The 68,693-nt window shown below is 32.5% G+C and overlaps 10 protein-coding genes, 1 long non-coding RNA gene, 1 other non-coding gene and 1 pseudogene across 14 annotated transcripts; 7 read left to right on the top strand and 6 right to left on the bottom strand.

Annotated features, from left to right (window-relative positions):
* Positions 1-280: 280 nt before the first annotated feature.
* On the top strand, positions 281-6,695 carry LOC8277571 (kinesin-like protein KIN-12F). Its single transcript, XM_015725305.3, has 17 exons — positions 281-699; positions 790-843; positions 959-1,096; positions 1,280-1,363; positions 1,474-1,599; positions 1,704-1,763; positions 1,852-1,905; positions 2,020-2,112; positions 2,276-2,371; positions 2,710-2,858; positions 3,092-3,241; positions 3,428-3,557; positions 3,636-4,631; positions 4,715-4,813; positions 4,894-5,031; positions 5,149-5,883; positions 6,242-6,695. The coding sequence occupies exons 1-17, from the start codon at positions 427-429 to the stop codon at positions 6,473-6,475; spliced, it is 3,609 nt and encodes a 1,202-aa protein (XP_015580791.1). The 5' UTR covers positions 281-426; the 3' UTR covers positions 6,476-6,695.
* LOC125371143 lies at positions 5,889-6,483 on the bottom strand. The gene is made up of 2 exons (XR_007217434.1): positions 6,344-6,483; positions 5,889-6,226 (listed from the first exon to the last, which is right to left on the bottom strand). It is a non-coding gene; the product is annotated as an uncharacterized LOC125371143 (long non-coding RNA).
* A 1,785-nt stretch (positions 6,696-8,480) lies between the features above and the next one.
* On the top strand, positions 8,481-10,748 carry LOC8277570 (chloroplastic import inner membrane translocase subunit TIM22-2). The gene is made up of 5 exons (XM_048379583.1): positions 8,481-8,766; positions 8,999-9,063; positions 9,239-9,311; positions 9,411-9,464; positions 10,233-10,748. Exons 1-5 carry the CDS (start codon positions 8,565-8,567, stop codon positions 10,493-10,495), a joined length of 657 nt encoding a protein of 218 aa, XP_048235540.1. The 5' UTR covers positions 8,481-8,564; the 3' UTR covers positions 10,496-10,748.
* A 1,146-nt stretch (positions 10,749-11,894) lies between these two features.
* LOC8277568 lies at positions 11,895-14,081 on the top strand. Its single transcript, XM_002528991.4, has 4 exons — positions 11,895-11,992; positions 12,038-12,365; positions 12,702-12,875; positions 13,418-14,081. Exons 1-4 carry the CDS (start codon positions 11,895-11,897, stop codon positions 13,958-13,960), a joined length of 1,143 nt encoding a protein of 380 aa, XP_002529037.2. The 3' UTR covers positions 13,961-14,081.
* A 2,276-nt stretch (positions 14,082-16,357) lies between these two features.
* On the top strand, positions 16,358-18,250 carry LOC8277567 (annotated as a pseudogene).
* Positions 18,251-19,227: 977 nt separating this feature from the next.
* LOC8277564 (probable cytokinin riboside 5'-monophosphate phosphoribohydrolase LOGL10) lies at positions 19,228-22,272 on the bottom strand. The gene is made up of 4 exons (XM_002528987.4): positions 21,763-22,272; positions 20,198-20,326; positions 19,865-20,049; positions 19,228-19,780 (listed from the first exon to the last, which is right to left on the bottom strand). Exons 1-4 carry the CDS (start codon positions 21,970-21,972, stop codon positions 19,396-19,398), a joined length of 909 nt encoding a protein of 302 aa, XP_002529033.1. The 5' UTR covers positions 21,973-22,272; the 3' UTR covers positions 19,228-19,395.
* A 3,403-nt stretch (positions 22,273-25,675) lies between these two features.
* Positions 25,676-27,971, top strand: LOC8277586 (40S ribosomal protein S8). Its single transcript, XM_002528986.4, has 5 exons — positions 25,676-25,829; positions 25,951-26,023; positions 26,547-26,877; positions 27,060-27,229; positions 27,724-27,971. The coding sequence occupies exons 1-5, from the start codon at positions 25,826-25,828 to the stop codon at positions 27,803-27,805; spliced, it is 660 nt and encodes a 219-aa protein (XP_002529032.1). The 5' UTR covers positions 25,676-25,825; the 3' UTR covers positions 27,806-27,971.
* Positions 27,972-28,948: 977 nt separating this feature from the next.
* LOC8277562 (phosphoribosylglycinamide formyltransferase, chloroplastic) lies at positions 28,949-32,270 on the top strand. The gene is made up of 6 exons (XM_002528985.3): positions 28,949-29,624; positions 29,773-29,884; positions 30,819-30,995; positions 31,160-31,286; positions 31,475-31,613; positions 31,703-32,270. The coding sequence occupies exons 1-5, from the start codon at positions 29,249-29,251 to the stop codon at positions 31,586-31,588; spliced, it is 906 nt and encodes a 301-aa protein (XP_002529031.2). The 5' UTR covers positions 28,949-29,248; the 3' UTR covers positions 31,589-31,613; positions 31,703-32,270.
* Positions 28,997-29,069, top strand: TRNAA-AGC. The gene has a single exon. It is a non-coding gene; the product is annotated as a tRNA-Ala (tRNA).
* A 363-nt stretch (positions 32,271-32,633) lies between the features above and the next one.
* On the bottom strand, positions 32,634-36,704 carry LOC8277561 (putative MO25-like protein At5g47540). 2 transcript variants are annotated; one of them, XM_002528984.4, is made up of 12 exons: positions 36,563-36,704; positions 36,234-36,384; positions 35,915-36,076; positions 35,648-35,766; positions 35,190-35,264; positions 34,922-35,015; positions 34,468-34,527; positions 33,997-34,065; positions 33,389-33,487; positions 33,152-33,196; positions 32,970-33,072; positions 32,634-32,898 (listed from the first exon to the last, which is right to left on the bottom strand). In XM_002528984.4, exons 2-12 carry the CDS (start codon positions 36,354-36,356, stop codon positions 32,822-32,824), a joined length of 1,026 nt encoding a protein of 341 aa, XP_002529030.1. In that variant the 5' UTR covers positions 36,357-36,384; positions 36,563-36,704; the 3' UTR covers positions 32,634-32,821. The 2 variants fall into 2 exon arrangements, with proteins under 2 accessions (XP_002529030.1, XP_048235417.1); XM_048379460.1 differs by having other exon boundaries at positions 36,575-36,654.
* Positions 36,705-38,596: 1,892 nt separating this feature from the next.
* LOC8277560 (beta-1,2-xylosyltransferase) lies at positions 38,597-43,662 on the bottom strand. The gene is made up of 3 exons (XM_015725306.3): positions 42,756-43,662; positions 40,833-40,982; positions 38,597-39,798 (listed from the first exon to the last, which is right to left on the bottom strand). Exons 1-3 carry the CDS (start codon positions 43,476-43,478, stop codon positions 39,076-39,078), a joined length of 1,596 nt encoding a protein of 531 aa, XP_015580792.1. The 5' UTR covers positions 43,479-43,662; the 3' UTR covers positions 38,597-39,075.
* A 2,874-nt stretch (positions 43,663-46,536) lies between these two features.
* On the bottom strand, positions 46,537-49,365 carry LOC8277559 (pirin-like protein). 2 transcript variants are annotated; one of them, XM_048379738.1, is made up of 7 exons: positions 49,308-49,365; positions 49,065-49,205; positions 48,869-48,918; positions 48,727-48,765; positions 48,580-48,608; positions 47,865-48,031; positions 46,537-47,168 (listed from the first exon to the last, which is right to left on the bottom strand). In XM_048379738.1, the coding sequence occupies exons 2-7, from the start codon at positions 49,184-49,186 to the stop codon at positions 46,664-46,666; spliced, it is 912 nt and encodes a 303-aa protein (XP_048235695.1). In that variant the 5' UTR covers positions 49,187-49,205; positions 49,308-49,365; the 3' UTR covers positions 46,537-46,663. The 2 variants fall into 2 exon arrangements, with proteins under 2 accessions (XP_048235695.1, XP_048235694.1); XM_048379737.1 differs by lacking the exon at positions 49,308-49,365 and having other exon boundaries at positions 49,065-49,275.
* A 12,009-nt stretch (positions 49,366-61,374) lies between these two features.
* On the bottom strand, positions 61,375-67,896 carry LOC8277558 (glycerophosphodiester phosphodiesterase GDPDL3). Its single transcript, XM_002528981.4, has 9 exons — positions 67,647-67,896; positions 66,438-66,731; positions 66,108-66,220; positions 65,447-65,948; positions 64,832-64,870; positions 64,430-64,714; positions 63,744-63,886; positions 62,438-62,921; positions 61,375-62,005 (listed from the first exon to the last, which is right to left on the bottom strand). The coding sequence occupies exons 1-9, from the start codon at positions 67,786-67,788 to the stop codon at positions 61,701-61,703; spliced, it is 2,307 nt and encodes a 768-aa protein (XP_002529027.2). The 5' UTR covers positions 67,789-67,896; the 3' UTR covers positions 61,375-61,700.
* Between the last annotated feature and the right edge of the window lie 797 nt (positions 67,897-68,693).

Here is a 68,693-nt window from a genome sequence, read left to right on the forward strand (position 1 = left end):
GAAAATAATTTATTTTTGATATATTTTAATTATTTTATTTTATAATTTTCTTAACATAAAAAAAAGCACAAATATTATTTACTCTCACGACTTGTATTAATTGGAATTTGTTGTTTTATCAATAAATATAATGTTTATTCATGGCTTTAGTAATTGAAGTTTTTTTTACTGTGAGAATAACTTTAATAATTGAGGTTGGTGGAAACTATGCTCACCAAACAGTGGCATTAATGTCATTACAAACAACGCCGAAAATTAATTCAAACATAAATCACCCGTTGCATTTCATATTTCCCCAACGGTCATCACTCTTTTCCCAACAAAAAAACGTTTCTCCTCCTCTTCCCTCTCTTCTCACCATTTGAATTCTCTGCAAAAATCAGTTCCACTCTCACCACTTACACTTAATCCAGAGACCAAAAAATCATGAAATCAATCACAGAAAGCACTGAGAATCTGTTTTCAGGAAGGATATCAACATCCTCCATTCGTAATTTCCTCTCTTCCAAGCACAACAACAAAAGATTGAACCCTAAATCCTCCAGATTTTTCAATTCCGAGAATACCCCTCCACCGGACCCCAACATTCAGTTCGACGATCCTCCACTTTCATCTTCTCTCCCTAAACCGTCTCTCTCCAAATCCTTCACTTCTCTCAACGACACTGCCGTTTCTGTCCCTCAAGATCTACCCGTCAAGGTACTCTATTTGTTTACTTCATTTTTGTTTAGTTCTGTGTTATTGTTAGCGACAGTTTGTTATTGAAAGTTGAAATTGTGGACTTTGCAGGAAGAGGTTGCTGGAACCAGTGACACATCAGCAGATTTGGATCCACCGGTGAAGGTTTGTTGTCGTTGTTGCTGTTTATGTGATTTATTATTATAATTATTATACTTTTAAAAGATTTTGATGTGATTTTGGTGAATTTGAAGTTAATTTCAGTTTGCTGATACTATAGGTTGTGGTGAGAATTAGACCTGGAAATGAACACGAAAGACAAGGTGGAGTGACAGTAAGGAAGGTTTCTTCAGATTTATTGTCCGTTGGTGATCGGAACTTTGGCTTTGATTCGGTTCTTGATTCCAGTTCTAATCAGGTTCAGGACTGAATCTATGTGTAGTTTCCTTTCAAATTTGAGCTTGATTTGGTTTTTAGCTTATTCTTTGTGATTATAATTGGAACATGAAGCCCCAGAACAATCTTAGGATGAGGATTTACTTTCCTATTTCTTATCATTTTGATTGTTTTGGTTTGTAATCTGTTGTGTTTTGTGTCACAGGAAGATCTATTTCAGTTGGTTGGTATTCCTTTAGTGAAAAGTGCATTAGCAGGTTACAATACTTCAATTTTGTCGTATGGACAGGTAACTCATAATTTCATGTTCGGAGCTAAACTTCTTTATAGGTTAAATCGTTTTTATTTTCTGGGATAAGATAGTGTTTTATTTATATGGGTTTCTTGAATTATCACTAGACTGGAAGTGGCAAGACCTACACATTGTGGGGTCCGCCAAGTGCTATGGTTGAGGATCCTTCACCCAGTAGTCACCAGGGCCTTGTTCCTCGCATCTTTCAAATGCTATTCTCAGATATCCAAAGAGTATGTTTTGCTTACTGTGTCTTACAAAAAGGAACTATGGGGATACTGAGATGTGATCCATATCCATGCTTACATTTTGTTCAACTGTCCTGTGTCTTAAGCAGGAGCAAGAGAGCTCTGACAGGAAGCAGATAAATTATCAGTGCAGATGCTCTTTTCTAGAGGTTTGTTTTCTTTGAGAACTTTAGATCATGTATGGGTTTCTGCTTCGTGTGTGTCAATGTGTTTTGATTAATAATTTGAGAATTTCAGGTATACAATGATCAAATTGGGGATTTGCTCGATCCCGTTCAGAGAAATCTTGAGGTGCATCTCCTTTAAATATTCATTAATTTTTTCAATACTCCATGTCTTTCCTTTTCCTCCTTTTTTCTTCTGCAGTAGATGATGATAATAACTGGTTTGTAAAAGTTGTTGCAGATAAGGGATGACCCTAAAAATGGACTGCACGTTGAGAATTTGACCGAGGAGTATGTAAGTAGCTACGAGGATGTAACTCAAATACTAATCAAGGTAGGCGGGGAACAGTCATAATCATCATTTTCATATCTTGCGAGACTTCTGCAGCCAACATGCTTTATTTTATGTCAATTTTACACCAAAATTTTCTGCTATGTATATTATTGCAGTTTTCCTTTTGAGCTTTCTACAGTGAAATTCTTCATATGTGATGTAGGGGCTTTCAAATAAAAAAGTTGGAGCAACAAGCATAAATTCCAAGAGCTCAAGATCCCATGTTGTGTTTACTTTTATCATCGAGTCCTGGTGCAAGGTATCGTTTGATGTTGCAGGCTTGCATCTCAAATGTCATACGAGCATAAGCTTTTTAGAATTGATATTTTGTTTGTTGTTGCTGTCGTTGCATACTATCCCTGATTAATATTTTCATATCTTCAGTTCATGTATGACTGTATGTGCATGAGCACAAGCTTTCTATGTGCATTGTTGTAAGAAAAATCATAAATGCTATGACATGTTCCGTTGATTGTAATACTATTTTGGACGTCTCGCAACTTTGAGGCAGCATACAGCCTTGCTTTAGTAACACAAGTCTTTGGTAGCTTTTATTAGTTCTGTGCTTACATTGCAAATGTTCAACTCATGTGACAGGGAACTTCATCAAAATGCTTCAGTAGTTCAAGGATTAGCAGAATTAGCTTTGTCGATCTAGCTGGACTGGACCGAACTAAACTTGATGATGCAGGTCGACAATTTGTAAGGGAAGGCAAAAATATTAAGAAGTCCCTTTCACAACTTGGGTATGAGCCTTCACCTACAAGGATAACTTCAGAATTTACTATGGAAATAAGAGACACATTGTATATTCCTACGACAAGATGCAACTTTGTTCTAATGCTCATAATGCATAAATGCTGCATTCTTTTCCATTGCCATTGTTAATCAGCTGTACCATTTACTACTACATTTCTGATGGAAACAATGGGATTTAATTATCTAACTTTACTAGTTATGGTTTTGTTCATGGATGCAGCCGAATGGTGAATGCTCTTGGAAATGGCACTCAGCCAGGAAAATTTGAAGTTGCGCCATATAAAGGATCTTGTTTAACATATTTGCTTCAAGAATCACTAGGCGGAAATTCAAAACTCACAGTTATATGCAACATCTCCCCTGAAAATAGGTAACTTTGCAAGTTGAGAATTGTTTGCTATTTGAGCATTTAAGAGGTACTCATGGTTTCAGCATTGATCCATGATATGTTTGACCTGATCAATTTACTCGTTTCCTTGTTGTTCTAAGTAAAGTGTCACTTTTGTTAGGATGAATCATTTTTCCTTATATTGAGAATGTGCTTGGTTGGAAACAGATATAATGGTGAGACTCTCAGGACACTCAGATTTGGGCAGAGAGTTAAATCAATAAAGAATGAGCCAGTGATAAATGAAATATCAGAAGATGATGTTAATGATTTGAGTGATCAGATTCGCCAATTAAAGGTAAATGCATTTTCCTCAGTAGTATTCTTTTTCCCAAACCCAGGATTATTAAATGTGCACGTTATCCCCAACTCACAGGAAGAACTTATAAGAGCAAAATCAGACGTGCATAATTCAGTTGGCAATAAAAATAGATACTTTAAAGGGCGAAATGCACGTGAAAGCTTGAACCACCTGAGAGTAAGCCTTAATCGCTCTTTGATATTACCCCGGATAGATAATGATTCTGACAATGAAGTGGAAGTTGATGAGGATGATGTGAAGGAACTTCATCAGCAACTCAAGAAGTTGCATAGCTCTTGTGAGGAGAACTTGAAAGATCTATCTGACACTAGAAACTCCAGCCACTTTGCCTCTGTGGATGAAAGTTTTGAGACAGATTCAATGAGTGAAGATGAAGTAAATGGTCCAGGTGAAATTCAAAAGGAAGGTGAAGATGAAGAAATTAATTTGGGGATACACAAGGAAAGTGAGGAAGACCTTTTAAGTACCTCAAAGGCTGATTCTGCAAGTAGCCTGTCTATCAGTTTATGCCGTCAGTCTCCGGTCCTTCAAGAACCAACATTGTCCGAGTCTCCTAAAATTGGAAATACCAGGAGAAGTATAGCCATTTCATCAGCATTTTCAGCAAGTCAGGATGGTGTATCTCAGAGTGCCAACTTTAAGTCTGAAGTGTTCCAGTCACTTAAGCAAAGTGAGCACATTCGATCGTCTTTGCGCTCAAGCAAGCTGTTTCTAGGCCCCACCGAGTCCTTGGCAGCTAGCCTTCAAAGAGGCTTGCAGATTATTGACCATCACCAGCAGAACTCAGCATCAAACAGATCTTCAGTTGCCTTCTCGTTTGAGCATTTGGCATTGAAACCATGTGCAGAAGTTGATAGAGCCTATGCTTCTATTCAAAAGTTAGCAGAAGACGCACCATCGTCAGATGGATCATCTGCTTATGTACTTTGTGCATCTTGTAAACAAAAGATCAACAATAAATCTGATGAGGTACAAGATAGCCTGAAGACATGGACTTTAACAGTTGATGAAGCAGGAAATTCCAGCAAGCTGACAGATCAGGCAGCTAAAGTATGTTTGCACTTTAATTCAGCTGGGTGCTATGGCCCTTGTACTACATTTGACTCATTATCTTTTTCCTTCTTTTTCCTCAGGACGAAGACAATGGTTTGAAAGAAGCCCATAGGAAAGAGAATGAACTTGAAAATGTTTGCAAGGAGCAAGCAGCTAGAATTGAGCAGCTCAATCGATTGGTGATGATTCTGTAAACAGAGTACTTTGGTAATTCCACCATACACAGATTTTAATTTATTAACATCTGAAATGCATGCAGGTGGAGCAATATAAACTTGAGAAAGAACTTTCCATCAAGGAACACGATCAAGAAGTTGACGTTCTTTGTCTTGAGGGCTCAAAAGATCAAATCATATCCAGAAATGAAGAATATCATTCTTTGAAAGAAGAAAATGAGGTTAGTTTTTTATTTCATTTTTAGAAACATTGAAGATTCCTGGCAAATCTCATTATTTGAATGCAAATCTCATTATTTGAATGTCTTTATTTATTTGTTCACGTTGATTTTCTGCAGCTTCCAGAAATCATTAAGGAAGTTCAGGAAGAATTGGATCATGGGAATTTATTTTTTGATATGAAGGAGAAGGAAGCGCTTCTTCAGGAAATTCAAAGCTTAAGGGCTCAGTTGAAGTCATATACTGATGCGTCTGCCAACAAATCCATTAATAAACTGAGATCCTCTCTGTTAGCACAATCCATTCAATTGAGAAAAAGTTTAGATGCTAGATGCGGTAATGACGAAGAGCTTGAGAGGGAAAAACAGAGATGGACAGAAATGGAGAGTGAGTGGATTTCTATAACTGATGACTTGAGGATTGATCTTGAATCAAATCGTCGGCGTGCAGAGAAAGTGGAGATGGAATTGATATTAGAAAAGAAGTGCACTGAGGAATTAGATGATGCACTTAGTAGGGCTGTCCTTGGTCATGCTAGAATGGTTGAACACTATGCTGACCTACAAGAGAAATATAATGACTTGCTTGGAAAGCACCGTGCAATCATGGAAGGGATTGCAGAGGTGAAGAAGGCAGCAGCAAAGGCAGGAACCAAAGGTGGCACCCGCTTTGCCAAATCACTTGCCGCTGAACTTTCTGTTTTAAGGGTGGAGAGGGAAAGGGAGAGAGAATTCTTGAAGAAGGAGAACAAGAATCTCAAAATCCAGCTTAGAGACACCGCAGAAGCTGTTCATGCTGCGGGAGAACTCCTTGTGAGACTCAGAGAAGCTGAACATGCTGCCTCAGATGCAGAGGTAACTTCAAATACAATGCAACAATTCTGTTAATAATGTCTCATCAATCACTTCTTTACAGCATGATTTCGCTACAACATTGAGCATGAGACAGGTTTCCTACTTTACACTTGATGTAAAAGTGTACACATACAGAAATATAAAAGTGTACACATACACAGAAGCACACAAGTATTAATACTTTCCTTTTCTTTTCCTTTTTTGGGTTAATTGGGCATCTAACCGTACAAATGGCTCATTCGTCAAATGTTTGTGCAAGAAGAGATTCTTGCTGATTTGTTGGGCTTCCTGATGCAATTTTCTGCAAGAAGAGATTCTTACTGATTTGCTGTTGTTCTTGTTCCTGATTTAATTACAGGAAAAGTTTACCAAAGTTCAACAAGACAACGAGAAGTTGAAGAAGCAAATGGAGAAAAATAAAAGAAAACACAAGATGGAGATGATCACCATGAAACAGTACCTAGCAGAAAGCAGATTACCAGAATCTGCATTGCAACCATTATACAGGGAAGATTCTGCTGAAAACACAATTACAGATGACGATCAAGCATGGAGGGCAGAATTTGGACCAATATATCAAGAACATTTCTGAATCATTCAAAAAACACCAAATTCCACTTGTTGCTCTGACAGAGACCCTACTTGGGTCCAAGCTATTCTTAAAAATCCCTAACTATACATTACTTTATTATTATTCAAATTCTTTCTCTGTATGTTGCTCCCTTATATCTGGTTTCGCGTTGATGTATCATCTCTTGTTCTTCACTATTTTTGATAATAAAGATTGCTATTGATTGATTGTTTGCTCTTAATATCCTGTTCTTGTTTTAGTGAATATGTGTTTAGATTGAGATTGAAGAGTAAGATTATGAGAAGAAAAAGAAACGGAAATTACTACAAACGTTAAATGACATTCCCCTAATAAAACGCCAACATCCATATAAAGCCTTGGGCCTGGTTTTGGGGGTAAACGGTGAAAGCCCAAATCCTAAACTGAAAACGATGTCGATTAGGAACCACAGTAGCATAGCATCTAAAAAAGGATTATCCGATCCGAGTAGTAGTGGATAAAGGGTTATAATTATATTGACATAAAATAAGTTTTATTCTTATTCTTATAATATTATTATTTACATCTATATTAATATTTTATATAAATCACACAATACATTTTCGTATATTTTATTTATCAATATTTTAGAATATATATACATGAAAAAAATACATATATTTATATATTTTAATTTTATTTATCTATTCTAATATAGTACATTAATAAATTTATATACGTTCATATAATAATTATTTTTAATAAATCATATTGTTAGAATTCTTACTATTTATTTTTTTTTATTATTATTTTTGATATCATGTGTATATATCTTTTTCTATTGTAAGTTTTCTAACATGGCATTTTAATTATTTTTATGTTCTAAATTTAACTATTTAACTATTTTTATTATTTTTTATTCTTTTTTACATATTAAATATAAATATATATTTTATTATAAAAATAATAAAATTTATTTATTAACATGTAGTAGCTATATACTTATTCTAACATTTTTAATAATAAAAGAGTTTTATATTTATATAAGTTAAAAGCATTTAAAATCACATTAATTATTTTATAAATATTTATAATTAATATTTTTATGAATGTGCACATGTTATTTTCTCATTGAAAAACAACATGACATAACTTTATAAATATTTATAATTAATACATTTTCATAAATTTTATTTATTAATAATTTAAAATATATATACATGAGAAAAGTACATATATTTATATATTTTAATTTTTTGTCTATTCTAATATAGTACATTAATAAATTTATATACGTCTATATAATAATTATTTTTAATAAATCATATTGTTAGAATTCTTACTATTTATTTTTTTATTATTACTTTTTGATGTTATATATATATATATATATATATATATATATATATATATATATACTTATCTTTTTCTATTCTAAGTTTTCTAACATGGCAAAAAAAAATTTAATTATTTTTATGTTCTAAATTTAACTATTTTTATATTTTTATTATTCTGTTATTATTTTTTTACATATATTAAATATAAATATATATTTTATTATAAAAAATAATAAAAATTTATTTATTAACATGTAGTAGGTATAGTAATTATTATACTTATTATAACATTTTTAATAATAAAAGAGTTTTATATATAAGTTATAATTTTTTACTATATTCATTATTAGCATTTAAAATCACATTAATTATTTTATAAATATTTATAATTAATATTTTTATGAACGTGCACATGTTATTTTTTCATTGAAAAACAACAATGACATAACTTTATAAAATTCTGCCGCCTTGAGTTTTATGAAAAAACTTGGCCTTTTTATATTATAAATTCAAACTCTACACAATGTAGTTTTATAAAATGTTGCAAAGTGGAGCTTTACAGAAAACTTGACCTACTTTATGTATATATTATAGATAAATACATAATCTTGATGTAATTGAACTAAGAAACTGATTTTGGGACAAATTGTAATTAGAAAACACTTGAGGGGCCAAATTGACCTTTAGCCAAGCAGAAATAGTGGCAGCAAGTAGCACAAGAGGAACAGGACACGCAAAAGCGCGTTTTAGTACAGAGGTATTTTGGTAGAAAATCGACAGCAAAAGATAAAACGATGGCAACGGCGGATTCCCCAAACACAAACAACAACAACAACACCGCCGATTCAGATCTCGAAGACATTAATGCTAATCCTAACCCTAATTCTCCTTCAAATGCACTGCTTCCTTCTTCGTCCACCTCTCCTGCCGTCTGTCTCCTGCGCTCCGCCGGCGACGCTGCCGGCGGTGCTTTCATGGGCTCCATTTTTGGCTTCGGTCTCTCTCTCTCTCTCTCTCTCTCTCTCTCTCTCTAAATTGATTATTATTGTTGTTATTATTATCCTTTAATTTTGCACTTCTGTTTTTCCTTGATTGTGTTTATACTGTGAGTATCCACGCATAGTGATTTAGGATTAATTAGCAGTTGGTGTGGGGTTGTAGGTTTTAAGATTCAAATTAAATTGCCCTTTTTGATCACTGAGATCACCTTTGAAAATATATGTTTCAGGCTCGGGATTGATAAAGAAGAGAGGCTTTAAAGGATCATTTGTAGAGGCAGGGTCTCATGCCAAGGTATCAAATATGTAATTCCTTTAATTCTCGTTTATCCATAGTAAGATTATTTTCCTCGTGGTATTCTTTGTAGAAAGACTTTTTTTTAACCAATTGACTGCTGAGTAGTAGTTTTTTTTTTTTTTTTTTGTTAACGTATTTAGGGTTTATTTAATTATGTCATTGTCTGAAACAGACATTTGCTGTGCTGTCTGGAGTGCATAGTTTGGTTATCTGTTTTCTGAAGAGGGTGAGAGGGAAAGATGATGGTATGGCAAGCATCTTACTTGTTCTTCTGGTTGCGTCTTCTGCACCCCCTCAATATTTGTATGTTAGATTTTTCACCTCTTTTCTTTTTTTTTTTGCAGTCTTCAATGCTGGAGTAGCTGGATGTTGTACTGGTCTTGCTCTAAGTTTTCCAGGTATTCAATTTAACTAACTCCCAACTCTGTTATAAGAAACAGATTCCCACATTGTTGAGGAACGTCACTAAGCTAACAAACCCAAGGTTCAATAGTTGCCCACATTCATCCAGGGTCATTTTATTTAATTTCTTAGTTTATGCATTAAGTACAGGGATAAACTAGAGTCTTATGTGTATGGGCAAAATAAATTGAGTGAGGTTGGCTTTTCTTGTGGTATTTGTTTCTGGGTGGGGTTGTTTGGTGGGGGTCCTGGAAGAGGAGGGGAGAAATAATTCTTGGCAGTATTATTATGAGCTCAAGCATATGGTGCACCAGTTTGATAAATTTCTCAGTGTCTTTGATCTGGTCCTGCAATATTCTTGTTTTGCAGCCAAGCATTTGGTTAAGTAATTTGCTGCTGTGGTTAATGTGATTTCTATTAACTCCCAGATTTTTCTGCTTCCTACTTATTTTAAAAAATTTATCTCTCTCTCTCTCCCCATGATAAAAATTGTAGTTACTGTAGTGACATCATCCTTAATTTATTATTAGTAAATTTCAAATTTTCTTTCTGCACTGTGGAATTACTGAACATTAAACACCTGCCATCTTTTTTACCATTTCCTATTTTAGAAGTACAGTTGATTACTATACCTGCATGAATTGCAAGTTCTCTAATTATCTAGTTGGTTGGCTTTAAAGTTCTTAAAGAATTGCTTGATGGATGCAAATTGGAGATTCTGACTCTGGTTTGAGTGATTAAGTTTGTGCTGTGCGGTGATGCAGGAGCACCTCAGGCTCTTCTTCAGAGCTGCCTGACTCTTGGGGCATTCTCATTTATCATGGAAAGGCTTAACAAGCAGCAACCAGCATTGGCTCATTCTTTTTCTTTGAGAAACAAACATGAGTACAGTGCATCTCGTCCCCTGCCTAATGCACCTCATCACTTGACTCTTTCAGTTCCTCTTCCAAATGAACTAAAAGCGGCCTTCTCTTTTTTCTGCAATTCCTTGAAGAAAACCAGTAGCAATTTTCCTACTGCTCTTTGATAGAAAGATTGGGAGCCATCAATCGTGTTTGCTTTAACATTCTGTAGATTGGTAATGTGGTGACAATGTACCATGTAAATCTTTAGTTTAGAATGTGAAGCTTGACGGAAGCTTGAACGGCAAAATGGTTCCTTCTCTGTGTGCATTTTGTTTTTATACAATTTTGGATGCTATTCTTAGTCCTCGATTAAGCTTCACGACTGACCTATTTTCTTTATTGCTATTTTGCAATTAAATTTCACTTCAATCTCCATGAATACTAGCACTTGGCTTTTTTCTTTTTGTATTTTGTTTGCTGGTGCACATTTATACCAGATAGCATTCCTTATCCGTCTATGACATAGCCATCTTTCATGGGTGAGTTGGTTCACACTGTTGAGACTGTCAGTTGTTGCTATTTGTTTCTAAGATGAGTCTTTAGAGCTTCATTTCTGGAATATGGGCAGTTTGAGTTGGTCAATTCTTATGCTAAATGGCCAATTTGGCTCCACAGTTACTTTTCAAGATCTAATTTGCCTCAAAATCACCCACTTCACTCTTAATTTTTCTGTTAATTAAGTATTTTTATATTTGTTGAATAAACTGGCCGCATCATGCAAAATTGAAAACAAAACAAAAATAATTTCATCTTTGTCTCCTTCCTCTTATCTTATCCTACTTCTTCTTTCTCTCTCTCTTCTATCATTTCCATTTCTTATATCTTGGCAGACACAGCTCATCTCTAAATGCAATAATTTACAATCTCAATCCTTAAATCAATAATTTACTAAATAATTTTTAACAGGGTACTTAATTTCAAAATTGAAAAGCATCAACCCTTCAACACTTAGTGTTAACTTATCTAAAAGACACAAACCATAAATTTTTTTATTTCAATTAATTTTGAACCCGGAGAGGAACTGCATGTGTGGAACTATAAGGAATGGTTATAGATAACAATAGAGAAAGAAAGAAGAAGAAGAAGAAGAAGATAAAGTTATTTTTATTTTTTCATTAATTTTGTTTAACGTGATTATCTTCTTGTTGAATTCAAATTTATTTGAGTTAGCATTCTAGTGAGCCTACACCGGCGAGAAGCATTTAAATATATTACATTTTTATAGTTGAGATATTTGATTAAATAAAAACATATCAGAACAACAAAATTGCAAAAAACAAACATCAACACAGCATTTATATAATTTTATCTTTTCCAATTTTATTTTTTAATTTCCTACACTTATATTGTCGTTCATACTAGAAAGAAGAAAAATTCTTCCTCTCAAGAAAAGAAAAAGAAGAATCACCGTTGAAAAGAGCAAACAGTTTGCTATAAAGAAGAAGCAAATAAATTATCTTTTCAATTAAACTTTATCATCGTTTTATCTATCTTAATTAAGATTTTTCATGGGTTCCAAAAATGACAAGATGGGTCAATGCTCAAGCTGCTGGCATCATTGGTGATGTATGGGTTAGCAATGGTGTTGGAGTAAACACTTTGGTGAAGCTCAACGCAAAGTGCAGACAGTAATAAGATTCATCCATATAATTTGGTGGTGCAAGCTGGACAAGTGAGAAGGGCGTGGTGAACAGATCCTTTGAAATGATTGCAAATGAAACCTGCTGGGGGAATGTCAAGACCTCTTTTAGCCAGAGACTCGTTAACCGGAAGCCTATTTCTCACCGCCTTCCAAAGGAAAATCTTGATTTTGGGGAGCAGCAACGCCTTCCAAATAGAGGCCTAGAACGAAAGAGCCTTGACCCTAGAGGTGCTACTAAATGGGGAACTGCTAGAGGTGTCAGACTTAATAATGGAATAAGCAGACTTAACAGAAAATTTACCCAACCTGTTTGGATGCCATATCCATCTATCTTGGAACTGACTAAGAAAGTTAACAGGAATTCTCAATATAGCATTGAGTTCGTCTTTGGAGATAAACTGACTGAGATGAGCCAGATTCCAACCATTCCCATTAAAGATCTCACACACCCTAAGATATGTTGTTTTATTTATTTAAATTGTTTTTTTGTCAAATTTCATACATATGATTTTTTAAAATTAAAAGTGTAATTTCAATTTTTCAAATAAAATTATTTTTAATCTAAAATTAATATATATATGATTCATTGTTATTTTTGAATTTCGATATAAGGGAAAATGAAAAAATGTATATTTATTTCTAAAAATTTCAAACTCCCGTCGATTTTTAGGTTAGTTAATGATTAGCTTATAAAAGAGTATGCTTCGTTTGTCTGCAGTCACCAGACAACCACCAAAAAGGAAAGAAAAAGGGTCTGCCGCAAAAGGTTTTGGCAGGGAAAGGCAAATAGGGAAATTTTTATTTTCTGCAGAGATACAATCAAGAAGAATTATGGTTGTGTAATATCTCTAGATAGAGAGGTAAATTCTTGTTCCTGTTTTATTTGATATATTGAACAATTAAGTAATTCAGAACCTGTTCTTTGGATCTTTTTCCCCTCAATAGTTACAGAGTGTGTTACAAAATCTTGATGTGTATCAAGTTAATTTGTTTAAATTTCAAATGTTGGAGATTTGAACCATTTTTAAATCGTCAAAAACTGATCGGAATAAACATTGTAATGATATTTCCGATTATAAGTTTTTATTTTATTTCGACATGAATGGTTAAAACCCTGTAAGAAAAATATAATGTACTGATAATCGGAATTCTGTATATGGAAATATAGATATATGTGTTTTTCTAAATGTTCAGTTCACTACATTAACGTACAAATCAAATAATCTTCGTTCTAGTTTACAAGATGGTTATTGCTAAATATAGCAGCAATTTCGTCGGGATTATTGGTAACACAACCTCTATAGGCATCTTCCTCTTGCCAGCTCCAACATTTTACAGCATGTGGAAGAAGCAAGATATTGATCAGGAATTTCAGTTCCATCCTCATTTACTTAAAGTGCAGGTCTGCTTGCTGTGGATCTTCTATGGTCTGCCTGTTGTTAAACCTGACAGGCTTCTCATTGCTACTTGTAATGGTCTTGGCCTTGTGGTGGAGCTGGTTTATTTAGCTACATTCTGCTTCTGCGACAGAGAAAACAAGGGGCGCACCCTGGTGGCCTTGGGCCTTGCAGGAGAGGTGATTTTCACTGCGGTCATTGTCGTCGTCACCTTGCTAGATTTCCACACCCAGGATAACAGAGCACTTTTGGTGGGTATGTTTTGTGTTGCCTTCAGTGTTGTGATGTCCAGTTGTGGATTAGGTACGATGAAGAAGGTGATCGACACACAGGATGTCGAATCGATGCCATTCAATGTTTCACTTGCTAACTTGGCTAATGATTGCTTCTGGGCTGCCTATGCGCTCATCACGACTGACCACTTTGTGTTCTTTAGCTATGGGATTGGAGCACTCTGCAGCTTGGCGCAACTCATTGTCTATGCCTGCTACTACAAGCCCGAGAATGATGTACTCAAGCTGTCTAAGATCCATCCATCCTCAGGCTGACAATAACTTGTTTGCCTAGTTTATATATATGTGCATGTTTTGATGAGAAATTGAACTCACGATTTCACCTAAATTATTAAGATAAGTGGATGGAAGTTCTTAGGTCTCCTTTAGCCTTGTTAGTAAGAGTTGCTTTTTCGACCGGTGGAATTAAAAATAAGTTTAAAGAAAAAGAATTAAAATTTTCATGATAAAATTAAATTTTAAAATATATCTACCGACATTAATATATCAACTTTTAAAACTTATTATATTTAAGTAAAGTTATAGTTTCTTTCAACTTTTAAAACTTATTATATTTAAGTAAAGTTATAAATCCTTTCAACTTTTCTAACTATATAGTAATTTTCTCAGTATTATTTTATTTACTAAAATAAAAAATTAACTTATTGAGTTTTAATCTTTTATAAAAAATTAAGTATCGTCGTAAAGAAGTCTGACTTTTATGATTTTATACATATATAGAAATTCCCACCCTCCAACTCCAACATCTCCACCAGAAATTAATCAATTTGTTGCTTATAGATCTTGCTTTGGATGCCCAATTTATCAAATAAAGAACTTCATGAAAAAAGAAACCTTTGAAGAGGCCTGCAAACAGAAGAATCCCAAAATAGAAAAATGCCAATTATGTACGAAAATGGTTGTTCTTACCTTATTAATTAATTGTCCAATGTGGGATAATGCAAGACCAAGAAATATATTTCATATTATGACCATACTCACCTAAATTTATCGCCACAGGCGAGCTACTCAAGGTGTTGGTTAAGATAAACGAGCTGAGGCTGAATTTAGTAGCACTCGGCTTGTTTAAGCTCGTAAATTAGTTCATTAATGAGTTTGTGAGCTAATTCGTTTATGAACTCACAAGTTGAATATATTTTTTAAATTGAAAAACTAGTCTAATTTTTTTAAATTTTGAAATTTAAATATATAGAATATTTATACACGTCATTGGTGAAAAAAAGAATCAACTTTTTACTTTATGTATAAAATTTATTTTAAATTATAAAATTTACAATTATATATTTGATAAGCTTGAGCTTATTTAATAAGCTTTATTCCGAGTTTGAGTTCGAACTCGAGCTTAGTAGTGATCGGCTTATTTAAGCTCATGAGCTAGCTCGTTTACTAGTCCGCGAACTAGCTCGTTTATAAACTTATGAGTTGAGTTCATTTTCAATATTAAAATTTTAGTTTATTTATTTTAAAATTTAAAATTTAAATATATATTTTATTTTTGTATAATTTATTTTAAATTATAAAATTTATAATTGCATATTTGATAAAACTTGACCTTATCTAACGAATTTTATCCGAGTTTGAGTTCAAGCTTGTATACAAATTGAGCTCAAATTTAGCTTGTTTATATAGAATACCAAGCTAATTTACGAGCTAAGTTTAAGTTTAGCTCGTTTATATAGTATATCGATCTAATTACGAGCCGAGTTCAAATTTATTAAAATTTGAGTTTGAAATCTCAAGCTCTAAAATAAACAAAAAAAATTATTAAATTCAGTTAACTTTATGTGAGTCGGGCCAGAATATTGAAAATCTCTGCTTGGCTCAACTCTTTTGCAGTCCTAACCATCACTAAATGCTATGATTTTTCACCATTTTGATATGCACCTAGGTTTAAATTTGAGTAAAACTGAGGGCTAATGGTAAAACAAATTTAAATTTATTTGATCTTTAGCAATCTATTTTTTAAATTTTGATAAAAAATGACCTAAATTATAAAATTATTAACAATTGTAGCCGTTAAAATTATGTGATGTGACATGAAATAACATGACATATATCATAATATTAAAGTTATCCAATTTTAGCCAAAATAAGAATTTAACTAAAAGTGCAGACAATAATATAATTCATGTCATTTTTACTAAAATTAAAATGAGTAGCCAAAAACTCTATATATCTTTCTTTTTTTCCATCAAGCGAAATAACAAATACTAAGAATAATGTATTTTCATCTATCCAAATGGATCACAAAGTCTAATTAGAATGTTTTTTCTTTTCAGAATCCTCTGGTTAGATTGCTCCCGTAAAAGCCAGAATTGTTAATTATTAGTCGTTGGTTCTTATAAATAGGAGAAATAAACTCCACAATTGGTGATGGTAGGTCTCGAATCTACCTTGGCATTTTGAAAATATCCAGAGGTTAATTAGAATGTCTGCTTCAAATATAAATTTCTATTGAACTAATTTTGAGAATATAGCTCCTGATCCACTTTCTTATGTTCACAGGATTAATAAATATTTGAATAATTATGCAAAAGCTTCGTCTTTAAGAACTCCCATGAGTAGAGACAACAATCAGATCAAGAGGCAAAATGCTTTGATCCTCCCTCCTTTGGGATTCATCAAGTTCAACTCAGATGCAACTGCTGATTCCAATCTGAGTATAGCAGTGGTTTGCAGATACCACAGATCCAGGATTGTTCAAGAACTGATCCTGCTGAGTATTTTATCGTTGGGCCGGACCCTGAAATCTTCTTTGATGGGGAAGCTGTGAAAAGGGAAGATGAAGAGAGGCTTGATGATGATGTTTGGTTATGATGATATTGGTGGTGTTAGGAAACAATTGGCTTAAAATACGCGAGTTGGTTGAGCTTCCACTAAGGCACCCGCAATTCTTCAAGGCCATTGGTGTTAAGCCTCCAAGAGGGATTTGTTGTATGGTCCTCCTGGTACAGGCAAAACATTGATTGCAAGAGCTGTTGCTAATGAAACAGGAGGTTTCTTTCTTTGCATTAATGGACCTGAAATTATGCCCAAGATGGCTGGTGAGAGTGAAAGTAATCTAACGAATGCATTTGAAGAAGCTGAAAAGGATGCTCCTTCAATTATATTTATTGATGAGATTGATTCAATTGCTCCAAAACTGGTGGCGAAATAGAGAGGAGAATTATATCTCAACTGTTAGCTCTTATGGATGGTCTAAAATCTCGGGGACGTGTTGTTTTAGCTGCTACTAACAGGGCCAACAGTATTGATCCTGCTTTGAGAAGATTTGGACGATTTAATAGAGAGATTGATAATGGTTTTCCTGATCAAGTTGGTCGCTTTGAGGTTCTTCGTATTCATAAAAAGAAGATGAGACTTTCTGAAGATGTAGATTTGGAAAAAGTGGCAAAGGATGCACAAAGGTACATTGGTGCTGATCTTGCATCTATTTGTACTGAAGCTGCCTTACAAATGCATTAGGGAGAAGATGGACCTCATTGATTTGGAGGATCGATCCATTGATGCTGAGATTCTCAACTCAATGGCTGTTTCTAATGAGCACTTGAATATTAGTCTTGGGGCTAGCAATCCTTCTGCGCTTCGTGAAATTGCTGTGGAATTTCCGAATGTTAGTTGGGAAGACATTGGTGGCTCCTTCAGGAGGAGTTCTTTTCTATGGTCCTCCTGGTTGTGGTGAAACTTTGCTTGCTAAGGCTATTAATGAGTGTCAAGCAAATTTCATCGGCATCAAGGGTCCTGAATTACCCACCATGTGGTTTGGAGAGAGCGAAGCTAATGTCAGGGATGGCTTTGATAAGGGACGAGAATCTGCATCTTGGTTTTATTCTTTCATGAGCTTGATTCTATTGCTATTCAAAGGGGAAATGGTGTTGGAGATGCCGATGGGGCAGTTGATAGAGTTATGAATCAACTTCTAACTGAGATGGATAGTTTGTCAGCCAAGAAAACTATCTTCATTATTGGAGCTACCAATAGACTTGATACAATTGATCCTGCACTTTTTCGGCCAGGTCGCCTTGATCAGCTTATCTATATTCCACTCCCTGATGAAATTTCTCGTTTACAACTTTCCAAAGCAAGCTTGAGAAAATCACCTGTCTCAAAAGAAGTTTACCTTCAAGTGCTTGCCAAACACACAGAAGGCTTTTAACGGTGCTGATATAACAGTATATGTCAAACGGCCTGCAAATATGCTATAAGGGTAGATATTGAGAAGGATATCCAATTGAAGCAAAGGATGGCTGTCGATGGTGTGGAAGAGGATAATGAGGAAATAGTGACTGAGATTAAAGCTGTTCATTTTGAGGCTTCCATGAAGTATGCAAGGAGAGTGTCAGCGAAGCTGATCTTCGCAAGTACAAGGCATTTGCTCGAACATTGCAGCAGTCTGGAGGACTTGGTGGTGGAGATGAAGATAAAGGCCTTTACAAGTAGATTCTTCATCATAATTTTTACTTTGCTGTGCTTACTTTCTTTATAACAGTTATTTTGTCATTGAATTACAACTCTATAGATAATATAAAGTCTAAGCTATTTTGATATTAATTGTTTTGTATCTTAATGCAACTGCATAAATGTATTGAGCAAACTGAGTTATCTATGCCTTTCATTTTCTTAACAGCAAAAGTCTGAAAATCAAGAGAAAGTTGCATGAAAAAAGAGCACTCAATTAAACAATCTTCAAAGAATCCTGAACACTTGACATTCTAGTAACTGGTATCTGAGGTTGGCCTTATCTTAATAGAAAATATTCTGAACACTTCCGGCGCTACTATAGCTATTTATATCTATGTGCAAATCTTTGTGCCTTGATCTTTTTCAGGCTCTAGTTCTTTTGTTTCTCTCCATATTATACCCAAAAAAGCAAAAAGGATAGTTTTTCTTCATCTAAATTTTTCTAGGAATAGGCTAATATAACATATTGAATATGATGTTCAAAATAAACAAAAATATAAAATTCTTCTGAAAATAGGCTGTCATCATGAGGACTGAAAGTAATTGAATGTCCTGCAATATACATAACTCAGTCCTTGGCTCTTGGTACCAGTAGCAGTTTGAGTTTTTCTGTTGCTTCCATGTTTTGCTAGTTTACGAAATGGATACAAGTGTTTGAGCTGCTAAAAAGCTACTCTTATGAAAATTGGAGATGTGAAGACAAACCTTCTGATTTAGAGTCTGTCGCAGTTAAGTTCAAGAATGGAACTGCATTTGGCCAGTACAGTTTTACCACATCAGAACAATTAGTAGATAACCATGATAGAATCACATCTTTGATCATCATTTAACATAAGATATGTTATTATGACATGCATTATGAGTCTATTTTGCTGAATCTATAGATCGAGTCTTCTACATAAGAGTTTTCCCACATAATTGCAAGTTTTATATTTCAAATTGACTAGCAAGTCATCTGCAATTCTGCATAATTAAGCAATGCCAACATGTATCAGTTTAACCACTTCTGAAAACAATCAATGAGCCTGGTTTGGCAACTCTCTTTGTACTCAAGACCCACGTACAAAAATTTCATTTTCAAATTAATGCCAAGACTTGCATTTCTAAATTCCATAATGAATCATGGTGTACAACATTTATCAGTTTTGTCCCACTCGCACATATAATTCTGAAAGCACTAAAAGACAAATGTGACAATCAAACACTTAAAGAGCTTCACAAGAAATTATTCAATGAGCACTTGTAGGCATCTTGCCATGCCCATATTCGTCACTAGAAGAATGGAGATTGTAAAAATCTGTCAAGTAGGCCAAAGCTTCAGAGTTACTGTTGCATATCTTCCATAGTGGCGTAACCTCTCCTTTGGAAACAGTACCCCAGTCCTCACAATTTTGAATGAAGTCTAAAAGCTTCTGGTAGAATGAGTCATAGTTCATCACAATAAAAGGGACTGGAAGAGCTGATCCAATCCTTTCTAGTTGAATCAGAGCTAAAATCTCAAACATCTCATCAAGGGTACCAATTCCACCAGGGAGAGCAACTACAGCAGTCCTATCTGACCTAGTATTCCTAACTGCAGCATCCACCAACCCATGTTTTCTTGCCGAAAAAAACCTATATGTTATAAAAAAAGGGCTTAAGCAATGGTCATGCCGAAGAAGCCATGTTGGTAAAATTTTGGGCAATTTCAAAGTTTACCTGCATGTAAGATAAGTTTCTGATGGTAGATAAGGATGAAAATTTGAGGCTGTCCATTCACCAGCTTCTTTTGCTATCTTAAATCCACCAACAGGCTTCCCTGCTTGCAGTGCACCTTTAATTGTAGCATCCATTAGGCCTGGACCAGCCCCCATCCAAGAGGTACAGTCCAAAAGCTTTGCAACCTGCTGTCTAGAAATTTAGAACTCACAAAAGACATGATGGAAATATCGCAATAGAAAAATTATATTTCACTATGATGTTCAGTTTTCTTGGGAACCCATTCCGTGCAAATCCATGAATGATGGTAAAAACGGAGATGAATATACTTGCCTCTCTACTCAACTCCAGTGCTTGCAAGTAATGCGGATGATCTGGTCCCATTCTTGAAGAGCCCAGATAGACAACCCCCCTTCCAAGTCTGTGTATGAGTTCATAGCATCGTTCTATCTCTTTTCTGATCTTCCTTGTTCATCAGAATGTTAAAGAATTGGAACGTAAGTAATTGACCATCAGTTGATATAAAAATTAGAAAAAAAAAAAACAGTAGCACCATAAGACGTCTATGAGCCAAACCAAACGATGCATTCAAGAAGAATCCACAGATGTTATTATAGAAAATAATCCTGCAGTATACTAAATGGACACCAAAAAGTAAGATCTGGGAAAGATATGATCCTAAATTATGGCCATGATTTCCAGTTATCCACTGAACAAAAGTGTTCGTACAGCATCCCCACAAAACAAGCCAAACAATTTCATTAATCAAGCACAAACTCTGATGTAAAAATGGCAGAGTTCCAAAAAGAAAAAAAGTAAAAGTGGAGTAATCCTTACATTTGCTACAACCAACCAACCAGAACAAGAACTTGATAGACATACAAACCTCATGTGCAGTTCTCTAACAGTTAGGGAAAGATTTCTTCAAATGAACCTAAAGTAGCTGGCAGAGTTAACAAAACTTAAGAGCAATAGGTATGTTATTTGAGCTTTCCATGACTGTTCTTCGCTCAAGGCCCCATTATGTCAATCTTAACATGAAAGTCTTGAGACTTGAATCTATCATTCGGGTTCCATCAGATTCGATGGATGAAAAATGTTTTATTTGTTCTAGAGGAAACCAAAAGTAGAGAAACAAGATACTCTCATGAGAGAATGGTGAAGCTAAAATATCCAGCATAATGCAGATATTAAAATGTTAGCAACATCATATGTTTTTAGACTATGATAAATTAGATCGAGCAAAAGTTATTCAAAAAACTTTTCTTCAGATAACTACTTCTCCGTCATTGTTCCTTCTTTGCAATCCAAGGCACATTTAAGCAACACTATGACATTAGCATGCTGACAATTTTCTAGCTGAAAAACTATTACAGCACAGTCATTGGAAACTGAATCATCAACATTGCTAGAGAGCAAAATGTTGAATAACTACTTTACAAACATGTAGGAGAAACAATTCCTGATGCTGGTATAAACCCTTGAGTTAGCCCAACAAACAAAGACTTCTAACACTCAAATCACTGGCATAGCCTTCATTTTTATAAGCATCATCTTAAGACTCATGTAATTATCCAAAATTTTGTAGCATGAATCTCATTCTCTATGCAGATTCTCTGTCCTAAACTGCTTATCAATCTTGATTCTTTTCTCTTAACCCTAATGAACTGTCTAACCCTCTCAAAGTAGAGTTACAATATAATTTGGGTTTGTTCTCATTTAGAATCAACAAGCTCAACAAACATATTTAAGTAAAAAAATTAAAGAAAAAACAGCGAAAGACGCCAAACAGAAAAACACAGAGGTAGGAAAACACAGGGATTTTCAGAAAAAAAGAAAAAAAGAAAAAAAACACATAGGTCAAAAATGAAAATGAAAGAGGAAAAAACCAGAGTTACCTCATTTGGGCTTGTTCTCTCCTCAAAGTCGACTAATTCACTCTTGCACAGTGAAATTCTTTTTGGGAAAGGCTTAGACTTTGAACATCTGAGACTGAAATTAACACCAAACCTTCCATTTTCGTCAAAAGATTGAAGCTTTATGTTCTTTTCATACAAATTCCTGACTAGAACATGAGAACCCAAAGAACCCACTAATGGAAAACCCATCTTTGCAATTTAGACCCTCAAAAATGTGTCAATGTGGTGGTATTTTTTGCATCAATTTGCCTGATCAGAGGGAAGAGAAGTGTAATATATAATGCAATTGGAGTAGAAGAAAATGCTGAAAGAGAAAGAATGGAATTCAGCTGTATCACTAGCAAGGTGGGAAGGTACAATTTTCTGGGAGCTTCGGATCGATAGAAAAGGATGTGGGTTCCAATTCCAACTTGCTTGATAATGCCATTTGCTGAGTAAAACAATGCCTTATGCCTCATTGATGGCAAGAACGAGGAGGGAAGTGACAAGTGAGATAGGATTTTACTTGGGCAATGGGTCAATTTAGGCCCTGAATTTATGTATATTCAATTTAAATTTTTTTGATAAATAATTTATTGAATTTATATTTAAAAGTAAAATATATTCAATTTAAATTTTTTAGTAAATAATTTTATAAATTTACGTATAAAAGTTAGATATATTTAATTTAATAATATTATTTATTTATTAATTTACTGATATAATATCTAGTATCCCACTATGTAAAAGTGTATTTGGTAAAATTTAAAATTTATAATTGACCTAAAAAATAATAAATTATAGACCTATTTATTATAAAAGTTGAAATTTTATCTATTTAATATTTAAAAGATTGAAATTTTAACTTATTTAATCTTTAGAAAATTAGAATTTGAATTATTTAATACTTGTCATTTTTAGAACTATTAAATTTAAATTTTAAATTTTATCAAATATATTTTTATATAACGCGTCACTGAAATTGTATCAATAAATTAATATAATAAATATTATTTTTAATCTTTATATTTCAATTAAAACTTGAAAGTCTAATGTTATTTTATTTAAAAAAAAAATTATGTATTTGCTCTTGTACACAAGTTTAGAGGTTATTTGCTAAAAAGTATAGATTGGATGTATTTGACTTATGGACATAAATTTAAGGAGCTATTTGCTGACAAATTTAAATTTTATGTACTTAATTATTGGACATAAATTCAGAAGGCAAATTGACCATTTATATGATTTTACTTTATAAGCTAAGAATATTATTAACGATTTAATAACATTTTTCTCTTTCTCAAAAAAAGAAAACATTTCCCTATCTTTCCTTTTAACGTGTTTTATTTTTCGGATTGTTATATCCACAATCAGGTATACAATGCTAGATGCACAAAATATAACAATTTTAAAAATAGAACATGAATTTTTAACACGTACATTTTTGCGTCACTTGAAAATATATTTTGATATGGAAATATGATATTTTTATTAAGATGCGACTTTTGCTTCAATAAAACACACAGCTATCTTTTCTTAATAAATCTTATGAGAACACTGAAAGATCAATATTTTATATAAACATGTTATTAATAAATATATTATTTATTTTATTTTATATAAAAAGTATACTTTTTAAAATATATATGCATGATTTATATAAAAATGTGTGAAAATTATTATTAAAATTATCATGTAATTTTTTATTTTTTATTTTTTGTTAGATTAACATGTATAATCTCTTTCTAAAGTATTTATTTTGTGAGTATGAATGAGTTTTATATATTGATGAGCCTCAAGTGGTATTTTGATGAACCTATTGATTATGCCTTACGATTAATGATTTTGTATTATATATTTGATGAAACTCAAGTGATACTTTGATGAACCTGTTACTAGTATATATGACAAAACTTTTGATTATAAATAAATATATAAGTTATGAACTTGTATTATATATTTGATGAATCACAGGTAATACATTGATGAATCTGTTCTTTGTAAATGATGAATTTATTAATTATAACACATGAATATTATTTTATTTCTATGGATATCTATGGATAGAATATATATTTCTTATTTTCTTATAATTATAATTTTGTAGAATTATGGGTAGAAATTTTATTACAATAAAAAATTCTCAAAAAGAGGAATCTACAGAGGCAGAAAAAAGACCTAAAACTGATGAATCTCATAATAATAATAATATAAATTGAAATATTCCTTTGAGCAATATGAGAAAGAAGAAAGAAAATAGTAACAATATACACAATGAATCTTTAGTTTAGACTTAATGAATCTCGATGTTCTACATAACGAACTTATTTATTTTTCAACAATGAAATTGTGTATCAAAATAATGATAAATCTGTAGTTCATACGTAATGAAATTTAAATATTAAATAATAAACCTATTCTTTTTTAACAATAAAATTGTTATTAAAATTATGAAAATAATAATGAATATGTTGTTTGAAATATAATGAACTTATTATTTTTCAACAATAAAATTATTATCAAAATTATAAATATAATGATGAACATGTAGTTCATACATAATGAATCTATTATTTTAACATAAAAAAAAAAAGAATGAAGAACTTCAGCTTTATATATTTAAGAAAAAAAAAATCATGCAACAAAGAAGAAAAAAGAAAACAAATAGAAACGCATAAAGAAAAAAAAGAAGATTAAAGCTTATATAATCTAATATGAAAATCTAAGAAATGGAGAATTAATAAATTAAAATCTGTAATTTTCCAATTCTGTTTCAATTTTCCAACAACAAGGTAAGACATTATACTAGGATTAAAGTCTTCACATGTATGTTTTAAATTGCAACTAACTAATTTAATTAAAATACTGACGTTTTGGACATTAAGTATATAATACATAGTAATATTCAAATTAGGATATAATGTACTTTTATTTTTCTTTATTTTTAGCACGTCGATAATTACAAATAATAAGTAAAAAAATAATGAAAAACTGATAAAATAAATTTAAAAAAAAAATATTGTGTTCGGAAAATGAGATTAAGAAAAAAATAGTGTTAACCCTTTTTTAAATGCTAAATATGAAAATTAATAAACAAAAATATAATAGCATAACATTCAAAATTTTGAGTGTACATCTATTAAAATTTCTTTATCCAACTTAGTTTATTGATTTTCTTTTTTACTTTATCATTACCTTATCTTTACTAATACAGTCTTTCAATGGGTTAAAAAGATATGAATATCATATAATTAATTATTATAAACATAGAAATGTAGTCGTACAATGGATCTATATTAAGGATGTTAAAATAAATAATTTTAGGTATTAATTTTACATTGTAATTAATCATATTTTTAAGTTCCATTTAAGAAAATTTGGTTCATATAATATATAAATATATATTACATTAAATGTTGGTATAATAATTTTTTATTTAAAATTATTGTCACAATTTCACGATGACTTTCAATAACGTGTACGTTCTTGTCGAAGTTAAAATATTTTTAAATTATATTTATTTTTATGATTTTAAAGTATACTTTTTTAAAAAATAAAGTTTATCTTTTTAACCGTATATATTTAACTTTAGTATGCTCTATTAATTAATATATCAAAATAATGTATATTTTATTTTTATGTTATTTACAATAAAAATAATTAAACAAGAATAAAATTTGTGTGATTACATCTGAATTAAATTATAATCTCTTTTAGCAAATTAATTTAGTTTTAAGTGTAAGACAATAAAAATATTTTATTATAGGTTTTATTCATAAGAAATAGGTTAGAGAGACTATCTCATGTTTATATCCTTAAGGACTGGATTGTCACACTAAGCATAAGACCAATAGGCTAAAAACTCGTCAGCCGTTGGATCATTTAATCAACGATGATAAAACACTAAACATCATGCGCGCAAGTGCGAACGAGGTCATAGAATCAGCTATAAGTGCAATATATAAGCGTAAAACCCCGCTTCAGTCTTGCTTCTCTTGAAACCCTAGCCCTAGCCGTCTGTGTTGGAACCTTTGCATTCTGCAGTCTTTCCTCTACTGCAACAATGGGTATCTGTTTCTTGTTATTCTTCTCCAATCTGATTTCTTTTTCTAATTTCTCCTTATGATATTGATACTTGTTGTAATTGTGTTGGTAATGGCAAAATAATTTTGGGTATGGATTGATTAGGTATTTCTCGTGATTCTATGCACAAGAGGAGGGCCACTGGTGGCAAGAAGAAGGCTTGGAGAAAGAAGAGAAAGTATGTAATCACTTTCTTTCTTTTTCAGATATTTTAAAGATTTGTGTTTTATTGGTTGATTTTTTTTTCTTCTCTATTTGGTCATTTAAAGGAGAAATTAATAAGTGATTTTAAATGTTTGTTTGTTGGAGCGAAATATAGATATTGTTTTTGCTTAATGACTAGTTGAATATAAGTTTATTGGTTTGTTGCTTTCTGATGGACTTTTGGTCATTTTTTTTAATGTGAAATAATAATAATAATAATAATTTTTGGCTTTTAGATTCAACCTGTTGCATTTGTTGATGGTTTCCATTTTTTATTTTTTGTAAACTCTCAGATTGTTGCATATCCTTCTTATTGCTGAAGGAAAGTGGTTTAAGAGCACATGTCCAGTTTTTTGTATATGTGTGTGTGTGTGTGTGTGTATTTGTATTGTGTTTATATCATATATTGATGCACTGTTTTCTTTAAATCCCATCAGTTTGGATTTTAGTTCACTGCTGAACTTAATATTCTTTTTGTTTTTTCACCACATATGAAGGTATGAGCTCGGAAGGCAGCCTGCAAGCACAAAACTGTCTAGCAACAAGACAGTGAGGAGAATTAGGGTTCGAGGTGGAAATGTGAAGTGGCGTGCTTTGAGGCTTGATACTGGAAACTACTCTTGGGGTAGTGAAGCTGTTACCCGAAAGACCAGAATTCTTGATGTGGTGTACAATGCATCTAACAATGAGCTTGTTCGTACTCAAACTTTGGTGAAGAGTGCCATTATTCAGGTTGATGCAGCACCTTTCAAGCAGTGGTATCTTCAGCACTATGGAGTTGACATTGGCCGCAAGAAGAAAACTGCAGCTGCCAAGAAGGAAGGAGAGGTGGGCACTCGAGTCTTTAAACCCATATCGATCAGTTCTATATATTTGAGCTTCAGCTATTTTAGATTAGTTTCCTGCGGCATTGCAAGTGCAATTGCTATTTGTCCAATTAGGCTTGTGTTTTCTTTAGGTAATTGGTCATTAATTGTTTTCCTCTTGTCATATCACTTTATTTGTTATAGGAAGGTGAAGCTGCTACTGAGGAAGTGAAGAAGAGCAATCATGTTTTGAGAAAGCTGGAGAAGAGACAACAGATCCGCAAGCTTGACCCACATATTGAAGAACAATTTGGTGGTGGCCGTCTGCTAGCTTGCATCTCATCACGCCCCGGTCAGTGCGGCCGTGCTGATGGGTATGTATTTTCTTCTGTCAATTTTATTTCCTCCATCTCCATGCATTTCTTCCCTGCACATCTGCATAAGAATAATTTAGAGTCCTGTATCCAAACTGCAGTAGTAGTGGATAGCAGTTTGCCTAGATAATTGAGCCATTGTTGCCCCCTTGGAAAAGGTTGATATCCTTCATGAGAATTGTCTTTGGTCAGAGAATTTGAATTTGAATTTTGGTTCAGATCATGCTAATAAAGATTTGGACTTGTGAGGTGATTAAAATAGGAAAAAAATCAAATCAACCAAATCCATGAAGTTATTCAAAATTATGTCATCTGCCTTCTAGTGCTGAGGTCTAAGTTTTTGCTCGAATATGTTGCCATCCGCGATCACGAACACGAACACGAACCCACGCATTATGCATTATAAATATCTTTCAATTATGCTTAGCTGTAAATTATTTCGTCTATGTTACTGATCATGTTTCATTCATTTTCTTTTTTGATTGTGCTGGCAGGTACATTTTGGAGGGCAAAGAGCTGGAGTTTTACATGAAGAAGCTCCAGAGGAAGAAGGGAAAGGGAGCTGGTGCTGCCTAAAATTTTGTTGTCTGAACTCCATATTAAGATTAGACTTTTATCTTTACATTAATTGTTGCCCTTCTGTTTGGATCATAGTTTTCTATGAGATGAGCAGTCAAAACTTGTAGCACCAACCAGGATTTGTTGAATTCTTAATTAGAATGACAGTGTCTTTTGTTTTACATATTTACATGTCATGATTTTGAATGATGGTAATGATTATTGAGTGCCTTTTTTAAGGTTCCAGTTTTTCATTTATGAGCACGCAGTTGGTTATATTTATAAATTTGTTAATTAATTGCCAAATAGTAAGACTTTAACAATTAAAATAATTGGTATATGAAAATCTTATATGTAAAGAACACTGATCTTTTCTTGGTGCCTGACATTGATTTCAACATATGGCCATCTTTTTCCTTACTTCTGTTGCATTGGGGGGAGGAAAATAATTTGTGGTCGTATTTCTTTTTGTAAATGATACATTGTAAGATTTGTAGAAGAAATTATATGTTCTTAATAGATTCAAATCCTAATAAGGCTAATGCAATGCATCTCTCTAGTATTTTTTAATTATAGTATTATCATTTTTTTTTTATTTCTAAAATTTAACTATGAACTCTCTGTTTTGCTCCTAAAATACGTTGAAGTATGCTTCTCAAGAAAAAAAGAATGTAGAAAGTATGATTAGTAAACTTTTATGATTAGAAGAATTTAAACTTATTCACTTTCTTTCCCAAAGAAACGACTGAGGAAGCAAGGGAGACATTTACCATGTATTTACATATCTCATTAAATTAAATTACTTAGATTAGACCCTTTATAAGTTTTATTATAATCATAATTTATGACGCATCTTATTGTAATCTAATTATTTTTAATTTTAATTTTTTTTAAATTAAATAGTTGTTATTACTATTTTTTTAATCATTTTAATGCCTAAAACTTAAGTTGAGTTTTTTTATATAAAATTATTTTTAAATTAAATATTATATAATTACAATTCAATATTTTATATAAATGAAATGAGAAAATCTTGTTAATTTAGTAATTAATTATGAAGAAATATAATTAATATCTTCTAGAATTAAAAAGACATAGTTAACACGAAAAATTAGTGGAGAACTGAAAAATTACGGTAAGAGAAACAGTTGATCAATTTTTTTCTCCAAACAGATATTAGATGAAAAGTCTTACAGAATGAAGAAGCAAGGGGATGTAGCTCAGATGGTAGAGCGCTCGCTTAGCATGCGAGAGGTACGGGGATCGATACCCCGCATCTCCATTTTCGCCCTAGTTTCTTTTTTTTCACGCATCTCCTCTTTTAATTTTTCGCTTTTGGTTTTTATCAATAATCCTATTGTAATTGCAGAGGCTGGAAGAACTCATAGCCTGTTTGGAAATTAGGGTTGAATCTTTGGCTTAATAGATTATTCTTTTTCTGTTTTCGTCTTCTTCACTTAAATGGAAGCTAAAGCCTTACTTTCTAGTTTATCTACAAACTCTGCACTTCCATCGTTTCAAAAGAACTCACTCCTTTCATATGATTGTTTTTCATATCATTCTTCTACTGTTAATTTCCATAATTACCTCTGGTTCAAAACCCTTCAATCAACTTCTCCACAAGGGATAAAATTAAAACCATTACAATGTGTTAATAGTAAAGAAAGATTAGAGACTATTGTTTTTGAAAATAAAGAATACAAGAAACCAGATATTAAAAAGAAAAAGCTTGCAGTTTTTGTCTCTGGTGGAGGGTCTAATTTCAAGTCAATTCATCAAGCTTGCCTTCAAGGTTTAGTCTTTGGGGACGTTGTGGCTGTTGTCACTAATAAGCAAGGTAAAAATCTTTCTCTTTCTTGTAGATTATTTTGGATTATGGTTCTAGTTCGCTAGTAATTAGAGTCAGATTAGTTTGGATTCTTAATTAAAGCTATATTCTTTTTATGTGATTATTCTATTGGACTTTATATATGTTTGTTTTGTAGATTGTGGAGGTGCTGAGTATGCAAGAGATAAGGAAATTCCAGTTGTTTTGTTTCCAAGAACTAAAGATGAACCTCATGGTCTGTCGCCCAGTGACCTTGTAGCTGCACTTAGGTCAGTCTCATTGTTTGGAGTTATTCCCCATATTTCTTATGTTTCTCTCCTTGTTATTTCACCATACAGGTTTTTACATATATTGATTTCATATAATGTCTTACAAATTTAGCATTATAGAGTAGTAATTGATGGTTGAGAGGCCATGTCAGTGGTCATGATGCTGTAACAAATGGGATCTTCTTTTCGCCCCTCATTTCCCACCTAAGTGGTTTGTTTGCCTACCTTGTAAATTGGAGCTTAAGTCACTTCTTTTCGGTCCATTTTGGCAAAACACGTGAAGAATGCTAGCAATCATTTATTATAGGTATTACTATTTCCCCTAGCGATTGCAATTTTCGGCCAAGCGTTGCATACATTGTTCTTAGCGATTGAAAGAATTGGTTGATCCTATTATTGTTGGAGAAGTGCAATTCTTCAAGATTTTATGTGAATACTTCTTTAATCTCCATAACAAATTATTCTCTTGAGCATCTCTGATAATCTTTATCCACACTGCTTATGGAAGTTTTTGATTCTGCTACCCTCCTTGTTCTGAAAATTTGTTGTCTCTGTCAGTACTTTGACAAAGTATAGTAACTTATTGGCTCTTTATCGGATTGTTCAGATTGAGTGATTTCTTGTGGTTTTACATTACTTATATGTATAGGTGTCAAACTGACCTTTGGAAAGTTGAAAGAACAAGACAAAAACACAAAACTAATGATGTGCTAAATTGTTTTATAGGATATGAAGAATATCTTCTGCCTGCTTTCTCATGTTCTCTCTCTCACACTTCCACATCTAGAATTTGTACAAAATAAAATAAAATATGCTTGTTATTTGCATTATATATGAGATGGTTAATTTATCTGTGAGAGATACTTGTTTGTCACTCTATTTTTAGCTTGAAAGGCATAAAGATTGAGATATATACTTGACATGTTTTAATCAGGGAGTTGGAGGTTGACTTTATTCTTCTAGCTGGATATTTGAAACTTATACCAGCTGAGTTGATTCGAGCTTATCCAAGATGCATATTCAATATTCATCCATCACTTCTTCCAGCCTTCGGAGGCAAAGGTTACTATGGTATGAAGGTGCATAAAGCGGTCATTGCTTCTGGAGCAAGGTACCATTATGTTGTTACTCTTCTATTATGTCTTTGAAAATAACAACTGAAGTTCATAAACTATAGCTTGCTTGATTTTCTTTATCTGTAGATAAATGAGAAAGTACTAATGTTGCATTCTTTTTTGGCTTCTTCTTTTTCTTTTCTTTTCTGTGCCTGGTTAGATACTCAGGGCCAACTATCCATTTTGTTGATGAGCATTATGACACGGGTCGCATCCTTGCTCAAAGAGTTGTACCTGTACTTGCAGATGACACTGCAGAAGAGCTAGCTGCAAGGGTTCTTAGGGAGGTTTGTTGTAATCAGATTTATTTCAGACTTGTTTCAGTTTATTGAGCTGCCAGTATTCAGCTTCTTGTTTTAGATTGCATGAAGAAAAATTCTTTTTGGCTTATTTTTATCATTTGAGATTTGATTTTGGTATAAATTTACTTATGACATGTCTTCTTCTTTTTTTTTTTTTTCTTTTAATACTATAGGAGCATCGGTTATATGTTGAGGTGACAATGGCATTATGTGAAGAGCGAATAATTTGGAGGGAAGATGGTGTCCCTCTCATTCAGAGTAGGGAAAACCCCAGTGAATACAGCTAGCTTAACCAATTTTTTTTTTCTTATGGTTAGTCTCAATATTTGTCCTATATGATTTTTGATTTTTAAGCAATTCTAGAACAGGGCCTCTGACTAAGATTTCCTGCCCTATTGTAGGAGGTATGACATGCATGCAGGTAATTAATCGGCAGCATTGTTGTGATACATGTTGGAATTAAGATTTCATCTGACACTCTTCAAATCAGCAGTTCTTAATTTACACAGAAGATCCAAGTCATCGTAGATTGCAAGTTTAGTATAAATTATAAGCAATGTTCAAGTATTTACCCCGCGGGGGACATTTGAGCTTGACCTTTGTTTTCTTCATTTGCTGAGTGTTGGAAGCATTGTAAAAAGCTGGAAGGAGGGGAAACTTGGCAAATTAAGGATGCACAAAACCAAAATGGGAATATGAGATAGTGGAAGACTTCATCTTGTTGTTGTAGGGAAACCGGTATGTGATCTACTGTGTATGGCTCTTTTGAGATCTCTATTAGAGGACCTGCTTGCCAAGAAATTTTCTCTCTGTTTTATCTTTTTTTCTTTTCCCGTGATTTGATGATGAGAAGGGAGAGGAGTGAATTGGCAGGAGATTTGGCCTTTCTCGGGAGACCCTTCTCTTACATCAACTTAGAGGTTCACCTTCTGGCTCTGATGAACAAACATAGAGGCAATCTCAACTCAACTCTCTTTCCAAAACAGAATTGCTGCATACATACATACGTTTGTCTCATGGTTGACAGGAATATGAGCACATTTCAATAAAATGTGAATTTGAACGATATGGTAAAAGAAAGTTGTGGCCAAGGGTCAATCATAACCTCCAAATGAATGTTTTGAAACCTTAAAAAGATATTCCAAAAGATTAATAAGAATAAGGGGTACAATTGCAATATTTCAACTTGTAGAAAATTTTAGGTTTGAATCTTTCTCTAAATATATTTATCATTCACGTGCTGATATGTAAGAATAGACGTAGATACTCCCAGCTTGGCTAATGGGCACCACTGAGCTCCAATTAAATAAATAAATAAATAAATAAAAGAGCTAACAAACATTTCACTAATAATAATTATATTTTTAAATCTTGTTGAACAGAGTTCTGTACAAGAGGCACCAGCTTTGTGCCTGTAGTCTTTACGTTACTATTCCAGCTAAAGCCCCAGCTGGGAAAGTACAGAACTGAAACTGATTAATTTATATTTTATAGGTTGTAGTACATTTCTCCATGGCCGGTCACTGGCTACCAGCTTGTTTCAATTCAGCAATTTCTTTGATAACCTGAGTTTTATCTTCCTCAAATTGCTCATCTTCTGCAACAGATGAGACGCAAAATTTAAACAAACAAAAAAATGGAACTAGATTTTTCTGTAAAAGGTTATACCTCTATCCAGTTTAAAGTCTGCCAAGAAACGCAGAAGTTTGCTCCTATTGGCAATAAGTATGCTGACAATTTCAGGAGGTTTATTTTGATTGGCAGCAAATAGCTATTGACAAGGAGAAAATATTAAACAAAAAGTCCCAAGTTAGTAATAAGTAATATTTGCTAAAAATTTGAATCAATACCTTGAAGACGTGAAATGCATCTATCTTGATGTTCTTGCTTGATTCCTGAATGGGAATAAGTTTAACACATTAGGCTTACATGATTGTTTCATTTGATTGCTTGATACTAAGAATATGTAATAAGTAGTTCATAAATGTTAATAAACATTGTAGTTTCACACTTTATTTCCTCGTTAAGAAAACATACAATTGAAAAACTAGGTCTGTCAGACAATCAAAGACAACGAGGAAACATACCCTTAGAAGATTCATCAGAATCCGCAAGTTATCTTTTGAGCTAACATATTGTACCATGATTGCAGAATTTGATCTATCAAGTAAGATATCACTTAACAGCTGAAACAAGTAGCAGAAATTGTCAGCATAAGCTCAGCTCTAAAAGAAATAAGTAGAAAGCAACATATGCATGGATTCTACCTATACTCACAAAATCAAATAAAGGATGGTGGCAATAATAATAGGCATGATGCTAACAGAATGCACAAGTAAATTATGGCCAACAAAAGATGTGTAACCAGTGATTCCAAAACCAGAGGCGATTAGTACTCTGAATTCTTGTACTTGTGATTCTTTTCAGCAAATCATATTCCTATACTAGATTTATATACAGGAATGCCATCTTTCCCATTCACCCATCCCATCCAAAAAGAAAACAGAGCTGCGAGGGATGAACGAGTAACAAGAAATTATGTGTATAAAATTCAGTTCTATCTCGATGATGCTATTGATTGAAAGAAAGTGAAAACTTGCCTAACATCTTCATATGTTAACAGCTTGTCAGAGGCACAAAACAATTGAGCATGAGATTAAGTCACGCATATATGCAATTCGCGAGAGTAGAATACCTTAATAGCTTGTCGTTTGGTAATATAATTGTCGGATTCCAGCAGCTGTGAGTTAAAATCCTGAAAGAACTAGAGCCAGAAATAATTGAAGGAAGTTAAATTGCCATCATCCAAGTGCTAAAAACTTGAAATGAGACTTTCCCCCTCATCTCCGGCTTTATCATTTTAACTTCTAAATTTTAAAGTTTTAACAATAGAACCATGGGCTAAATTTTGATAGAAAATCATAATTATAAAATGTATAATTTCCAGTCTATTAGTCATTACCCGATTCTTTTTTTCTCCCTCCTTTTTGGTCAAAGCTAGTTATCCAATTTAAGCATCAAAGAACATACTCAAATTTCAGCCTTTTTCTTTTAAATTTAAACAGTTATCACTTAAAACATGTAGGCTTCACCTCCAATTCCTAGAACTAAAACCGTACCGAAAACCACATAAACCATAAAAACAGTACAAAGGTTATCATCTTACCCAATCATAATTTTTTGAAAGAAATCCAGCAACTGTGGACTTGTGCCTGGTCAAGAGCTCCTGGAACATTTAATATATTATACAGTCAGCAAGAAACAAAAATTTAATGAAAAAAATAAGAACACTAAGCAAAATCTTAGTAACTTATTCATGTTTCAGAACAATGTGCAAAATGAAAACCAAAGTAATACACATAATTTCTTTTCTAAAACCAAGAATATGGATAGCATCTATTATAACATTCCCCAACGTAAGCAAGCCAGGGACCTCACTATATGAATTGCTGCAATTTCATTTTGATTGTTTCTACAGTACAAACATTGAAAGATAATCATACTATTGATAACCAATATTAACACTTGAATAACACAACCGAGTAGAAATGCAACCATGACAGCCTCATACAATAAGACTATGATATTAAGACATAAGAGTAAACTTGGAATAACTCAACCTTAAAAGTTGCTGTAGCATCTGCTGCAATATCAAAATTCGGAAGCTGAATGTATTTAAAGAACTTCTTCAAGTGCTCCGAATCCAAAACGTGTCTACCAGAGAAGTTAAATATGTTTTGACAATACGAAATCAAAAGGTTTATATGAGCAAGCTGATGAATAGATATTAAAAGTAGGGAACCTAGTGATTATATCTGCACTAGCACACTGGTGAGGAATGAACCACCTCCCATAAGATGCAACAGACTAAGCTTTCAGATAATTTACCTTGCAATGCTCTGATGACGTATGCACTCCCTCAACATAGCACCATAATGCAAAGCAAGATCAACATCTTCATACCTAAATCACAACTTCAATATAAGCAAAAGCATCTACTAGAAAGAAATAAGTCAAAAACTAGTAAGAGACCAATCAATTCCAAAGCACTTTTAAGATGAGCTTTTACATTAAACTCAAGCAGTAGCAGTTACAAAATTCTCCCTAAAGATCATCACAGACCTAAACTAAGAAAGCTTTAGTTACACTGATAATGCCGAACCAGCCAATTTTATTCGCCATCAATACCAAAGTTCTAAAACCCAATTTGTTCTCATCTCTCACTGCTAATATTTCCCTTAGTTGCTAAAACTCACTCAATAAAAGTAGCATAAATAAATATCAAAGACTTAAAGCAAGGCAACAAAGCAACCAAAATAACAAGACTTCCGCAAACAGAATCTTACCCCAGTATCAAAATATCGATGATACCTAAGTTAGCTTCCAAGTAAGTAGAAGCAATTATTCGACTTTGAACTTGTTGCCTCTGCAAATTTGCAACCACTTGGGTGGCATCTCTACGAGCCTATAATAAATAATTAATGTGATAAGCACAAGAAAAAAACTACACTATAAAAATATGAGTCAACAAACATTATAACAAGACAATTTTATAATTAGTCACGATTAATCCACAATGATTAACCAAATATGTTGAATTTTTAAACTCCCACCTCCAAACTAAGTTTTGGAAGAGAGACAATAAGAAGATTCATGGTGTTCTCTCTAAAGAACTCCTGAGTCAATTGTGAACAAGCTTCAGGTACAGGTTCATGTTCACTGCTACCATAAAGTATCAACTTCAACTCTCGTAAATGCTTATTCAATTCTTCCATCTGCAACCAAAGCCAAAAACCAGAAAGAAAAAAAAAAACACCAGATTACATAATATAATATTCCAAAATTATATGAGAAACTCAGTAAAACTTTCATGGGTTTTGATAAAAAACAAACTTTACACATAAACAAAGAGAAACATGCAGAAAAATTAACCTTCTCTTCTCGTCTAGAACCGCGAAGTTCACCACTGCCGCCATTGAGAGAAAGAAGAAGGGTTCGTGTCTGCCTTACAATTTCAGCAGGAGATTTGGGTTTGGCTTTGAAAAACCCTTTCATCCTCTGAAACTTTGAGGCTTCTTTGGTACTTGCAAATACAAAAACAATTGAATTGAGATCTCAAAACAACAGAATTTCAATAACTTGAAGAAACTATTTCTGTACTTCTTCTGGTTTTGTTGTGTCCTACAACAATACTAAAAGGAAAAGGAAAAGCCAAAAATTAAAGGGAAAGAAGATGACTATTGCTTGTAAATAGCACCCACTTTGAATCCTACTCTGTCAGTGTCACTGTAATTGGTGCAGTGATAGGTAACATCCGTTTAACTCAAACTCGGGCAAATTTTATAAATTAAACCGCTTTTATTGATTAATTGATTAATAATTAACTGTTGATCGATATTTCTATCAGTTAATTCAATTTATAATCAGACTTTTTTTTGTATTCATTGGTATTATTATTACATGAAATTATAGTATAGTAATTATAAAGTATATTACTTATATTTATAATATAGTGAAATTTAAAATTTATTTCATTTTTTATTCTATTCATCATACAATCTGTCAAAGTATTTTTTTTTTCTATTTTTAAGAAATAATGTATTCTAAATAGAATAAAATACTAATCATCTATTATAAATTATATTTAATAAATAACTTATTTCTTTAACTAAAAATTATTAATTATCTTAAAAACAGCATATCATTCATGTTATCAAGATTAACTTAAATAATTTTTACATAGACAATGATTTCTTATTTCAATAATAACATATCAATTATATTTTTTATATTAATTTAGTATTTGATAAATTTATTTATTTGGGTCACCTAAAAAGATAAAATATTTTTTTTCATTTAGATACATTTATATGGGTTAAAAAATTAAAATAAAACAAAATAAAAATTCTGAAAATATGTTATTAATTCTGAAATTGTTTTTGTTTTGATGTTCTTTACAGTTTCAGTAACTTTAATTTTGTTTATTTTAGAGCTCTCATTTTTGGTCTAGATATTAGAGGGGCCTTGATTGTTTAAGTTTGCTCTTCTCTGATATTATTTCTATCCAGTAATGAAATTATTCCTATTTGGTCCTTAAAAAAAAAAGTTTCTCTTTATAATTCTTTTATAAATAAAATCTATATCAATATTTTATAATTAATTTAAAATTATAAAATAAAACAAATAAAAATGACAATTTCATAGTACTCTTACTATTATAGAGTTTTTTTATATTTAAGTTATTTTGTATTTTCTCATTTTTCTAATCTTTTTCTTCCTTTTTTCCATTTATTTTATATCCAAAACTTTTACTAGTCTGATGATTTTAAAAATATTAAAAATATAAATTAAATTAAGAGTCCAAATTTAATATAATTTTTTAATCAATTGAAAATATAAAAGCTACAAAAACTTAAATCTCAATTTTATGAATACAATCATTTGATATAAGAATATACATTCTATTATTAATAAACTATAATACATCTTTTTAATTGGCCTTCTATTTAAAATATTAATAAGGTATTGAAATAAAAATGAGAAATAGACAATAATATTAACATGGTGAAATAAAGTAAGAAAGTCCTGGCATTTTAAGACAATTACAAAATATCATTATTACTTGTATTGTTTAATATAGTTTAACTATAAATTATAATACATGTCTTATTTATAGAGAAGGTGCTAACCTTCTCTGTATTTTTTAGACATGCAGCATTATTTATATATATAAAGTAAAAATTTAAATAACATAGTTGTTATATTATTCAACCTTTAGAGTTTTTAATTTCAATATCTTAACTCTATTTTGTACAGTGTTTAAATGAAATTAAAGAAAGTTAGTTTTTGAAGCAAAATGAGAATACATTTTACATATAATTTAATTATATATTAAATTTCTTTTAAAAAGGGACAGAAGCAAAAGACTAACAACTATAACATATTTGGGCATATAAAATTGTCAGAACATTATTTATCAAAATAAAGGTAAATAATTTTTTATGAAAAAATATATAAAGTGAAAAGATACTGAATTTCTATGCCGTTAAATAAAATAAATGGGGATATAAAAATTTAAAATATAAGTGTTTTTTTAACAGAAATAAATATTAAAGTATAACAAAAATACCATTTAAGCTCGTTAACATTAATTTAAAAATAAAGCCATATGTCTCAATACTAGAGAAAAGGTTAAAAAATTAATAGAAATAAAACTTCAGGACAACCCTGAATGGGGGGGCATCTCGGAATTGTGAAATTTATTATTGTTCTAGAAAACATAACTCGAAATCAAGGGAGAAATAATATGGTTAACTATTAGAATACCAAATCAACCAGAAATGAGGAGCAACCTTATCAATAGTCACCTATTTATTTGTCTTTTCTTTCTGATAACTGTGTACGTTTCTGTACAATGTCTATGCACAAATGCAAAGAATTCCGTCTACACTAGCGAAATACTCCATTTAAAATGAGCCATGCGACTGATGTATAATGTATCATACAATGTCGCTAAATCGACCGCACTAATGAGTAGCTCTTCCAGAAACATTCAAGGCATCCTCCTCCTCTAGCCGACTGCTGACAGAATGATTGAGAAACAGTTGTCTCCATTCAACATCATGGCCGAGCATCCATACAGATTCATGCCAACTAGAATCTGACCTCCGCCAACAGGCTCTCAAAGTCAATATTGCAAGCAGAGAGGGTTTCTTGTCACTTCCACTTTCCAGCCCTAAGACTTGGAATCAATTCCAAATCAAAGTAAAGAGTTTCAACATCCAAGGCCTTCCATTATTCTGCTAAGCTTGTCGATGACAACTGCCGGATTGGCATATGATCCAGCAAGATTAATGGCATGGTACTCCAACCCTTTCCACTGGGAAATCAATTGAAAATGTGGACGCCTAAACTGGCTACTGATGATCTCTAAAATTACTGTTTTTGGTGTTGCAGATACTATGTGAGTAAGACCTGCACCATGAGCGCCAATAATAACTGACGCCTCCTGAATAACTCGTACTTGTTCCTTCATAGGCATGTGTGCAAACAACCCATTCACAAGATTTACTTTGCATTCCAAATGATTGTTTGCCCAAATCTGCAATGCATCAAACACTTCTTGTTCATTGCTTAGTCTTGATTCAACTCTACCACCATGACGCGGATGGGCTAAATAATCTTCACGTCTAATAAAGAGGATATTATGACCTGAAATAGGCTTTTCAACTCCATGTCTATTTACAGAGAAGCCAAAGGCCGTTCTAATCATTTCTCCGAACTCAGATAACCGCGCTGTTTTTCTGTCATCAGGTTTTTGCCAGAGATCATGTGCAGATGCTCCCCCACAGTTTATTTCTTCACTCAGTCCCTTGAAGAGTGCAGTCTCATATCCCAAAGGAGCAAGAACAACGTGGCGAAAACAAACTGAACCAGTGAAGTTTTTAGCATATCTAAGACTTGAAAACAATGCTTTCCATGTTTCTTCCAATGGTGCCTGAAATTTTCATGAAGGTCAGAAGAATAGACACACAACTTTTGACTGAGCTGAGCAAATTCAGGAGAAAAGAGAAGGGGAGATGGGCGTCGGAAAGGTTTTACAAAGATATCAAATCCTTAATCAAGATTCTAAGGGATTTAGTTATATGAAGCTCCCCTCCTTTCCAGCTTCATCCAGGCCACATTTCCCGCCCGACCAATAAAATGAAATAAGAAATCCAGAACCTCCCAAGTGAATGCGACCATCCCAAGTGGGTGGAGAAATTGCTATAAAGAGCTTTTTATCTCGCGTGAAAATAAAACAAGAAATATGATGAACATAAAAAAACAAGCATGTACCAGCAGACTGGGTAAGGCAATTGTGTTCAAACAGTCAATTACAGAAGGCATCCAGTAAAACAAAAAAATTTGCAGTAAAAGAATAGATAAGTTGAGTTGATCAGAGTACTTACGACTAAAATCATGACGATCAGATTTCCAAATGGACCCATCTACCTATCTAAGGAAGAAAAACCTTTTGGCATAGACAAGTGCACTTATTCAGTTTAGATGAATAGAAAGGTAGCAGAGGGGAAAAAATGTCTCGAATGACTCTTAGATCAATAGAGGTGTAGCAAAGTGGCAAGAGTGTCTTGAGTGACTCTGAGTTCTGGAATAAGAAGCATCAAACACAGACACTCCATTTCTAAAAGAGAGTTTGAAGGCATCAGACAAAGGTATAAGTGCTACACGAGGAATGACTTTTGGCTTCTGCAACTTTATATGAACATTCTAGAACTTCTATTATCCAAGATGTTCTAAAATCATTGCTGGACCAGAATTTTCATCCGTCAGGAACCTCACCTCTATATTGATTTAAGCCCATATGGAAGACCAGTTAAACTCCAAAGTACTCTGCTACTCTTGAAGATTCTGAATTCTCCTATCATGCATTTATGTTATCTATTCTCAACCATCTAATTTAAAAGGAAAAAAACAAAAAACCTATAAAAAGTTGAAAAGAAGATAATTAAGAAAATGGGAAGCACATACCCTGCAATGGCCGTCCACAAAAACCAGATGAGGTCGATAAGGCAACTCCGTGACTCTTGAAGACACATATGCACTATACCAATCCGTAATCGTGTGAAAAAGATTTGCATATTCAAACCGTGTGACCAGAATTGTTGGCTCCTCAATCCACTGTGGAGCACAGAGATTACTATCAGAAACAATCATAGAAACTGGAATGTAAAAAATATCAAAGTTACAACTGGACCGAAAAAAGTATCAAATCAACAACTGGAATGGCAAAGAAATCAAGCTTGTTAAAATTTCATTAGCACCAAATTTTATTTCATACTTCTAGAAGTCAACCTAATCACAAAACTCCACATCATGAACAATATGAATCAAACTGACAACTGGAATGGAAACAAAGTAATCAAATTAATGCACATTAAAGCTGCCCTAAAATTAAGTCTAAAAAGCATGCTTTGTTTTCAATAGTAATTAATCTAATTCAAAATCATGACTGCTTCAGAATAATTAGGATCAACAACTAATTACTGAATCAACAATTCATTAAACATTCCTTAAAAAACCACTTCCAATGAACTAGTAAACCAAATTATTAACTAAAAAATTAATTAGGATCCAAATGAACAGAAATTAAATCCAAAATCTAGAAAACCCTAACCAGATTGCTCTGCAACTCATGATCATCAACAACACCGAATTGAACTGAGAAAATAACAGTCTCTTAATCTGCCCTTGAGGAACATAGTTATCCCAAACATACGATCAACAAGATTTACATTTTCTATTTTATCTCCTAAAACCCGAAATGCACTATTTTGAAACTCAGGTACTCATCTTCCTCCTTTCTGCCAATAACCTCCTCTATAGTCTTACCTCCTTTATAAATTTGTATCATCTTTGAAACCATACATACTGTTCCTCTTTCACAAATGGAACTATGAAGCATCTTGCTGAAGTAACAATGTTACCATCCAGAAGAAGCAGATCCACCTCAGAATACTGAGGCAGTTAGTTTTATCCATTACAAAGTTAGATTCGCATGAGCCCAATGACACAGCATTTTGAGGCCAAAGTTGGGATGCTGGGAGTATCGGTCAGGGTTTTTAGGTAAATAGTGTGATTTTCAGGTTTATTATCATCAGAGACTATTGCCCGTTAGGAAATGATAATTGGTTTCAACTTTCAAATGAGGTAGGGAGGTGGGGGTAGTGGTGTTCTATTGGTGGTTCCTGGTGGTTGTTGTCTTGGTGGTGATAAGGAGACAAGAAGAAAAAACAATATGGAGTTGAAAAGGAAAAGTGAGTGCAATCTTTAACAGCTTTGAGTACTCGTAGTGTTTTCTGAATATATATCTTTTCCAGTTTCTCTTTCTAAAACTAGTTATTTCTCCCTCAACTCCCCTTTTCTCTTTTCTTTTTTCTTTCTGTCTTTATTTTAATTAATACTTTTTTGGAAGCATGCACTTTTAAGTAATAATCTGATTCCCAAGCATGTAGCATTGAATTGCTTCCAATTAATCAGGATCTAAACAATCACCTCCAAGAAGCTAGTAAAACTTTATTTATCCAGATAATTAATAAACAATCTTGACAACCTCCACTTGTTGAAAAAAAGCCTAACCAAATCCAAATAAAAAATAAAATTAAGCCATCCAAATTCTAAAAGAAACCTAAGCTCATCACATTAAAAACTGGATAAATACCATATAAAACTAGAATCAAACTGACAACTGGATGTGTACCATATAAAACTGCCATAAAATCGAAGTTAAAAACATGTTTGTTTATGGTAATGTTAATTTATCTGAGATCTCAAAACAGCATAAATAGATTAACAATTAACCATTGAAAATACTTCCACCAGACCCTAATACATTAACCATAGCAATATATTGATCCAATAGAAAAAAAAAATTAAAAGAGAAAGAACCCTAACCTGATCACAGTGAAACTCCTGATCACCAACAACAAGAATCGAACCAATCAAATCACGCATAGTATGTCTCATAATCTGTCCTTCAGGAACATAACTATTCAAAAAATCACTATCAACCAGATTTCGACTTCTATTTCTGATTTTATTTTTATTTTTATTTCCTAATAAAACCTGAAACGCACCATTCTGAAACAGAGGTAACTCCTCATCTTCCATTCTGCCAATAACCGCCTCTATAACCTCACCTCCTTTAGACATCTGTATCATCTCCGGCACCATCCGTACACTCCCTCCTTCACAAATAGAACTCCGAAGCGTCTCGCTGAAGAAACAACGGAACCATCCTCCGCCGTGATTTGCGGGGGAGAGGACTTCGATGCGGTTACTGAATCCGTTACCAAAATAAGCTTCGCACGAGCGGAATGAAACGTTAGGGTTTTGCTGCGTCCATGGAAGGTAAGATGGAAGTATCGGCCAGGGCTTTAAGTAATCACTGTGATTTTCGAGGTTGGTATTATTATTGTGGATGTGACGATTGTCCGTTAAGAAATGGCGATTGGTTTCGAGTAAGGTAGAGAGGCGTTGGTGGTTTATTGGTGGTTCGTGGTGGTTGTTGTTCTGGTGGTGGTGATAATGAGAGGAGAAGTAGAGGAAGATGGAAATTGAGTTGAGAAGGAAGAGAGAGAGTACGATCTTGAAGAGCTTTGAGTGAGTTCTGTTCATGGTATGATTTTCCTTTCTTCAACTCTAAAAAATTCTCTGTTTCTCTCTCTAGAAACTCCACAAACCAAAACCAGATGGAGGAGCTTTCGGCTGTACTGATAGCGTCAATTTTTCTTGCCCTTTCCGTCTAACATGTCCGGTGTCGTCTTCTTCCTTTCGTCTCTTTGGAGTTGTTAAATTGACTTTACCTTTTCCAAATCAGTAGCCAATAATGTCATGACACGTGGAATATAGCACAAGCAATAAATTTCTCATTTTGGGAATGACTTGCCAATGACTTCAGCTCTTTGCCAATGGAATTGATTCCTTTTCTTTCTTTTTTATTTTCCTTTTAGTTTGGTTAAAACAGTTATATTGATTTAGGCGTCAAAATGGAGACTAAAATCATTGGATAATCACACTTATTAATTATTTATTAATCATTTAATAAATATCTGTATCAATAATTATATTTATTAATAAAAAATTATTTAAATAGTCTTTTTAATAAAATCTAAAGAGTATGTATTTAATTAAGATTTTTATAAGTTTTTTTAAATAAATTACTTTTAAAGAATTTAAATTTTTAACGATTTTCAGAGAGTTTGATTTTATGAGAGTTTTTTTAAAATTAAATTAAAAATTTAAATTATTTTTTTATATGTATGAGTATACTAAAATATTATTAATAAATAATTTTTAGCTTTCAAATTTTATTAAAATTTTTATATTTTTTAAGATAGAGAATATAATATAGAGAAGTGAAGAGGATATTGTAGGAGAGTTTGAAAAGAAAAAAGATGAGTTTTCAAAAAAAAAAATATTGAAATCTTCAAGAAAAGTGAAAAAAAATCTTGCGAGTTTTTATTCATAATAATGCATAAAAGTCATTAAAAATATATAAAAATTCATGTCTATAAAAGTTAATGAAGTTTCGACTACTAGTTTATTTTTAAAGACTTCATAAAAGTTGTAAGCTTTAATTTCTATAGACTTTTCTAAAAGTTTTAAAAATTTATATTCAATACCCCATATGACTTATGCAAGTTTTTCAAAGTTATTATTGAGTACACCCTCACTTTTAAACTCCATCAAGTCTTTAAAAATTTTAATTGAATAAATTCTCCTAAAATTATTCTTCTATTAACTCACGCAGCAAATAAAAACTAGTATGATACTTACACTTTATTCAAAATTATTTACTAAATATTTTATTGATAAATTAATTTTATATTTATATTATGTAGTTAATATATAATAATCATATTAGTCAATTGTTTCTTAAATCATTATAATTTCTAATATAAATCACATAACTAATAAAGTATATATGTTAAATATTTCCTATTGTTATTAGTTTGTATATCAAATATAAATATAATAACTATCATAACATATATAAAAGTAGCAGATAGTTTCAGTTCCAGCTAATTCTAACTAATTTAAAAAAAAAAAGAAATTGAGAAAATATTGCTATTTAGAGAGTATATGCAAAAGTAGAAATTAAAATTATCTTCTTGAAAATAAAATTTAAATTTGATCCTCTTACTCTTTTTTTCTTTTAAAAAAGTTAAAATAAGAGTATATTCCTATTTTCATTCATTTTCATCTTTAGCTCCCGTCAAAGTTGAAAAAAATATATATATAATACGGGCTCTTATTTTCAATTTTTTATCCTAATTTTCTTCTTTTTTAGAAGATAGAATATTTAAAAAAAAAGTTATAAATTTAGTGTTTTAATTTATTTTATTCTTTTTACTATTTTAGCGTGTCCATAATTTTTTTATCAATTAAATTCTCCAACAACTAAAACACATATCAATCAAGTGTATATTTTTGTTTTGTGATGGTTTGACCGATGACTTGACATAGCTGAACTCACAAAAACACTGATAAAGATTGACATATCATTAAGTGATATTAAAAAGATAATATAAAGCTCTAGGCTTTCCTAATACAAATCTAATAGTTATTCTTTGAAAATCAAATATATATCAATCAAGTTTATATTTTCATTTTATGATGATGATTAGATATATCCGAGCCCACAAAAGCACTTACGAGGATTAACAAGTCATTAAGTGGTATTTAAAAAAAAAAAAAAAAAAGCCTTATGAGAATATAAAGCTCTAAGCTTTCCTAAATACAAATCTAATAGTTATTCTTTGAAAATCAGAAATCTTTACTCTGTTCATATTTTTAGGGTTTGTTCTTGCTTTTCAAAATTAAAAAGGGGGAGAAGAAATTGTTCACTATAAAAAGCAGAAAGAATGGGATAAAGAAGTCAAATCGAAGACAAAAAAAGGAAAAAAGAAATGGAAGAATAAAATTGTGGTCGTATGAATCTTGGTGCACTTAGAACCTCATGAATTTAATTTGTTGGTACATTTCTTTGTCTCCATTGCTTCTCCTTTTGTTATTGATTTCTTGTAATAAATTGCTTCCTTCATTTATTAAAACCTATTTTCTTTATTATTATAAAACTTGGTTTTGGTTCATTACCAATTCTCAACTTTCCATCAATGGCAATGATTCTTTTTCCTTGGGTGTTAGGCTGAAACGATGAATTGCATTTCAATTCCCTGCCAATAACTTGTTTGATTTTCTAACCTTAATCTCCAATTTACAATAACAAAGAAAAAGGGATATAAGTTAATCCCTAATTTACCTTTTCGAATTTAATAAGGTTATATTTGTCTTTTCAGTGTTTCTCATCATCTTCTACTCACGAGTCAATCTTTGTAAGGTCCACGTTTGCCAATTTATACACTTGATTGACATGTATTTGAGTAGTTGAAGAACTTGATTGAACAAAAAAAATTACAGAGATACCAAAATAATAAGAAAAAAAAGTTACGACACCAATTTTGCAATTTTTCCTATTTTCTGTTTTCATTTCTCTCAATCTTTCATCATTATTTAACTTCTCCCTCTTGATATTTCAAATATACTAAATTCGACCAATACCCCCGAATAGAAGATTCAAGTCCCATACAAGGGATTATCACAATGTGTGCATAATTGCTCTTTTTTTTTTTTTAAATAAAGTTACTCATTATTATTATTAGAAAAAGAAAAAGAGACGAAAAAAATATTTTATATCAATAAAGGACAACTAATTTACAACTGTAAAGATCGACACTGATAATGTTATTTTATTCTTACTCCAAGATCAACCAATAAATGCTTGAACTATGTCACAGAATCTAAAAATCAAGGCTGATAGCAGATTGAGATCTCCAATGCCTGGCCTTCTCAAACCCATTAACGTAATTCTCAAAATCATCAACAGTTTGGTCAATCTCTTCTTGGGTGTTCATCACAAATGGCCCCCATTGTACTAATGGCTCACCTATGGGTTCCCCTCCAACCAAAATAAACCTTAGGGTTTTTGATGACTTATTCCATGCCTCCAATCCATCCCCATTGCCTAGAAGAAGAAGATGATGGGCCGATGTTGGCAGTGATTTTACATTCCCAAATATGCCTTCTCCTTCTAATACATATACAAAAGAATTCCAATTTATGGGTATTGGTTGCTCAAGATGAGCTCCTGGCTTGAGGGTGAAATCCAAGTACATTGTGGGAGTTCTTGCGTAGATTGGTGATTTAGTTCCTAAGGCCTCACCTGCTATAACCCTAACTTTGACACCATCTTTTGATGCTTCTGCTATGTCCTTGCTTAATATTTCTTGATATCTAGGCTCAATCCTGTTGTTAACCATAATTAATCATTAATAAAATACAAAAAAGAAAACATATATATATATATATATATATATATATACATACACATACACACACACACACACAAACATTAAAACATTCCCACCATGTAGAGATCAATTCTAGTGCTACAAAATGATCAAGATTTTTGAAAAAAGAAAAAAACATGTGGAGAAAGTGGCAAAAGCATCATTAAAGATTCTATCAAACAAAAGTAAATAAGTTGGCAGAAGTCAGCACAGCAGGCTCTATCAAAGCTGGAATCAGATAGAAAACTTAGTGCTTCATTCTAAAGCATGACCTTTGGAAAAAGGATTCATAATGACAAATCATAATAATAGTAAGCTTGAAGTTTTTTTGCACCACTCTTTACTTTTCTTTTTTGCATTTTAATGTATGTAATTCCAAAATCACTATCAATTATGACACTATATACTAAAACAATCTTCATCATGAGCTATCAATGGCGTAAAATTGAGAAATATAGATTCACCTAGCCAATAGCAGAGTCAGAAATTTAGAGGAGTGGCCTCTTGGGATTGACTAGTTTACTTATACATGTATTTTAAATATGTAAACTTTGCCTGACATTAGTTATATATCTCAATTTTTATAAATTATAATAAAAGAATAATAATCGTAATTTTGACTATTATAAATTAATAAAGCAGAGTCACTTACATTTTATGTTTAGAGGAGAGGTTGATCCATAACTGGAGACCCTTTTGGGTTCCTTGGGCTGCAGGCATTTCAGAGTGAACAATCCCTCTTCCTGCAGTCATCCATTGTAAGTCACCCGCACCTATTGTCCCTTTGTGCCCTTCAAAGTCTTCATGTGTGACAGCTCCCTGTCAGTTTGCATTCAACTCAAAGGTAAGTGTAAATCACAGTCAGTCACATATGGCCAAGACCAGGTTTCACCCTCTAAATTAATCCTATTCAAAAGGGTTAAAACAATCGTTTGTTTGCGGGCTTAATACAGTAATTAATGTACTTTTCTGAACCCCACAAAGCCCAGTTTTTGTTTTTCTGCACTGTTTCTCTTTTTCGCCTCTTTTGGTACAAACAAATGGTGCATTTATATATTTTCTTTGCTACACTTGGTCAACATGCATAATGGAATTGGTGGCATTTTTATAAGACAAATTGGCCTCTGAAGCCTGAATAATAATATTAAGGTATACCTTACCAACTATAGTGTTACAAGTATTTTGACTGACTAAATTATAAAATCTTGTTTATACAAATAATTAATTGGTTTGACAAAGTTAGCAATTGTGTTGATGTTTCATACTCAACAAACTAAAATATTTTCTTTTACTGTTTTAGCTTCCTTCTTTCAAAAGAAAGAAGAACAAAAAAGAAAAGAAGTGAATGAATTAGGAGATTTCTGTACCTGCAACATGTATGTAACTGTCTCAAATCCTGTTAATCAAGAAAAGAAATTTAAAAAAAAAAAATCAGCTAATTTTCTTTATTATAAAGTTGCAGAGTTTATTTTCTTAGAAAATGTAGAATTGATAATATGATCACGAATCCAAACCTCTATGTGGATGATCGGGAAAACCAGCTGGAGCCGTAACTGCAATACCCAAAACCCAAAAACAAGATTGAGATTCTCATAATTAAGAATCCACTACATTTCAACCGAAGAAACAGAGCAAAAGAGAAAACAGAGCACTAACCAGAAAACTCATCCAACACAAGGAAAGGATCAAAGTATCTTAATTCAAACCTATAAAACATCACAACAAGACCAAAAAGGAAAATGACCCATTAATATAAACATCTCAAAAATCCTCAAATTGACATTGATTTCAATAAAAGAAGAGAGAAAAGAAAAAAAAAGAAAAGAAAAAGGAGAACCCATGTTCTTCTTACCTTCCTATACTCCTTCTAACAATGGCTCCAACTCCTTCATGTTGAGGCCTGGCCAAGAACTTCCTAACCACTTGGCGTGGCTCTCCAAGATCAAGAGCAACAGGATTCTCTTCTTTAGGCATTTCTTTCAGTTTTCTATCTCTGAAAATATGAATTATTTGTAACTGTAAATTGCAAATGTGAGAAGCAAAGTGAAAATATTGAAATGAATATATAGACTGGTAATAATTTAAAGCTGTCTACATTAAGGAAGGTCAAAGGAAGGCATAGGCCGCCAATAAGACCCACATGGTTAGTTTCCTTGAGCTCAGGGTCATCAAGTGAACCTCTTGATATAACAACGTCACCATGTCGTTTTGATGATGTTTTGCTGGAACCCCTGGATCATAACCGTGGCCTGATTGACACGTGTTCAATTAAGGTTCGTCGTAATTTATGTTGTTGGTTTTTGGTCTCGGTCTGGGTTTCGATCCTACGTGGACATATACGTCAGCATGATATGGGTATTGGGTCCCCACACCACAAATCTTGTGGACCCGAAGCATGATTTTTAAAAATTGGTCCATGTAAATTTGTGCTGTGATATTCTTTTTACCAATTCTTTTGTAGCTTTGACATCTTTTTCTTTTGCCTCTCAATTCTCAATTGCCTACCTCTCAACTAGAATCCAGCTGGTCCAATCTATTCTTCTGTTGGGTTTTTTTTTTCTTTTTATTTTTTTTTTGACCCAGAGTGGTTAGGCGTATTAAAGTCTTATTTAGACTTTCTATTTTGGGAGCATATTATTATAAAAACGTCTAGGGCTAGGTTTTTTTTTTACCAAGACTTCATATATTAAAAGAAAAGAGAGAGGTGAAGAGAGGAGAATACACAACAACAGAAAAGTTCCGTTTCCCGTAGATTGAACCGTTGGATCGTCGTGTTTTTTGGACAGCAGCTACACAGCATCTGGGCCAATATTTTGGACGGTGGAGATCGGTTTTTGAGGTCCGGAGGTCGGGTTTCGTTGGTCTGGACAGTAGCTAATTTTCTAGTGATATATTTCTTATCTTGGCTCTATTTTGATTCCATACACCTTGATGTGCTTACTTCCAAGGGTATGATGATTTTGTATGCCTCTAGTATTATCTAGAGAAGACTTTGTATTGCTCCTTTGATGATGATAGTGGATTTAAGCGGCCAAAATGGTCTCGTGGTTTTTCCCTAGTTTATAGGTTTTCCACGCTAAAATTTCGGTGTCTTTGTGTTGTTGTGTGCTTACTATTTTAGCTCAATATCTTGGTGCATAGCAGTGATATTGTGTGTGTTCTAATTGCATTAAGAACATCCTATTTGTTTGCATCCTCGGGGTTCATTCCAGTTGGGAAAGTTTAGACAAATAGAGATTAATTCCACATTTATTTGTTCTGGTTTGTGGTCATTTTTCCCATCAAATTGGTATCGAGCCTGGTTCTTCTATATTGGGTTAAACTTGTTTGAATGATGGAAGCTAACACAAGTAGGATGATTAATTTGAATGGTTCTAATTATCATATTTGGAAAGGCAAGATGGAAGACCTACTTTATGTGAAGGATTATTATTTGCCTGTGTTTAATACTGATAAACCTGAGAGTAAAACAGATGCAGAGTGGAATATTTTGCATAGACAGGTTTGTGGGTATATTCGTCAATGGGTTGATGATAATGTTTTGAACCATATCGGTGGAGAGACTCATGCTCGCACTTTGTGGAACAAGCTTGAACAGTTGTATGCTAGAAAGACCGGAAATAATAAATTGTTCTTAATAAAACAGGATGATGAGCTTGAAATACCATGATGGAACTCCACATCGCGATCATTTGAATTCTTTTCAGGGAATCATAAATCAACTTGCAGGAATGGGTATCAAGTTTGAAGATGAGATACAAGGCTTGTGGCTCACCGGCACTTTACCTGGGACTCATGGAAACTTTTAGGACATCATTGTCCAACTCTGCAGCAGATGGTATTATCACCATGGAATTAGCTAAAGGCAGTGTTTTAAATGAAGAGATGAGAAGAAAGTCACAAGGTTCCTCTTCACATTCCGATGTCTTAGTTCTGAAGCGGGGGAGAAGTCGGAGTAGAGGTCCAGTAACAAAGGGAAGCATCAAGTAAATCCAAAGGAAAGTTTGCTGATTTTGAATGCTATCATTGTGGTAGAAAAGGACACACAATACCTGCAGGCAATTGAAAAGGAGAAGAAGAAGAGCGATTGACAGAATCAAAAGAACCATAAGAAAGATGAGGATGGTAATGGCAATCTTTGAAGTTAACATTACTACCGATGAGTTCCTTATTTGTTCCGATCTTGATATGATCAATATTGCACATGATGATTCGAAATTTGGGTTGTTGATAGTGGTGCTACATGTCATGTAACATCACAGAGGGATTTTATTCATCTTATACTCCGGTAACTTTGGTAATGTTAGGATGGGTAATAATGGACTATCAAAGATTGCAGGCATCGGAGATATTTGTTTGAAGTTTGACACTGGGATAGAGTTGGTTTTACATAATGTAAAACATGTTCCGGATATGAGACTTAATTTGATCTCCGCGGGCCTACTTGATGACGATGGTTACGTGAACAACTTTGGTAATGGAATATAGAAACTCACTTGTGGTTCTTTGATCGTGGCTAGAGGTAAAAGATGCTCAAAGTTGTACATGACACATCCGAAGATCTTCAAGGATAGGGTCAATGCTGTAGTGAATACTGACATGACTGATTTATGGCATAAGAGACTTGGTCACATGAGTGAAAAGGGGATGTCTCTTTTGTTGAAGAGAAATGTGTTACCGGGTGTGCATGATATTCATCTAAAGAAGTGTTCTCAACGTTTGGCGGAATGCAGCAGTGGGTTTCCTTTAAGAGCTATCCTCCTTCCGGGGAAGGAGAGTATACTTGATCCGGTGCACTCTGATGTTTGTGGTCCTATGAAGACTAGGACACTTGGTGGTTGCTCCTACTTTGTCACATTCATTGATGATCACTCCAGAAAGGTATGGGTTTATACCTTGAAATCTAAAGATCAAGTATTTGAAGTGTTTAAGCAGTTTCATGCCTCGGTTGAGAGACAGACTGGAAAGAAGCTTAAGTGTATTCGGACAGATAATGGAGGTGAATACATTGGCCCATTTGATGCTTATTGTAGAGATCATGGTATTCGACATCAAAAGAGTCCTCCCAAGACACCACAGTTGAACGGATTAGCAGAGCGGATGAACAGAACTTTGATGAAGCGTGTCAGATGTTTGTTGTCACATGCAGGGCTGCCAAGTTCATTCTGGGGAGAAGCTTTGAATATAGCGGTACATGTTATTAATCTAACTCCTTGTGTTCCTTTGTCTTTTGATGTACCTGACAGGGTTTGGAGTGGCAAAGATGTTTCTTACGATCACTTAAGGGTCTTTGGATGCAAAGCTTTTGTGCACATTCCTAAAGATGAAAGATCAAAGCTTGATGTGAAGTCAAAACCATGTATTTTCTTGGGTTATGGCCAAGATGAGTTTGGTTACAGATTATATGATCCTGTCCACAAGAAACTTATTCGAAGCCGAGATGTTGTGTTTGTTGAAGATCAGACCTTGAAAGATGTTGAGAAGAAAAAGACAGTTCCTCAACATAATGATGATATTACTGATTTGGATCCAGTGCCTCCTCAGCATGTAGAACCACCTCTTGACGATGATGTTCAGAATGATGAACAACATGATACCGATGATATTGATGCTCCGAATACCAGAGGTGGATGAAGAATTTCATTCGGAGATAAGTACAGACGTGCCACCATTTGTCCCACTTAGACGGTCCTTATAAGAGATCGTCATCCTTCCACTCGTTTTCAGCCTAATGAGTATGTCTTACTCAACGATGGGGGAGAGCACGAGTGTTATGCAGAGGCCATGGAAGATGAGCACAAAAGGGAGTGGGTTGAAGCCATGCAAGATGAGATGAATTCCTTACATGAGAATAATACTTTTGAGTTGGTGAAGTTGCCTAAAGGCAAGAGAACTTTGAAGAACAAGTGGGTCTACAAAGTGAAGACTGAAGAGCACACCGCACAACCTAGGTATAAGGCTAGATTGGTGGTCAAAGGGTTCAGTCAGAGAAAGGGTATTGACTTTGATGAGATTTTCTCTCCGGTCGTGAAGATGGGATCTATTCGTGTTGTTCTTGGTTTGGCAGCCAGCCTTGATCTTGAGGTTGAACAGATGGATGTCAAAACAGCTTTTCTTCATGGTGACTTGGATAAAGAAATCTACATGGAGCAACCTGAAGGTTTTCAGGTTAAGGGAAAAGAAGGCTATGTGTGTAGACTTCAAAAGAGTCTTTATGGGTTGAAGCAAGCACCAAGGTAGTACAAGAAGTTTGAGTCAGTTATGGGGGAGAAAAATTACCGAAAGACTACTTTAGACCATTGTGTTTTCTTCCAGAGGTTTGGTGATGATGATTTCATCATTTTATTGTTATATGTTGATGACATGTTAATTGTTGGCAAGAATGCAGAAAGAATTACTCAGCTGAAGATACAATTGAGCAAGTCTTTTGCTATGAAAGACTTGGGGCCAGCAAAACATATTCTTGACATTCGGATCACTCGAGATAGAGCTTTGAAAAAGCTACACATGTCACAGGAGCAATACATCGAGAAGGTGCTTCGCAGATTCAACATGGATAAAGCTAAAGAGGTTAGTTCTCCTCTTACTACTAACTTCAGGTTGACAGATAAAGATTGTCCATCTTCTGAGAAGAAGATTGAAGAGATGGATAGAGTCCCTTATGCCTCAACTGTAGGGAGCTTGATGTATGCTATGGTGTGCACACGACCTGATATTGCTCATGCAGTAGGTGTTGTTAGTCGTTTTCTGTCAAATCCAGGTAAGAAGCATTGGGAAGCAGTGAAGTGGATTCTCAGATATCTACGTGGTACTTCCAAATTAGGTATAACATTTGGAAATGGAAAGCCGATACTTGTTGGTTATACTGATTCTGATATGGCAGGAAATAAGGACAACATGAAATCCACTTCTGGATATTTGATGACTTTTGCAGGGGGAGCTGTGTCATGGCAATCGAGACTGCAAAAGTGTGTGGTTTTATCCACCACCGAGGCTGAGTATGTGGCTGCAGGGCGTGTAAGGAGCTATTATGGCTCAAAAGATTTATGGAAGAGATTGGCTTTGTGCAACAATGACTACGTGGTTCTTTGTGATAATCAAAGTACTATTCACCTTGCTAAAAATTCTATGTTTCACAAACGAACCAAGCATATTGATGTGAGGTATCATTGGATTAGAGATGCACTTGAAGATAAACTATTTGAACTTGATAAAGTTCATACTAATGATAATGGTGCCGATATGTTGACAAAGGTTCTAGCAAGGGAAAAGTTGAAGGTATGTTGCTCCATCGCCGGTATGGCGAACTCTTCCTCATAAGTCAAAAAGGGGGAGATTTGTTGGGTTTTTTTTTTTCTTTCTTTGTTTTTTTTGACCCATGAGGAAAGCCCAACCATTGAGCATATTAAATTCTTATTTAGACTTTCTATTTTGGGAGCATATTATTATAAAAACGTCTAGGGCTAGGTTTTTTTTTACCAAGACTTCATATATTAAAAGAAAATAGAGAGGTGAAGAGAGGAGAATACACAGCAGCAGAAAAGTTCTGTTTCCCGTAGATTGAACCGTTGGATCGTCGTGTTTTTTGGACAGCAGCTACACAGCATCTGGGCCAATATTTTGGACGGTGGAGATCGGTTTTTGAGGTCCGGAGGTCGGGTTTCGTTGGTCTGGACAGTAGCTAATTTTCTAGTGATATATTTCTTATCTTGGCTCTATTTTGATTCCATACACCTTGATGTGCTTACTTCCAAGGATATGATGATTTTGTATGCCTCTAGTATTATCTAGAGAAGACTTTGTATTGCTCCTTTGATGATGATAGTGGATTTAAGCGGCCAAAATGGTCCCGTGGTTTTTCCCTAGTTTATAGGTTTTCCACGCTAAAATTTCGGTGTCTTTGTGTTGTTGTGTGCTTACTGTTTTAGCTCAATATCTTGGTGCATAGCAGTGATATTGTGTGTGTTCTAATTGCATTAAGAACATCCTATTTGTTTGCATCCTCGGGGTTCATTCCAGTTGGGAAAGTTTAGACAAACAGAGATTAATTCCGCATTTATTTGTTTACCGTTTGTGGCTGTTTTTCCCATCATCTTCTACAGAAATTTGGTTGCAAGTGCCACTGTTATTATTAGGACATGATCAACTTCATGTTTTATTGAAGAAATTGTTATTCTACAACACAATATAATGAGATATGGGATACATAATTGCATTATTTAGTTAAATTTACCATAGACTTAACATTTGATTTTTCTTTTCATTTTATTAGACGCCGCCAAATCGCGGATTGCATAATTAATTATTTTAAAAAAATTTCTAATTCTGATATATAATCATTTCTTTAAGATTTTTATTCTAATTTTTAATGCTCAGATGTGTGGTATTTAAATGCATAAGTCTAGTATGATAATGTGTCATTCAATGTACTTAAATAAGAGAATTCATGAATAGCACAAAAAAGATTAACTAAGATATTATATTATTCAACTTTTAGGAAAAAATAAAGAAGAGAAAGAAAAAAAAAAGAGCATTTATCCAATCTTATTCCACTGTATGATTTCATAATTTTTATTAGGAGAAGTACAAATTATGATTAAGTAATTGTGTTGGAATCTAAATAAGGAAATAATGAAGATGTTTACTGTGTGTGTGAGACCACAGTATCATATCCATTGAACCACAGGTGAGAATAATGGAAGAAGAAAAGTAAAGGTAGCTTTATTTCATTGATTAACATTCTTTTGGTGTGGATTTAGATGCTATTTTCCATCTTATCACCAAACACTTGTTCCAAACTAAGAAAACATTAAATCATGTGGTCTAGCAATAATATGACTTGAATTATAAAATATAAATAACAAATAAAAATGAGATACAAAGTAAAATATAATATTTAATATTTTTCTTTTAAGTTATAGATTCGAGATGAAATATGTACTTACCACCAGGCTAAATCTATATCTGCTATTATATTTATTTCTCTAAATTAAAAATAATTTTAATTTATTAATGATATTTATAACTATTTATACAAATACAGCTCGATATAATTTAAGAAAATTTAAGTTTTTTAAATGGATAAAATTGTACGTAATATATGTATCGAGATTTACATTGTTGGAAGAAGGCTGTTTTATCAATTTAATAAGATGATTTTCTCGTAGTTAGAACGTCAAGCAAAAGGGAAAAAAGAAAGACATTGCTGAACGAACAACTTCTTCCCTTTTGGCCGATGGGAAAAGTTAGAAAAATAAAACATAAATAAATAATTTATTTCCCATGAATGATAATGGCACAACGAAATTCGATTAAGACCACATTTTTCTAAAAAGGAAAAGAATTGTTTAATTAAAAAGATCAAAGCAACCATTTGGAATCCTTTTTTTTCCAACTTTATGAAAACAACAGAGATTTAAAAAACGAAAAGGGATTCTTGTGTGCTTTTCAATATTCTCTTTGTCCACATATTTGGTCTCCTCACCAATAAATACCAAAAATCATCACTCCACATTTCTTTTTCCCTTTATTTTCCATCAAATTATTTCAATTAATTGTTCACCAACTTTTATTATTTTTCTTTATATATTTCGACTTTTTATATTACTTTTATTTTAATTATAAATATTTTTATTTGAAAAAATTGACTTGTATCAGTTAATTTGTAAAATTTGTAAGTTGTAGAAAATAATATTAATTTGAAAGGGAATTGTTTGTTAATTAGCAATTTAAGCCACATCATTCAGCCATGCCCTAATAACTGTCGTGGCTCGTTAGAGTGGGCCGCGGAAAGTGAGAATGGCCCATCAAATGTGGTGGGGCCCTGGATTTATGACATCATCGACACTAAAGCGTGATGCAGGGATTGCCGTTGGATCAACTTAAAAGTAGAGTCAAATTTCAGCTAGAATTTCTTTTCTTTTGTTTTTTCTTTCTTTTTCAAACAACAACCGCCTTGTAAAATTGTAATACAATTGCGTGTTGGATAATTACAAATTAGTTTCTTTTCACTTTTTAATTGTTTTAGTTTTAATTTTTAATTTTTTATTCAATTAAATATCTAAATTTATTAATCTATATATATTTTGGTCTCTCTCACAAGTTTTAAGAGGTTAAAATAATAATTCAACTAATTTTATATATAGAACTATTTTTATTCATTCTTATATATAATTTTTTATTCTTTTTATTGGTTTTTCTACTACTTATTAAATCTGTTTTGGCACTAAAAAAATTAAATTAACAGATTTAATTTTTATTTATTTTAAAAAGATTGTTCATCGTATTTTTATTTCTAAAAATTATTTTTTAAAACACTTAGCACTTTTTTTCTCTTATTATTTTAGGATGAAAAAATATATTTTATTTCTGTTGTTGAATGTATGAAAATAAAAAATAAATAAATAATATTTAATTTTTTTAATTTTTATTTGAGTGAATGAGAAAAATAAAATAATCTTTAAAAAAATAAATAAAATAAAAAATATAACATTATTTTAAAGAAAGATATTTAAATATATTTACTATTTAAAATAAGTTAAATAAGCATTTTAATATGTAAAATTAGCAAGAGGCGCTATATTAAATATTTTTAGTAAAATCAAATATTTAATTAAATTAAAAAACATAAAAAAGTTAAAAGACTAAATGTGTAATTGTCTTTTGGGTGTTAAGACTTTTTGAAACACTTTTCAAAGAGCTTGCTAGAATAGAAATTTAGCTGGTTAGGGTTATTATTAAGTCATATTGGTTTTGCAAAATGATGATATATATATATATATATATATAATGATTAGATGTCAAATATATTCTAATAATAATGATTACTACACTATCTCAAACTAAAACTATGTTTTTAATTATATTTTTAAAGTTATTTATGAACTAAAATAAAAACTTTTCTAGGCTATAGCCCATTTTAGCTTCAAAATAGATTCGTTTTTACATTTTAGATAAAATAATTAATTGTCAAGTTATGACTTTTTTATCTGCATAATAATAATGATTAAATTTTATATAAACTAATTGTTTATTCTTATATTATACAATCTTTATAATTATATAATTATAAAATTAAGTTTATAAAAAAATTAATTATTTTTTAAATATTTAGTATTCATTCATTAAAACAATAAAAAATAGATACTTTAATTGTCATTCTTAATTCTGTTAATTTTTAAAAAATTTATTAGTTTACTTATATAAAATAATTAAAAATATTTTATCAATTGATATTGGTATTATATAAATTAATACTATCAATATAATTGATATTATTATTTCTTAGAATTAGAATTATTATATAATAAAATATCAATTTATTAATGAATAATAATATTTACATTATTATTTTTTAGAATTAAAATCATTATCTAATTAGAAAACTAATTTATTAGTTAATATAATATTAAAATATAGTTAATATGCTACTTTTTAAAATTAGAATTACTGTAATGTTTAATTAAGAGTATAACTTACTAATCAATAACATAATAGAAAAGCTATAAAATTATACACAAATTTGAGTCTCATGAGTCAAAAATAAGTACACATGTCAATGCAAAAATTTTATATGTCAAAATATGAACATATATCAAAAAAAATTTAGGCCTCAAAAATTTATATCTACTAGTCGTTCATCCGTATGTTACACAACTATTATTATTATTTTGATTATAAAATTAAGTTAATAGATACAATTAAATAAAAAATTTAATATTTAATATTTGATTTATAAAATTTTAAAAAATAATAGCAACTAACTATTTTTAAGTGTCTTTAATTTTTTTTTTAATTTTAAGATTATTTTAGAAATTATATATTAATTAATTTCAATATTATATAAATTTACATATCAATATAATTGATATTACTATTTTTTAAAATTAAAAATTTATTATATAATTAAGAATTTAATTTATTATTGAATATAATATTATAATATAATTTTCTAAATTAAAATTATTATCTAATTATGATTTGAAAATTCTCTAGTGTAAGCTCATGTTTTTCATAAACTACTAAACCTAATAATTACAGTCATGGATAGTAGCATAATGTTTAGTACTACAGTGCCAATTATGGAAGGTACAAACAACGTGCTTATAGTTTTGTCAATCTTTTATTTCACATGATTTAATTCATTAACAAAATAGAATATATTGTCATAATATTATTAATTTGTATTAAATGGAAAGTATGTTACATGGTAAAAATGTGCAAATACTTAAAGTCTAATTCAAGTTGCAGTAGCGTTTGCTTTTGAAAATAAAAGGTTTTATAATCGAGTTTTATCTTATATGCCATGTGAATTTTTATTTTTATGTTGAGCATAAAAATATGATTATTCTTTATTTGTCCACGATCTATTAAACTAAAAACAATATGCCACGTTAAAGGATAAAAATATTATATCAAAAGAATGTATTTCATATTAATAAAATTGACAGTATTATAACAAGATACTTAATTTTCACATATGACATAAACCAAATATATTATGTATTAAGAAAAAATACATTGGTTTAGGAAGAAAAATACTAAGTGTTAAAATAGTAAAACTACATACATAACTTTTATACTTTTTTTATATATATAACCTTATGCTTTCTATCATTAATGCCTTAAATGCAAGGATGGAGTTAAAACTTTAAAAAAGGGAGGCCAAAAAGTTTTGAAAGTTAAAAAGAAAGTAAAATGCACAGTTAGACATAATTTTAGCCATTTGGTTACTTTAATTTTCGGTCTTCACTTATTTTTTTTATGATATTTAAATATTTTTTAATATAACTTTTTATTTAATATATTCACTTATATTGAATTGAATGTAATGAAAATATTAATTTAGATATGAATTAAATTGAAAATTTGAAGTATTTAAATAGAATTTAAGTATCTATTAGGTTAACTTGAAAGTGAAAGTATTAAAATAATTAAATGACGAAAGTTTAGATGTCCATTTATATATATACTTTCAATTTTATAAAAAGAAAAACTAAAGTGAAAGAAGAATTAAAATAGTATTAAAAGTATTTAAAAATTATAAAAGTGAGGCCAAAATATATATATACACAAAATTTTAAAAAATTTAGAAGTCACATAGGGAAAGTTTTGGAAGTTGTGAAGGAGAGAGCGGAAGCGTAAAGACGAGCATGAAGGAGAAGGAATAGTTTTTTAATGGAGTAGATAGAGAAATTTTTTTATTATGTTATATATGAAGAATATCATATTTATTAAAAAGGAGAAAGAAATATAATTATTTATGTGCCACGCTTACTTTTTTATTCATTTATTTTTTTCTTATAAAGTTTTCCTTCACTCCGTTTGACTTTAAACTATGAAATGAATTAATATCTTCCATAAAATATAGAAATCTAATGAAAGAAAAATTTAAAATATATAATCATTGAATTATCATTAAAAATAAAACTATAAAAAAACAATATACACGTCTCCTAATTTTTTTTTCAATTCTTTTTTTGAAAAAATAATTATATGTGCTTATTATATACACCACAACTAATAAAAGATTAACATGTTTGTATGAATATTTTACACTTTTATATCGGATGATTGATACATACTTCGTTATTTAAAACTATTATATATATATATCAATTATCTATTAATTTGGTATATAAACGAGGTCATATACAAACCTCGAATTAAGATATAATTAATTTTATTTTCTCTTAACATTGAATAAACAATCTCCTTTTAAAAAGTTTAAATGTTTAAATAGTTAAATATAATTATAACTAATGTGGTAACCAAATTAAATTTGCAAATAAAAGCATTCAAATTTCAAGCTACATTCAACAATAAGCAGCCTCGGAATCACAAAGCAGAGTCGAGCAAATTCCGTTCCAATTCGAAGAGGGACGATTACATGCATAGGTCTGACAAAATTCATGTTCCAAATGATTTGTATAGATTTTCTGATAACCGAGCATTGTATGCCTAATAAATACAGAGTAAAGATAGATAACCGAACATCATTTTTACCTCACATTCATACCACAACCATCAGAATGTTTTATGATCAGATTCAGATTGTTGCTGCATCAAGCAATCTTCTCCATCGTCTGTCGGCACAAGAGGGCAACAAAGAGAAGCATGCATGCTCTATCCATGGTTATATATATGTATATATGGTCTGTTCATGCCTCAACTTTTCTCATAGATGATACACACCAAAGAATATAAATATTATCTTACAAAGATGGAACAGGTAATGAATTTGTCTTGACATGTACCTTTCAAGAACTTGTTCTCTCAAAATACAAGGGGAAGAATGAACATACCTACAAGGATAATAACGCAAAAAGAATTTGGTGCCCCAACTGTTCAGTAAATAACCAAAATGGGGTGAAATAAGATGTGCAACGAGCAATTATGTAACAAAAAGCTCCAAGCTACTTGATCCTAGAACAAAGAGACTGGCACAAAAGGGGAAATGGAAGCCACTGGACGATCTTGTTTTCCAATTTTAAAGCAGCACTAGAACGGAGAAGAGAACAGCCAGATTTGACAGGAAGAAGCATGCAGCAATTTTATGCTGCCCATTTGGCGGCACTGGAGCTGCGGCTCTAGTTTCATCACCTGTGCTGGAAGATGGACCTCTTGCCTTAACTGGGGGCAAAGGTGCCTCTGCTACGTCAGCCTCTGTTAGCACAGGATTAGGAGCCTCAGCCGGTGGCAAGTAATCCTGTGTAATTAATTGCAGGAGACTGCCAGGCTGAACAGGGGCCATGTAAGCAGGTGTACTGTTGCCCATATTTAAACATTTGTTCCCTGCAATAGATTGGTCCAATCAAATATTAATAGAGAAAAAGCAGATTAAGCATCTCTTTAAAACACTGATTCTTATTAATTCCGTACCTTCCCACAAAAGATGAGGGGACAGAAATTGAATTGAGTGATTGTTTAGGTAATGATTTCATATGCATATTATTGACCATTGAATAATTGTTTAGGTATGCTTTCATATGCGTATTATTGCCCAACATTGTCAAATAGTTAACTTCTGACCATATACTCAATTCCTACCAAGCATTTTGCTGCACGCCTTATACATTAGGCATGAGAGAGCTGATTTTTCACTCAAAATATTATCTTTTTGAAAAAAGAAAAAAAGTCTTTTACCATTAAGGCCTATGAAACATGTCCTAAAGCATATTCCCATGTCAAATAAATAGAAAGAAGGCATGCGGAACTCCCACTTACTTTTGTATCTGGCTGCTGTTTTAGGGAAGTCTGTGATAACACCGCTAACATTGGCTCCAATGACATAGGAGTTGATTTCCACATTTGCATCCGAGAAAAAGTCCCATGCTTGAGATACGAACTCATTGCTGAAGAGCTCTACATAAACAGGGAGCCCAGCTGATTGTAACTTTGGCACAACATCTGTAGCACCAGTGAGGAACAGTGAATTATCAGGGAAGACGGAATTCTTGTTGACAACCACAGAATTGGCAAAAGTCCTGATGTCTTCAATGGTTGCATCAAGAGCATCTCGAATATTCTCATCAACTTTGTAAACAAGCTTGTAATTTTTTTTGTCCTTAAACTTCATTAGAACAGCACTATTGGTGGATTGAATCATAACATCTATCGCAGTCTGATTCTCATAACCAGCTTTGCTCAAGGCACCAAGTACCGCATCAGTTACCGGCAATTGCTGCTTCTCTATAAGATATGCTGCATGCTGAACAGAAGAGACGATAAAATTTTAAACTACTGAAACTGACACTGCATCAACAGTAGATAAGTTCTTGGCTATACTGAGCACAAGATTTTCAGCCATGAAACCTTCTTATCTTAATTGTGCAAAGAAATTGATCATTTACATTCCCAGTACATGAGACATCCAATGTTCCTACTGCTGCAACTAAATGGTTCATAAATTTCTACTAATCCAGCAAAACTTATCGATCACTTGTGACAGTAATACCCAATCAAATACTTGATTGTCTTTATATCCAACCAGAGAGCTCTATGTTCCAATGGGACATTGAGAACTAAAACAATATATATCGAGATATTTCAATTGGAGTAGCCTGAAGTTAGTAAGATGTTAGGAAAGTGGATCATAGTACAGAAACATCAGAGTGGTCAGATCACTCTTACAGTGAGCTTCTGGAGACATGGATTTCAGCATTTGAAAGCTAACAAATATATGGCATGGGTAGGAAGACAGCAAAACTAGAATAGCTGTGGCACAAAAGAGAGAGCAAGGAGCAAACTTATTGATTGGTTGTTGCACCAAGCATGCCTTAGAATATGTTGTTTTTACAGCTGTTCTATTACTATTACTATTACTATTACCATTTAAAAATAAAAAAATAAAAACTCTTTTGGGAAACTGAAACAACCTGCATCCGGTTGCCAATTGGAGGAAGAAGAAGATAAAAGAGGTATACTCCATCGCCAGAATTAACCAGCGAAGCAAAACTACCGTATATGCAGGAATAAGATAATTGAACTAAGGATCATGATTCATAAGCAACAAATACAGGATAGCAAATACCTCAATGCTGATCAAGACACCCGAGAGAGAGCTAGTGTTCTTTGCCAGGGCCAAGAAATCAGACAACGTCAAAAATTTCCCAGCATTTCTGAACTTTGGATTCCTGAACAGTTTATAAATTGCATATGGGTTTGCTATCGCAGCTACCAAAGAAATTTTTAAAAAAAAAAGAGCATATTAGTACAATAGTAGTAAATACTTCCAATGAAAATCAGTTGCACCAACCCTTAGAATTAGAACAGAGTATAACATTCAAACAACTTAATTGCTCAAGTAGATTCTAGATGCAGCATAAGAAACTGATAAGGAACTATAGGATTTCCCAAAGCAGAATCTTGTTTGTGATGTTTCCCTAGTGCAAGTCATTTCATTATACCATAGACCAACAGCCTGCTTTTTTTGCAATTTATCCTGAAGTCTTCCAATTTTTGTATCTAAGTTTTTTCGTGCTGACCATTCTCAAGTAAGGTCTGTCTAGTTATGGGGCCTAAGACTCAAATTGGCTAGCACCATCTTAGCTGCCCTTTTTTCATTTTTTTTAAGCACTGACCACTTCATTTGAGATGAACCCAAACATTGAATCATGCAAGCACTTACGAACACTGAATCAATTTCCAAGTTTTACTGGCAAGAGGGGCAAGTCAGGAAATTGAAGAAGAAGCAAACGAGAACCAAGTATAACTTACGAGTTAGGGTTTGAATCTGGCTCCATGTCAAGTCAAAGGTATATATTCCACTGCCTTTCTCAAGCTCCGGAATATTTGCAGCAAGGCTGCCATAATTGGTCTGAGCAACCTTTGTACTGTCAATAAGATTTATGGTGCTTAAGCAAAATGGTATCCCATCCTTCGACATTTGAACAGGACAGTCAATGACGTCTGCACCATCTGAAATAGCTTTCTGGTATGCCATGTCAGTACAACCAGGATAATCTCCACTTGCACCATTTTTTGAGATGACCAAGACATTGGCTACATTATGAACAAGGTGAATGAAATAGGTAAATAAAATTTTTCAAAAATTATGGGGTCATTAAGAGTTAAATCTTGAAACAACAAGCATTACAACATAATAAAATAATGCCTTACATTGTTTTGTAGCATTTTGGCCTATCTGAGAAAAGCAATCTGCATTACACAATGACAAATCAGCACCTCAAAAATATTTGTAACTCCAGTGTAGGACAAAAAGATCAGCAAGGTCCAAAGATTTCGTTCGCTAAGTAAAAAGTTAGCAATGGCAGAGGAGAGGAGCTCCTTAGATGCCTTTTCCATGTTAATACAACACCCATAGTAAGATTCAGGACTCAACCTTTTAAGTTAGACCAAAATATGAATTTACATGCAAGCAGGAAAAAGGATAATGGTATTGACAAGAAGTCAGCGCCCCTGACTCAGGAGCAAAAAATAGTTCAAACCTAAATGAGAGTGCCTAGGTTGTCAATAGGAGCATTGTTGTCTACGAATCGATCAATTATTCAAGTTGAAGGTGCTATAAAGTAAATAAAAATATGAGAACAAAATGAGTCCACTTTTCATATTCAAATAACAAAGTATTTGGATTATTCTAGTTGATATTATGTCAGCATGCAATAAATGGATAGTTGGCAGATGACATCAGATGCAAACAAAACTAATAAAAATGATCATTACACAACTCAATAGATGGATGATAAATGAGAGTGGAAGAAAAAGATGGCTTACCAAACGCCCCTGATGGAGTTATTGGGAAGTCAGACAGCACACCATCAATGGAGAAGTCCCCATTGTCAACAAAAGATAGATATTCAGATATTGGATCATAACTATAATTGAAACTAAATGGAACGTCATTGTAAAATTCTGATGCAAAAACTTCTAGCCCCGCCTTGTGTGCATCCGATACAACAGAAGTATGAGGTTGTAAATAAAGACTTGCATCAACAGGCCAAATATAACCCTTAGGAATAAGAATTCCAGAGGCAAATGTCTTGATAAATGTTAAATTCTTTGAGAGAGCACTGTAAGTCTGGTTTGTTGAAGGCTCAATCTCATTAGGTCCTAGAAATCGGAAGACCAGTTTTGTTACTTTAGGGTTGAAGCGGGAAGCAATACCCCTCAAGAAAGCCATCTCTGGTGATGAGATGTAATTGATAACCACTTTTTTAGAAAGAGAAAGTACATAACTTCTCATGCTCAAATTGTGTTGCGTGAAGAATGCATCATGCTGCAAAAAGAAAAAAAAATAAAAGAAAAAGGTTAGGCAGGTAATAGCTAGGAAAGTCAATTGAATTCAAAGAAATGGAACAATAACAATGATGGAAAAGAAAATAAAAAAATAAAGAAGGCCTTGACACTTATCTAATTTAAAGAAGAAATCAACTACCTGAATATTCAACCATATGCTTGGTGGTTTTAGTCCGGTGACATTCTCCACAGTTTGAATTGGAAATAAATTCCCATCAAACTTATTAGATCGAGAATAAACTCCTTGTGTCACTGTCACATTATAAAAGTTTTATATGAATCAGAGTTCACAGCCCAATTTTTCAGGACAAAGCAACATGTTATTCACCTGCCAGAGCTCAAAGAAGAGCACACAAATAATTCATATTCAACTAGAATGACTAACATTTGCAAATATATGAAATAAATATGGCATGAAATGTGATAAGTAATTAAATGCAGAATTCAGCTTGAGATAAGATAGACTCACAGACGACAGAGCTCAAATCATTGAAAGTGAAATCCACTGAAAACCATCCTTGTGTGGGAGCACCATTCACTAGGTAATTCTTGTCTTTATTTTTGAAAACTAGTGAAATGTCAGTGGAATTGTCAAGCCTGAGATCAGGAGCACAAATCCCTACTCCATCTTTAGTTAACTGAACATCACACCACAGAATTAGATCAGGTACACCAGTGATCAATGCCAATTGATAAGCAGCTGAGCTAGAATCTGGAAATATCCCAGAAAACCCTCCGCGTGCTATAACTAAAGGTGGATTTCCTGCAATAATATGATATATATCAGTCAGCAAGTAAGCTTAAACAACAACAAATATTACCGAATGCAATGTTGCAGTTTTTCTCAATCCAAAACCTCAAAACAAGAAAAAAGAGGTAACCTTTTCTTTCTTCCTCTCGATGTTCTTGGTCAAAGAATAAATAAGTTAAATAAAGCAGTTCATTAATACAAGCTTCCTTTGTATTTATACACATAGAGAAGGTTAAAAAAAAGGTTATTTGTAGGAAACAAAAGTTCTCCATTTCCATAAGAGAAATAGATGCAAAACTAATTTTTAGTTGTTTGGATAATTTACAACTATTTAAAAGTTAGAAACGTTAAAATCTCGGGAGTTATTTGCGATCCCATATCTGAAATCCTGCAATCCTGCATGAATTGAAAAGGGATTGATTTTCTTGACACTCAATCCAATTCTAAAAAAATCAAATGCCTGATTAAGGACCCAATTAGCAGAATATCTATCATAAACCTACCTTTACCTTAAAAATTATAAAACAAAATTAAATGGCTACCATTAATTATGAATTAGTAACACATAACACTTTGTTCTTTTCTATTAAAAAAAAAGTCCTTTCCATTATCGTTTAGTACCAGAAGTACAGAGAAGCAAAAAAAAGAGCAAAAAGATCGAATCTTGTTAATAGGTAGCTGCTCTGAAGACAAAAAAAAAAAAAAAGAGATAGTAACATTTTTTCCTCGAGAGCTTTCTCAGGAACCAAACAGAAAATTCTAAGGGGAAAAAGAAAAGAATGCACTAACTGATACTACCATTACTACTACATCCACTAAATAGTTCTACAGAGAGAAAATTGTTGCACGCATCTTTGTTCTAGATAGAGAAACAAGAAAGGAGGAAAAAGACAAAAAAGAAGGAAAGATTAGATAAGCAATACAAACCGCTAAGTGTTTTCCAGCTGGTACCAGATCCCTGAGCAGAAACCAGAGATGCTAAAGAGTTAAGTAACACAAATGCAGCAACTACACAACTAACACTCCTTCTACTCCACATTGCTGCCGGAGAATCTCGCCGGCCACTCATAATAAGCAGCTTTTTCCGGCCAGGTAATCTCGGGAAATGTGTGAGATTTTTTAGAGAGAGAGAGAGAGAAATGCGAAGGGAAGAACTGAAACTTTTCAGCTGGCTTTTTTCTGTTTATATAAATATTATAAAATGTTCTAAGTTTATAAATTATGTTATAAGGTTGATTACAGTTTTCAACTGAGATAAAAAAAAACATCTATACGCGTATGGCTGAGCTGAGCTGAGCGGAGTTGAGCTGATTGATTAGCTCTACTCGGCTATTTTGTAATTCGGTTTTTGGACAGAGAAGGTTCGTGCACAGTGGAGATGTGTCTTTTTCTTTCAAGTTGTTATTATTATTTGTAATTGGATTTTGCAATTTGCTTCCTTTTCTAAAAATTACTGTTTTCATTTCTTTTTTAATTTTTCACTAGTGTGAAAAATGACAAAATTAAGAAGTATTTTTTTTATATCCTCGTAGCATGTTAATCTAATTATCTTTTATACATCACACTAGATATATATTATTTTCATGGAATACGATTTACTTTTAAGATGCCTTGCTAGTAAAATGGTAGATCCATGAGATTCAAAATCTCATACTAAATGGCGTGGAGGTTCAAGTCCTCTTGAAAGTATAATATTGAGAATGCTCATTCAATAAGTAATTCAATAAGAGATCTCGGATCAAATCGGTTTATCAATATCGATTCGATCCGGAATTTTAGAATTGAAATAAGTTCGGCAACAAATCACGAAATTTTAATAGTTTTCTCTGTCTAATGAATGGGAAGTCCGCTTTGAAAGCGTCCGACCTATAATCACTTCCGAGTATATGCTTTAGCATGAGTTACACAAGGGTAGTTGATACAATAAAAAAATTTCTGAGAAAATACACATCCGTAACCCAACAGATAAAGTAT

Source organism: Ricinus communis, chromosome 9 (assembly GCF_019578655.1).
Source record: "Ricinus communis isolate WT05 ecotype wild-type chromosome 9, ASM1957865v1, whole genome shotgun sequence".
Taxonomy (NCBI): Eukaryota; Viridiplantae; Streptophyta; class Magnoliopsida; order Malpighiales; family Euphorbiaceae; genus Ricinus; species Ricinus communis.

Coding starts and splice junctions, on each gene's coding strand:
- LOC8277571 (XM_015725305.3), top strand. CDS start 427: ATGAAATCAATCACAGAAAGCACTGAGAATCTGTTTTCAGGAAGGATA. Junction 1,364..1,473: donor CAATTTTGTCGTATGGACAG/GTAACTCATAAT, acceptor AATTATCACTAG/ACTGGAAGTGGCAAGACCTA. Junction 1,600..1,703: donor TATTCTCAGATATCCAAAGA/GTATGTTTTGCT, acceptor TGTCTTAAGCAG/GAGCAAGAGAGCTCTGACAG.
- LOC8277570 (XM_048379583.1), top strand. CDS start 8,565: ATGGCAACGGCGGATTCCCCAAACACAAACAACAACAACAACACCGCC. Junction 9,312..9,410: donor GGTGAGAGGGAAAGATGATG/GTATGGCAAGCA, acceptor TTTTTTTTGCAG/TCTTCAATGCTGGAGTAGCT. Junction 9,465..10,232: donor TCTTGCTCTAAGTTTTCCAG/GTATTCAATTTA, acceptor GCGGTGATGCAG/GAGCACCTCAGGCTCTTCTT.
- LOC8277568 (XM_002528991.4), top strand. CDS start 11,895: ATGACAAGATGGGTCAATGCTCAAGCTGCTGGCATCATTGGTGATGTA. Junction 11,993..12,037: donor TTGGTGAAGCTCAACGCAAA/GTGCAGACAGTA, acceptor TGGTGGTGCAAG/CTGGACAAGTGAGAAGGGCG. Junction 12,876..13,417: donor TAATATCTCTAGATAGAGAG/GTAAATTCTTGT, acceptor CTTAAAGTGCAG/GTCTGCTTGCTGTGGATCTT.
- LOC8277564 (XM_002528987.4), bottom strand. CDS start 21,972: ATGGGTTTTCCATTAGTGGGTTCTTTGGGTTCTCATGTTCTAGTCAGG. Junction 20,327..21,762: donor AGAGAACAAGCCCAAATGAG/GTAACTCTGGTT, acceptor TGAACAAGGAAG/ATCAGAAAAGAGATAGAACG. Junction 19,781..19,864: donor GAAACTTATCTTACATGCAG/GTAAACTTTGAA, acceptor TATAACATATAG/GTTTTTTTCGGCAAGAAAAC.
- LOC8277586 (XM_002528986.4), top strand. Junction 26,024..26,546: donor GCTTGGAGAAAGAAGAGAAA/GTATGTAATCAC, acceptor CCACATATGAAG/GTATGAGCTCGGAAGGCAGC. Junction 27,230..27,723: donor CAGTGCGGCCGTGCTGATGG/GTATGTATTTTC, acceptor TTGTGCTGGCAG/GTACATTTTGGAGGGCAAAG.
- LOC8277562 (XM_002528985.3), top strand. CDS start 29,249: ATGGAAGCTAAAGCCTTACTTTCTAGTTTATCTACAAACTCTGCACTT. Junction 30,996..31,159: donor GTCATTGCTTCTGGAGCAAG/GTACCATTATGT, acceptor GTGCCTGGTTAG/ATACTCAGGGCCAACTATCC. Junction 31,287..31,474: donor CTGCAAGGGTTCTTAGGGAG/GTTTGTTGTAAT, acceptor TTAATACTATAG/GAGCATCGGTTATATGTTGA.
- LOC8277561 (XM_048379460.1), bottom strand. CDS start 36,615: ATGTTACCTATCACTGCACCAATTACAGTGACACTGACAGA. Junction 35,767..35,914: donor TTCCAAAACTTAGTTTGGAG/GTGGGAGTTTAA, acceptor TATTTATTATAG/GCTCGTAGAGATGCCACCCA. Junction 34,528..34,921: donor ATGCTACAGCAACTTTTAAG/GTTGAGTTATTC, acceptor TAAATGTTCCAG/GAGCTCTTGACCAGGCACAA.
- LOC8277560 (XM_015725306.3), bottom strand. CDS start 43,478: ATGAACAGAACTCACTCAAAGCTCTTCAAGATCGTACTCTCTCTCTTC. Junction 40,983..42,755: donor AGGAGTTTCACTGTGATCAG/GTTAGGGTTCTT, acceptor TGTGCTCCACAG/TGGATTGAGGAGCCAACAAT. Junction 39,799..40,832: donor TTGTGGACGGCCATTGCAGG/GTATGTGCTTCC, acceptor TGAAAATTTCAG/GCACCATTGGAAGAAACATG.
- LOC8277559 (XM_048379738.1), bottom strand. CDS start 49,186: ATGCCTAAAGAAGAGAATCCTGTTGCTCTTGATCTTGGAGAGCCACGC. Junction 48,032..48,579: donor CAGTTACATACATGTTGCAG/GTACAGAAATCT, acceptor GCAAACTGACAG/GGAGCTGTCACACATGAAGA. Junction 47,169..47,864: donor CTCTCCTCTAAACATAAAAT/GTAAGTGACTCT, acceptor GGTTAACAACAG/GATTGAGCCTAGATATCAAG.
- LOC8277558 (XM_002528981.4), bottom strand. CDS start 67,788: ATGAGTGGCCGGCGAGATTCTCCGGCAGCAATGTGGAGTAGAAGGAGT. Junction 66,221..66,437: donor TGATTTGAGCTCTGTCGTCT/GTGAGTCTATCT, acceptor ATAATGTGACAG/TGACACAAGGAGTTTATTCT. Junction 64,715..64,831: donor CCAAAATGCTACAAAACAAT/GTAAGGCATTAT, acceptor TTCATAATGTAG/CCAATGTCTTGGTCATCTCA.